At 33.3% G+C, this 72,089-nt stretch overlaps 2 protein-coding genes across 2 annotated transcripts in view; both read left to right on the forward strand.

Moving 5' to 3' along the window:
* The first annotated feature begins 25,447 nt into the window (after positions 1-25,447).
* LOC129220869 (ribosomal protein S6 kinase alpha-5-like) lies at positions 25,448-56,676 on the forward strand. The gene is made up of 15 exons (XM_054855301.1): positions 25,448-25,451; positions 30,033-30,101; positions 35,660-35,878; positions 40,886-41,001; positions 41,834-41,944; positions 42,324-42,407; positions 44,015-44,118; positions 44,682-44,832; positions 46,812-46,973; positions 48,662-48,781; positions 50,000-50,076; positions 51,091-51,235; positions 51,732-51,902; positions 52,364-52,579; positions 54,765-56,676. Exons 1-15 carry the CDS (start codon positions 25,448-25,450, stop codon positions 55,611-55,613), a joined length of 2,598 nt encoding a protein of 865 aa, XP_054711276.1. The 3' UTR covers positions 55,614-56,676.
* Positions 56,677-67,090: 10,414 nt separating this feature from the next.
* LOC129221327 (coiled-coil domain-containing protein 12-like) overlaps positions 67,091-72,089 on the forward strand; it is a gene marked incomplete in the record, with an annotated part of 21,793 nt that continues 16,794 nt past the window's right edge. Inside the window, 1 exon segment of the mRNA XM_054855794.1 lies at positions 67,091-67,340. Coding sequence (XP_054711769.1) covers positions 67,210-67,340 — 131 coding nt within the window.

Below are 72,089 nucleotides of genomic sequence, written 5' to 3' on the forward strand. Positions count from 1 at the left end.
CCTCTGTAGTAGCTTTTCAGTTTTCCTAACCAATACTTTGCAGCTGAGAATTATTTCTATATTTATACAAATACAAAAGTGACGACCAGCAACAGGCTTGTTTGATGCATGATATTTTGTTTCAGCTCTGACAGATTAGGTATGTGATAACTTTCTAAATGTATATTTTTAACTACTTCAACTTTATTCTACAAACCAATAGATAAATTCAATTCCAAAGTTTGTTTTGAATTTCCTAAAATGCAATTCTGTTTTTTTTTTTTTTTTAATTATCAGTGGTACATACCCTTTGTTGTGTTATCTTGAAGCGAAACAATAGACAGTTACATCTTGAATTGAGATAGACCGTGCATATCTCATGGTGCGGTTTGGGGAGGGGAGACACCACTAAGGGACCCCCCCCCCCCCCCCCCCGCCCTAGAAACCAAACTTTTTTTTTTTTTTTTGTGACAGGTATACAAATAAAGTTGCAAATATTTTTGGCAAGTTTGGTAAAAAATGTTTTAGTAAGAAGCTGCGGAAAAATAGAAATTCAATGAATATTATTTAAAAAAATCAACAAATGCTTAGTAATAAAAAAGAAGAATCTAAAATGTTCATTTCAAAAAAACAACGAAAAATTGAAACAATAAAAAATGTTTGATATCCTACCGCAACAGTGGCGCAACGAAGGGGGGGGAGGGTTGGGGTGAAAACACCCCCCAAAGGTATTGCTGTTAACATAAAAATGCAAATTCTAATACAGTAGTTTATGCATATGAAAGGGCTGTTTTGATCAAAAAAAAAAAACCCTTCAGAAGGTATTTCTGGCTGCGCTAGTGTACGGCAACATTAAGAATTTTCAAAATTTTGAAATATCGTAATGAAAAGTCATTCCAGTTTGAAAAATTTAAAGCTGAGAACAAAAACATAAGCTGACCAAACCATCAAAGTTCAGGAATGGTCACTTTTTTTCACTTAGAACATTTTCAAAAGCAAAATTTGAAATTTCTGCAGCCAAAATTATTAACTGTTTTGTTTCTACAAAAATTTCGGGAAATAATATGAACATTTTACTCACATTAGAAATAGCAGAATCTCTACCAGTAATTTTGTACTTAGTTATTATTATTTTTGGAAAGTGCCACGATTTTGCTAGCATCACCCCCCCCCCCCCCCCCCTTCTAGCAGCCGCCCAACCTGAAAGTGTCACGAGGTGCTCTGATGATGCTATAAGCAGACAATTGTTTGTGTAACCCACTATTTGAGGTGCTCTGATGATGCTATAAGCAGACAATTGTTTGTGTAACCCACTATTCACTATTTCCTGAAACTTATTTTTAACCTATACATTTCGATATTTTAGACAGGCAGATTAGACAATCATTTGGACAAAAATGAAGGTTTTAACTTTGATTAATGTGCAATTTTTTAAGGAGTGTGTGTGAGTATTTTAAGGAATTGCTATGAATGTTCCACTTGAAAATGAAACAAATCAAAATTGAATTTGTCAGGTGTTTCATCAACGACGCCATTACAACTCAAAAGACTTAATTTTATTCCCCTCTTATAATAAGAACGAAAAAAAAAGGGGGAGGGACGGCCTTTGACATTCACGCATTAAATTAATTTTTGTTTTCATTCCTGCTATAAATTAAAATACAAATTATTGCAATTTGCAAGTCAAAACAACTCAATTTAAAGTACAATGTATTGAAGAACAAGACAAAATGAAATATCTCACAGCCGAGAGCGGATCCAGTTTCTGGTTTTGGAGGGGTTCATTACACAAAGGCATGCCGGGTCCCAAGTGTCAGTTTAGGGATTAGTAGGAGATCTGGAGTGAGTTATTCAAATTATAATTTGCAAAAGCATGTGTCAAAAGTATTAATAAAAACAAAAGTGGAATTATTAATTAAATAAATACTACCATATATAGAATTTGGAAATTTTACGAGAGAAGTTTTAGATATTTTTAAAAACCTGGATTGAAATTCAAAAATTGATGAAATTTGAACAATGCTGAGCAATGCGAAACTTGTTTACTTGGTGCTTATAAGCATAACTTATCAAATAAAATGTGTTTCCAGAAATCAGGATTGAAAGAATCCGCATTGCGCTCTTGGAAATACTTAGACTAGTAGTAAAAAGCTTTTAATTATATCATAATAATAAATTCAAACATTAAAACAAATGAATTCGAAAATGTATGTAGAAATATTGAAGATGCAAAGTAAACATACTGATTTAAAATTAAATTTTTTGGGGGAGCAGGGGAGACCTAGTTGACAGTTAGGGGGCCTCAAGGATCTTTTTGCAGGATTGCTCAAAATTTATAGATCCAGGTCTGCTTACATTATTAAATTTGCTTAAAAACAACTCTTGTGAATAACTGTTGCAAGGTAACTGTTGTACGATAACATTATATTTAGTTAATACCCGTCGACCCTGCTCTCCTTCCTTAGAAAAATTAAAAATGACAGAGTTGTCAATATGATATCTGCGAAAATAATACATAGTTTCGGCTTTCTCAAGTCTCACCGCATATACATTCTACTGTGCTTATGTTCTTATCTGTAACATCGGTACAATCTTGCAGGGGTGAGAAGGGCGCAAGTTTGCGAACTTTCTTGTGTATTAATAAAACTTAAAAAACTTGTCTTAGTTATAACTGTCTTCATAAAAACAGGGCCGACGAGGCTGTATGACATGTCAGGTTGTCGGAACCTAGGGGCACTTCCCTTCAGGGTGCCTGGCTCAGAATCGGAGTAGCATGAATTTGACAAGTTTTATGGCAAGGCGCGCCTTGGCTCTCAGCGGCCCAGCACACAATTTGATATCTAAGGTGTGATGGAAGGAGGAGACAATATTACATTATAAAACGTTGGAAGGAGATAGATGCCCCTTCATTTTCAAAAACAAAGGGGGCCTTGCCCCTCATTTCTTTAGTTCAAAAACAATGATTGATAAAAAAAATTGATGAAATTAATCGATTCCCGTGTTAGAAAAACGAAGAATTAACTTGATAAGTGTAAGTCGGCTGGGTGGTGTGGTGGTCAGGTTATGTCTTGGTACCGTGTTATCACTCCCCCTCCCCACCCCGGTGGCCAGTTGGTACGTTTTCCAGATGCAGATAATCATCAGGGCCCTTGTGGTATGATTATGCGGCAGTAAAAGATCCCTTGAGTTGTTCAGCTTTGAACACTTTCGGCAAAATTGGAAAAAAATCCTATTGTGGTTTATAATCATTGAGGTGCCGCTATCTCGTGGAAACTGGGTATCAAAACCATCTGCATTGACATCCGCGTCTACTATTGCTTTGAAACTATTGCTTTTACTTAAAAAGTAAAAAATAGGATGCATTTGCCGCTCAGGGCAAGGGACCAGGCTTGATTCTCCTAAATCTGGCACTGCATTGAATGAAAACTTTTAGAAAATGGGAATAGGCGATAAGTTTAAATAATCGAATAACATTACTTTTTCGCATTCCCCCCCAAAAAAATTTGGGCACCCTAGGTTCACATATATGAATTGCACCTGACCTAGTTTAGTATCTTAATGTGGGGCTTTAACCCCCCCCCCCCCCCCTTCTTGCAGTTGCTTTAGTTATTCTTGATCTTGGGCTTTAACAATTCCTCAATCAAAAAACTAAATTTTAAGTTCTATTTACTTTTTTGTTTTGAAGTGTAAAGTTGAAATAGCTAAAAAAAATGCATCAAAAAAAAGCGCTTGTAATAAACTATTTAGAAAAGTTTCTACATAAAATTTTAGAGGGAAAAAACATATATAACTCATCAAACAAGAAAATAGAAGCAATTCTAAGCTGCAAAGCATTGGTTAGGTAAACTGAAAAGCTACTACAGAGGATTTGATTTTAAATATGACACCAAACCTCCCTGTTGTAACCACCCAGTCATGCAGAAGAACCAAATTCTTCGATTTTGTTTAGCTTGAAATTATGAATATGATTTTGTATTTGAATGCTCCGAAAATTTTCCTAGCAAGGAAATACGTGTAACGAAAAAAACCCAGCAAATATCCGAAACGATTATTCGAATCTATCAAATATGCAATTTAATGTAACATGTATTCGATGACAGCAAAATATGTCGTACTTACTGTGAGATATGTGGTACGATAAGATTTCGTTTATAACACATTTATTCAATAAAAATGCTGCAAGAAGTGCATGTTTCTGTAAAAAAAATAATCTTTAGTGAATGGCTGGCATCGAACACAATATTAATCAAGTATTTGAACTCATAACAACAAATAATTCGTTCCTGGCATAGCTTGTCATTTCGTGTTGACAAGCTCTGTTCAAAAAACTTTTTTTTCAACGGAAATCCATGGAAAACAACCTTGTTTGACTTTTATATCTCTTAAATACACTCATGAGAACAAGTAACCATGAAACAGAATGGTTTTTTCCCCCAAAATTAACGTAAACAAAAATCTTCTGCTTAATCACAACACGAATTCAGTCTTTCGGCGCGAACCGGAAGTCATGTGACACCGAGATCACGTGATCGAGCAGACGACGCTGAAACAAGTCCATTGAAGAAATCTTCACTTTAGGCTATACAAACTACAATCTGACAGCTGATCCCCACGTTCGAACATAGAAAAACGCTTTCTACTTTCCCATTCTATTATGTTGTGTGTTCTTCGTCAATCTAGGGGTTTAGTGTTATCTCTTTATCTCGTGTGACAAGCTTGCAATGACCCTTCAACTACAGCTGAGTAGCTATGGTCTCCTGCCGTTTCCGTAATCCTGTTTTAAAATCAATCTGCTTTGCATTCCCTTCTGTTATCCTCCATGTCTGTCTTTCAGTACGTACCCGCCTTGCAGTTTTCGAGGCGTCACACATGAGCTATAACAGAGGTTCCTAAACTTTTCTGATTCCTTTGAAAAATGGGAATTTTCTCATGGCACCTCTGTCTCTGTTATATACACATACAAGATGAATAAAAATAAGTTACGATTTCAAAATACTCGAAATTTAAAACTACCTTATGAATTGATATTTTACTTGAACAGTCGTGATCGTGAGGCAATGGAATTTCGTTTGACGCAAGGAAAAAAATACTAGTTTTAAAATGTGCCGATTATTGGCGATATTTGAGCTCACATTACAGTTTTGGAATTGTGTAAGCTAAAGTAAGTAAGGCGTGACATGGACACCATAGACACAGCTGACATAGCTGAGAATTGTATAAAATATCTTCTGATCACCAAAATTAGTTTTATTTAAGAAAAAAAGTAAAAGAATTGTTCTATTAATATAGTTTTTATTTATCAAAAACGACGCCATTTTGGAACTATTTTTCTTCTTAAAAAAAAACTGTTGCCTCTTTTTTTTCTGGTGAAATAAAAAAAACTGTTGCCTATTTTTTTTCTGGTGAAATAAAAAGTCTTTCTCGCCATTAGTTTAAAAGTTAGAGCGTTTTGTTATCATAATTTTAATTATGATCACTCTGTATATTGTTACTTTCACGGCACTCCTTGCCTCTTCCTGCGGCACCCAGTTAGAGAACCCCTGGGCTATAGTAACACAAGTATCCCATTGCTTGCCAGATATGCTAATAATAAACAGGGCCCTGGGTCTAGATTCATTCCCCTCCCCCCTTTCTTTCTACACATCCTGCATTCATGACCTAACATACTATCACGGTAATATTCATCTCTGCACAGAGGGCTGCACAAATCTCAAAAGCAAAAGCCCCCCAAAATGAGAAAAATGCTCGTCAAAATAACATCCCCTAAAAATTTCAATGGCGCAATTTGCGCCATGACCCCCCCCCCCCCCCCCCTCTCCTCCAGGTTGGCACCTCTAGCTTCAATATACTCTTGGTTTGTTATTCCTGCTATTAATCTACCGACCAGCAGTTATTTCTTCACGTATTCGAATTTGAAATTATGAAGTGATATAGTGACAGTTTTTAGAGTAGTAGACATATCTCAGTGACAATGTTCCCATTTAATTTTTTTTAATCCTTTCTATTAATTTAAAAGGGGAAAAAAAAGGCTTTCTTTCATTTATTTGGTAGATCTCTTTCCTTCAAACTTTCTGGTGATGCAAATTGGAAGTCAAAATAGGAATTTCGTTACAAGTTATAAAAAAGAAACACTGAATAAAAATAGCTTTATTTCTTCTTTTCGTTTTTGGCTTTTTTGCGATTCCCTTTTCGGTTTTAAAAGTGATCTAAAGTTGAGCAATTTTCTGGTTAATGCGACCTGACTAGATATTTTCAGTGCGTTTACTTAAAAGAAATGTTTCAAGTAGTCATTGCTGTAAAGGAGCTATTGTATTTCTCGGGAAAAGAAAGAAGCTCTTGAAGTTTGGAAACGCTTCACATTTTTTCTCTCCTGAGAAATCTGACTTTCCCTGGAAAAAAAAAAAAAAAAACTAGCAACATTGATTGCCAAAGATGTCCTTCACCCTTCTTGGAGACAAAAGATATTTCTCCTTCGGATTATGTCATTCGTTTTCCTCTATTATCATTCAATATGCATGAGCTGGCATCTTAGCTGGAAAAGAATATGCTTTTAACCTTAATGCTTTGCATTGGCGACAAATCCAAGGAGATATTAATGTTTTGAATTTCCTTTATTTAATTGGCAGACGCGGAGATTTAGATTTTTTTTTTGAAACATAGTTTATTAAAAAAAAATTTAATATTACCCTTGAAAGCATTTTTTTAAAATCGTGTGTGAAATTAAAAAATAATAATAATAAATAAAAATTCTTCCACAACGCTCAATTAAAAATAAAAGTTGCTTTTTTTAAAAACTTTGATAATGATTTTTTTAAAAAAGTTGTTTTCCTTTGGTCTCCAAAACTTGTACTGAATTACTTTATTTTGTTCCAACGTAATGGTAACTTGGCGATAAAAAAAGAGGTGTTGAGAATCCTGGTTCAGTTAGATGTTGATTAGCGAGATTCCCGTTGTCGATATTTGCTGTATGAATCTCTGTAAAACAGTCTTTACTGCAACGATTCGGAATAAGGTTGGGCAGTGGCGGATTTACAAGCTTGGGAATCCGTCGCAATGCATATTTTAGGGGCCCCGTAAAGATAAATAGAATGGCGAAAAATATTTTATATGCGCCATTCCCGCCCCCCCCCCCATGCTGTGAGGGCTTTTGTTTATGGAGTCCCCCCCCCTCCTTTTTCATGTTTCCATTACATATATTAATCAGTTTTTCTCTTCAAATGTCTGCTATTCTAATAGCCAACTTGATTTCTCTAGTAGAAATTAACTATCAAATAAATGCTTATCTTTTAGCTATGACTGTTGTTTAATAGTTTAAACCAAAGTGAGTTATTTTAATGTTATTACTCGTAACTATCTGCTTTCTAATGTTTTACACACTAAGTATTTATTTGAAAAAGCATTTTACAAAAAGAAAAAGAAAAAAAGAAACTTTTTAGATTATTGTTCCAATTCTGTCTTGAATAATGAAAGTATAATACTCAAATCAAACATAAAATTACTAGGAAAAAAAGCTAGCTTTAGTCGATCCCCGCAAACAAAAACATTTTTTTTTTTTTTTTTGCCAGGACGATTTGTACTTATTTTTCCATGTTTTTTCCCCACCTTTTGGCAACAACGTGCCAATCCTAGTTTTTGAGCACATATGGGAGGGGGTATGCGCCATCGCTCTTGAGATTAAAGTGAGTCCCTCTTCACGAAAAAAATCTCTGAGACACGAAACTCGATAAGTTTAATTTCTTGAAAAAGTTGATAACAAGGATCGTAATTATTCGCTCATTTTCTTTGTATGGAAAAGTTTTGGACTGACATTGATTTCTGAGTGCCATAAGGGAATATTCATTTATTGGGATTCCAAATAGTATTTGTTTCATAACTTCTGTACTGCATGGAAATATAGCTATGTTTCTTGTCTCCCCCCCCCCCTCTCACCAGTTCTCTTAAGCTAAGTTATTTTTTTGTTAACTTGATATGATGTAAAATGCTTCACAAATACAATAATATTTCAAAATTGTATGACAAATGTACCAATCATGTTCAGCCCTTAGTCAGAATCCAGAGTTTGGAATGTGCCCAAACGGGCTCCTTTCCAACTAGGCTAGAATTGTTCTCCTTTGACGTTCTTTTTTTTTTTTTCTTTTCGTAACTTCACTTCAAATATACTTTATTTTGGAGCAGCATTTCCCAACCAGGGTTCGTTACAGGCCCCTAAAGTAATAGCATTATTGAATAGGTTAAGGGCAGGGGCGTGCACAGGATGGGAGAAGGGACTCCTGTTGGCCCGGGCCTGAAGGGGCCCAATATTTTTAAAATGAGGGGTGAAATATAGGGGTAAACATTAAACTATATGGAATGGGGGTCCGTAAAAGTTATTTGTGACGAGCCCCAAAATTTCTGTTCACGTCCCTGGTTAAGAGTTCCGCGAAATATAGAGATCCGCGATATATAGAGAACCGAGATAAGAGTTCCGCGAATATTAAGAATCTTGTACTAGTTCTCTCGAAAGTTGAAACTATTGGTAATTTTAATTGGAAGTAACCATTTATGGTCTTAAATGAAAAGTGGTCAGAAATGCTTTGTGCTGAAATATGCATAAAATGGGGAGAGGTGTAGAAAAGTAATGAATAATTCGCAAATTGTCAAGAAAAGCTCTTTCCGAGACTGTGTTTTATTTGCGTTTTTTCATTGTACTCAATATAGTTCCTTACTTCTAATTATTATCATGTTAAAGTTCGACACATTCTATTGGTTTTTCATTAACGCTGTTTTTTCTTTTCTTTTTTCTTCGAGTTTTGTGTTTATAATACTGTCTTCAAATTATTTTTTAAAAAAGAAAATTTTTGGTATTTATTTAACGTTATCATTAAATTTTGAGTCTTAGAAAATAGTTAGGAAGAAATATTTGTACGCAAACTTTAGCCAATTTTATTTTTAACAGCAGCGTTTTTTATTTAGAAAAAGTTGATTTGACATTTGAAATTATTTTGCAGTAAAATATTTTTTTTAATTAAATTTGCATTATTTATACCAAAAGTTCCCAAAATGGGTGCCGCAGAGACGGGCGTGGATGCCGGAAATGCCCATGGTACCAATATATATTCATTAAAAAAAGATGGACTGGGGCTTCGTGTGAAAATTCTAATTCTAACGGGTGCGGCGAGTCTCAAAAGTTTGGGCAACCACTGATTCATACAATAACAAACCAAACATTTCAATGAACCTCCCCAACAACGGACCTGGCCAAACATCAAGCCTTTTCTCTTTGGAAGTGTTTTCATTTTTCGTCGTTAATGCTTTGTCACGGTTCATTAATGATCGTGGAATTATTATTTTTTCAAAACAAAATCGTTGATTTTTATTCGTTCTTTTGAGAATAATAATTTTTTTTGTAGTCTAAAATAATGATGCTGCGTAATATTTTTTAAAAATTATGGTGATAAATTGGAAGTAAAAAATCCAAACTTTTTAAATTTTTTGCGCAATTTTAAGCACAATTAATTTTATGTGAGAAGTTTCAAAATCTTATTTCATAATTTATATTTACCTGATCTACTATTACGAAACTCTTTTCATACTAAATAAATATATTTCTTTGTTATGCAATTACTTTCTTTCACTGCTTGTTTGAACAAAAGAAAAAAAAAAACAAAAAACATAGCGGTTATCTCTACTAACTATTTTATAAATTTCTTTCTTCAGTTAATTCTGGGTTCTTTATATCCTCGAATACCAGTCTTGAAAATCCTTTTCGAATTCCCTTTGCTCCGGTTTTGTTTTTTAAACCGTCGTGTCCGTTTCCACGCGTCTAGACGTTAAATTATTTACCAATTTTTGTTAGACTTTGGAACTGAGAGCAGACAATTTTTTCTTCACGCGATGAGGTTTTGCAATGCTCCCTGAGCTGCAATGAAGCTTTTTTTCTCCTTTTTGAATACAAATAAGATAAAACTTAAACCTGGCTAGCATAAAATAATGCTTGGCTGATTTTAAATTGTAGTTATGCAAGTTTAAAAACTTAAATAACTACGCACATAGATCTTTATGGTGAGATGCTACAGATACTTCTTGTAGCTGATTCTCGTGCGTTCAGGGACGGGGACTGGACCTGCCGGACCATCGGGGCCCGCGGACCGATGCGCCCTCTCGCCTATCCGAATGCTCTCTGTGCACTTTCGTTTTTTTCCTCGCCCTCAAACCTGTGCATCTGCGTTCACCCCCCCCCCTCTATTCTGTGTGCCCTATTACGGCGACGCAGATTATATATATATATATATATATATATATATATATATATATATATATATATATATATAATATTATAATCTGAGATATACCAACTTTAGATTAATCGTAAAATCTAACTCGTCGCTGAAAATGCTTAATAATGATATGCCAATACAAGTAAGTGCTGATCTGTGGATTATATCCCAGAAAATACATTACTAATCTTCATGAGCTGAAAATTTCAGTTTTTTTTTTCAAAATTTTAGATATTTTTTTCTCGACAAACTAAGAAATAGTACAAAATTATGTTATTGATTGCGGAGAATTTTTATAACCCTTCCACCGCATCACACTGAAGACCTTCTCGTCGCCGTTAGAACGCAGATTCGTTTTCAATGCTCTTTCCGGTCTTTCACGGGCGCATCTTTTCTTCTCAGCTGGCGAAAAAAGGATTCGGCTCCTTTTCCTCCCCGCCTTATTAGTTTGAAGATTCGAACTTGGGGATAACTGACGGGTGCGTTGCCTGTTGGCGGATTTGAGCCCCGGAGAGCCTTAACATCCGCCAGGTGTTTCCCCTCCCCCCTTTTGTGAAATTTATCTCATCCGCAATTGTTAGAAAAATTCGGCAATTTCATTTCTAATGTTTGTACTTTGGAACAACAACGATTTTCAGATTTTTACCAAAATCAGTTTGATAGAAAACTGACCATATGAAATATTGTAAACTTTAAGGTGTAACTACAATGTGATGCAGCCCCCTAGTGTTAAGCATAGTAATTAGCCAGCCTCGGATCTACGTACCCGCAGATCCCCCAGTACAAGGGACCCACTCCCCTAAAAGGGCCCGCTCTCTTAGTGAAATAGAAATCAAGTTAGCAGTTAGGGGGGGCTGCTGATTTTTTTTGCAGGGGAGCCCAAATTTATAGATCCGGGCGGTAATCACATTGACCTAAGTCCTATTATCTTAGTTTTTTAAGCAATCAGTATTTTTATTTAGAACTAAAGCAACCAATGTAACTTGTAATTCAAGTATAATTTAAAGAAAGTATAATAGAATTATGTGTAGGGGAATGTGGGGCAAAGTGAAAGTGCAAATGAAATAGTATATGTGCATTGATAGTATGCACAAAAGATCGGGCGAATCAGGGAAACCCACAGGTCGCTCGATTTTTTGTTCTTTGTGAATATAATTTTTTTTCTGAGACTACTTTTATGAATTTAAAAAAAAAAATTAAAATGAATGAAAAACGCAATAATTTGCCGAATTTTTCAAAATTTGCTGTTTTTATGCAGTTATATGCATTAATCTCAAATAAAAAAAAAATAAAAAAAAAATCGCATAAGAGACAGGGAGAAGCAAAGGGATGTAAGTGGACATTTTCAAGTTTTGAGTAAAACGCGTTTTAAGTTTCGGTCCCTGGTAGGCTTTTATTAAAAAGTTTTTCTAAATCATACTGTAGAGCCGCACCTACTAGGACTACTAGTACAATCTCTTGCACCACAACAGAGGAGGGGGTTACCTACCATTTGTCCTTGCTATCTCCAATTTTTTAATTTTTTCACTTGCATTCTTTTGCTTCTCACTGCCTCGGTGCATTTGCATATAATCTGGGCTCTACTTATTAAGTTGGTTCGTTCCATTCTACATCCGGCGCGAAGTTAATCGTTTTCTAATAAGATGCGTGTTCTATAAAATAAAAAAAAAAAAAAAAGTTCGCCGGTTTTCTATTGTACTTTTCACGCCGATTGTGACAATTGGCGCCCGAAGAAAGTCCAATTTAGCAACTTATTACTCCGCAATTAACCTTGAGCGGGAGGGTGTCGCCCAGATCGTTTTGCTAACTGAATTAAGAACTTTCCTCCATTGACCTGCACACATGGCTTGGGTCCAGCGGTGTAGAACGATCGGGTGAATGCCCCCCGGTCATTGGTCCTCTTTCGGCCGCATCTGCTGCTGCCTCTTCCCTCCGCCAGGTGCGAAACGATGTTTTCGCGATTCTACCGTTTTCGCGCTTTACGTTTTCCTTTCTGGGTCTTACGTCCTCACCCCCTGAATTTTCTTTGTAAAAGAATTGTTTCTTGTCGCAGTGGTTTTGAAACTTAACACCACTCCTCAACTTTCTCAATGATACGATTTCATTAATTTTATCCGAAGTTACCATTTACTCACAATGGGTTAGAAAAATCAGATAATAATTACTATGTATATCATATAAGCTAGTTTTATGCTTCAAAACATAATTTTTATTATTCTATTTCAAAATGAATATGACTCTCACAAAATTTTTTCACTTTTGCATTTTTTATTTTTTAAGACCCAAGCAATGAATGTTCAAGAGATTTTTTTTTCATAACAAGTTAGACATAAATATTCAGTCGCCATGTTTTGTTTCAGAATTTCTCTTTACTTCCCCTTATTTTATTTCAATTATTTATTTTTTAATATATTTATTTTCACTGTGACGAAACTTCAGGATATTAATGTTCTTATACATAATATGTACAAGTATCAGTGTTCGCTGGTTTTTAATGCTGCAGGAAAACACAGGTATAATTATGTAGCAGTTATACCTGTCTATATATTCTCCAGAATTGCGGTAACCGTGACTCACAGTAACGAGATTCTCAGACAAAATTATCTGAATTTCAGACTTTTCTTAAGTGTTTTGAGAAATTTTCATTTTTAATCTTTAAAAGAAAATGTCTTAGTTTCGCCCGTTTTTTCTTCTTTTTGTGAACGTAAAACTGTAACAAGCAAGGTGGAATAATATTTAGGCACTACTGTATTGTAAATTTCAAATCTTGAGTTCTGCCAGTTCCTGGAGTAGGATCTTTAGTAGGCTACTGCTAGGCAGATATTAGGTTGGTGGCCAATCCGAATCTTTCTGTAATAACATTATTTTAATGCCTTCAGAATTATTTTTCAAATCATTTTTATCTTAAAACAGTATATTTTCTATTTTTTATAATGCTAATTGAACTTACATGCTTTTTAATTTTAAACAGAGCTTTATAACGCGTTTTCTAAATATTTGTTCATATTGCATTCGTATGCCAGAAAGGTTTTAAGGTAGAAATGAAACTTTCACCTTCATCTGGTGATTAGTGAACAACCAAAAAAAAAAAAAAGAGAGAGAGAGAATTAAGGAATTTTTTTCTCAGCTTAATCTGTTAGCATTCTCCCTGACTTTGTTACTCTTTTTCTTTTGGGCCATTTCATAAAAAACGGTCATTTTGTCCCACACGTGACGCCTCATATATGTCCTTAAAAATAATACTTAAAAATATCAACGAACAAATTTTTTCTGCTTAACAAATTACAAACTTATGTGTGGTATCTTAAGCAAAAAATTTCGTCATTGCCTTTTAAAATAATTACTTTTTAATGAAATGTATGAACTGTCACGTGCGGAACAAACGGTTGACTTTTTAGTGGAAAGGCCTTTTTGCTGAATAAGGTAATTATTTTATATTTTTCCAATTCTGGCTCACTTTTATTTTTTTAAAACAAAAACAATCATAATCGTTTCTTTAAAACAAAAAAAAATGCTAAGCTATTTAAGAGGCTTATCCAACAACTGGGATGTCTACTTCCGAATGTCGAAATCTTGTGGATTGTCCTTTTCAATGTTGTCAAAACATCTGCTACCTTTCGTGGTGGACAAGTAGGCTCATTCATTCCCAAAATGTATACATATAAACCTGCATTATGACCGAATTGCATTTATGTAACTCTTTCAACAGGTGAAATAAGTCTTCACTTCGATATGATGAATTCACAAATACGACCATTAAATTGTAGCGATTCGTTATATCAAATGTAAACGACAGTTTTGAGGCCGTAAAAGATCTTGTTTCTTATCCCGGTCTCCCACCCCTCTACCCTAAATACATCTTCATGAAATATTGTTTTTTAAATTTCTATTTAAATAATTTCGTTATCGATTAATACAGTAAAACCTGTGAAGTTGACCACCCTTGTAAATTGACCCTTTTTCCAGGCAAGGAGTTAGCCCTATGTCATATAAATCAACCTCTGTTAAGTTGACCACCTGTTTAAGTTGACCACTAAAGTAGTGCACAGCAAGTGGTCAACTTACACAGGTTTCACTGTATATTCCATTTATAATTTATTCCATTCATTTTCCTATCAATTTTTAAATTTCATCTTTTAGGAGTATAATATATGTTGTGAATAACTGAAGATTGCCTGAAATTGCGTCATTTGTTGGGGAAGAAAGTCAATAATAGACTTGTGTTTTTTCTGTTAAAACAAAATCGAAACTTGGGCAAGAAAATGGAATTCCAGTTTAACTTTTTGTTATTGTGTAATACTAAATATGAATGGGATTTCCTCAAGATTTCAACAAATGTAAATGTTACTTTCTTATTTCAATTCGCAATACAATGGGTTTTTGAGAATTACCGAATCACGTATTAGCAGCACTTATTATTTTGCTTTTATCTTGGTTTTCCATCTGTTTTTCATGGAAATAAACTTAGGTAACTTTGTAATTCCAGGATTGTGCTTTGTGCTTCCGGTATTTTTTAGCGGCGCGAGGGAAACTGGAAACTTGGTCCACACATGAACTGTCCTTGCAAGTTCATAGATACATATCGCACCCCGGCAACGAAGGTGACGCAACTCAAAATTTTGAAAAATAGAATCAAAATTAAATGCTTCTTTTCACCACAGAACTCGCACTCAGTTTGCTTACATAACTGGTGTACGTTGGCGGAAAACGATGTAATTAATAGTAACTTATCATTTTTAAAATTTCATAATTAAAAAAATCGAATTCTGAATATGAATCATTAATTTATTTAACAAAAACTAGCCAGTATTTTTTTTTCGCGCGCGCGTATAAAATATTTATGCTTAAACTTTTATACTTAAAACTATTGCGAAAACCTTGATTTTTTTTCCAATGCTTCTTTTTGTGAGTTCTGTCACTTTCGTTGCTGGGTGAAATATGTAGGAATTTGCAAATAAGACTCGAAGACATGAACGTGGGGGCTTGGGGCAGGTCAACCTAATGCCGACCCTCTTGTTCCATCTCTAGTTATCTTCTTTACTAATAATAAAGCTCAAATTCTCTCTGTCTGGAGGATGTCTGTAGGATGTCTGGATCTCTGTGACGCGCATAGCGCCTAGACTGTTCGGCCGATTTTCATGAAATTTGGCAAAGTTAGTTTGTAGCATGGGGGTGTGCACCTCGAAGCGATTTTTCGAAAATTCGATTTTGTTCTTTATCCATTTCAATTTTAAGAACATTTTCCGGAGCAAAATTATCATAAGATGGACGAGTAAACTACGAAATTATCATGACATGAAATCGGAGAGCGAATGAACATAGCCAATTGGCGAGAAATTCGTCATCCATTATTTGTAAATATACAGGCGAACCGAATGACCTTTTGATTTTCAACTACGGGCAAAGCCGTGCGGGTACCACTAGTGTTTCATAAAACCCTTTACCTTCGAAGTACTCCTAGGTCAATGAAAATACGCTCTAAAAACTAGGATTCCATCATCACTTTTGGTAAAACTTAAAACTCTTGATTCCAACGATTTTTGGTAATTATTTGCGGATATTTCCCTCATACTAGTCTTGGACGGAGAACCCTTTTGTATTGAAATGCCACATTAAATTTGGCTGTGGACTAAATAGCCCACACGAGCAGAGTCTAAAAGATTATTCTGTACTTATTGTACTACTGAAAATATTTTAATAATACCACGAATTAACCATAACCACATTTATGTTAACTGAACTTCAAGTGTTATTGAAGATATTTTTGCAAACTGCAGTAGACTGCTAAAGCTGTTTAAAAAACGGAAGGTCACATGCGGCCCTAAAGCCGCATATTCTTCATCCTTATTCTAATCTTTGCCAACATGCCTTTAGAAAAATGTCTCTTGAATGATGATATAAACCATGCCTAGTTCATCAAATTGAAGAATCCTTTTTACTTCTCCTGGCCCGACGAGAGATCATGTCAGCCTAGTCGAAAACTAGGGGCCCGGGCCGGGGTGAGGGGGGGGGGTGACACTGACACACACACACACACAAAAAAGAAAAAGGTAGAAGGAAAAAGGGGGGGGGGACTCCGAATAAGGGAAAACGTAAAGATTAAGTAAAATTTACTCTTTTGGTATTTACTGTTGTGGCACTTAAAGTAGAAGTTTTCGAATAAGCAGTTTTGATTTTTTTTTCTTCTTTTACCCCTTTTTTCTCATCCCCCCTTTCCTCCCCCCTTTTTCTCCTTTCTTTCCTTTCTTTCTTTCTTTTTTTTGAGGGCAGGAGGGGCCCTGCAACATAACTGAACAGGGGCCCGCCTTGGCTCTCTGCGGCCCTGACTCTTCCTTCCATTGTTTTGTGCAAAATCAAAAATGCATTCTGCCTTCCTTGCTGGACAGTGAAACTTGCAAGGAAGACGAATTTACAGCGAAAGTTAAGACTTTTTGGCAACGCTTTCGTTTTTTTGATTTCTCCTGCGTAATCTCAACCCATTCGTCTTGCGAATGTGACTGAACTCGACGACATTAGGTGAAGAAATCTTTCTTCAGCGAATGGGAGAAATGACTTTTGCGCAAAATCTTTATTGGCTCTTCTCATTTTGATCATGTTACTGAACCTGGGGAAACAACCTTTGGAAAAGACCTCATAAATTCTGAAAAGTGTTTCCATATTTTCTTCTGTTTTGCAGGAATTATTTTGTTTGTGATGCGACATTCTTTTGCTGTGTTTTGCTTAAAGTTCTCTGCACCAAACTCTGTTTCATTTTTGTTCCTTGAAATTATTTCAGAGATACCATTTTCTCGAATATTTTTGCCGTAAATTCAAGTTCTCGCAACTTTATTTTTGCGCCCTTGCAAGTTGATGCATTAATGCGCCGCATTCGTCTGCAAATTATGCGTAAGTTATCCTCACAAAAAGCGTAAGCAAGAGGGAAAATCTTGTGGAAGGGAGTTACTCAATGTTTATTAATCTGTTTTGTTTGAACTTCGAATGGATAGCTGAAAAAAAGCTGTGTAAGATGAAATTTATTCGAAATTCTTACATACTCTGTAATAATTTGAAGCGGGTTCATAGTGTAGATTTAATGCTTGATGGATCAATCTAAGGGGGAAAACTGATTCTATTATAAAGTGTTTTTTTTAGAAGTATAGAACTTTAAGTTGGCAACACTGTTTGATATGTGTGCCATTTTGATAGCTGTCACGTGTTTTGTGTTCAGTTTGGTTTGCCATTTCATCATGAATAGACAACAAGACGGTGCAACATGCCACAGAGCGCGTGTCACAATTGATTTATTGAAAGAAACGTTCGGTGAATGAATAATTTCCGGTAATGGACCCGTGAATTGGCCTGCAAAGATCATGCGATTTAACACCGCTGGACTACCTTTTGTGGAGCTGTGAAGTCTCTGATTTACACTGATAAGCCACAGACGATTGACGCCTTGGAAGAGAACATTGGCCACCTTATCACTGACATACGGCCTCCATTGCTGCAAAAAGTGAGAAAATTGGACTTTCTCCGAGGTGGCCATATGCCAGAAATCATATTTAAATAAAAATGGCAAAGAATAATCTTTCGAATAAAGCAACATTCATGGCAATTAACAACATTTAACTGTGTTTTATTTGAACCTAAAGTTCTCTACTTCTAAAAAAACACCCTTTAATAGGTGAAATACAGTGGTTCCCAAACTGACTGGGGTGCCGTAGGAGGTGAGGCGTGCCGCGAGATGTCCATAGTATCAATATGTGTACACTGTATACTCTTGTGCGAATTAATGGAGTCAAACCAATTTCTTTTACAAAATCATCTTTATTTACATCATTTACTTATAAAATCAAAATTACCACTTAATATGCCCTCCCTTTTTGTCCAGCACCATTTTCACTCTATACTGGGCATAGTCTAAACTAGAGTTTTGCACTTTTTTTTTTCTTTTTTTTTTGAATTCTTGGTCTCTAAACCATGTTTCTAGCAAAGCACAAATCAATTTTTGGTTTCGTTGTGCAATCAGATTTTTACTCAATATCACAATGGCCTGCCTCTTCCGTGGAGACATATCCATGACTAACTAAAAGATAAAAATTGACCGAATTGAGAAAAAGCAGCCAAAATATGTAGAAATTTATAACACTTAAACAAAACACAATATTTATGACAAAAAAACGTGAGGTGATAGCGCCGAATCAACTGGTAGGCTAAACAGTTGTTATTAACAAAGATTGAACAACCTAAAAAATTCGAAAATTAAAAATTCTCAACTTGATTCCATTAATTCGCACGAGGGTGTATGTAACCGATGGAGCAGCATGCCGTGAGAAAATTGTTATTCTTTAAAAGGGTGCCGCGAATCGGAACAGTTTGGGAATCCCTGGGGTAAGAGGTTGAAAAACATGAAACAGAACACTTTTCCTTTACTAAAAACTACATTAATCATAGTAAGAACAAAAAAATTGCTCTGCATGGTAATAATTTTTTAGTTTTTAGTTCTCAACTGAATTAAAAATGTGTCAAAAATAAAGAAAAGTTTTTTCTTAAATCTCATCAGCTTTTTAAAAGTAACTCTGTAAGTTGATGACTAATCATATGTCTGTCAGAATTTGTGTTGGAGAATCCCTCCTCCGCCCAATATTCAGACGTATTTTATTCCCCTCTATATATCTGAAATAGTGTTTCAGATAATTTGAGACAAGCAGTTTTTAAATTTTCGACGAGCATGTTGTGTCGTCTTTCAGATAAATACAGCCAGGGGGACAACGCTTTTGATGTCATCGACGATATTTAAAATTTGGCGACGTCACTGTGACGTTTTAGTCCTCTCAACTACGTCACTCAGAAATATCGATTACGTATCACGCAACAGTTGATTCGAAAGTTCGCGCGGAGGCGAAGAGTTGATTTGTTTTTATATACGTACCTTAAATTGTTCCGGATAAGTGGAAATTTTCGAGAATCGGTGTATAAAGTTTTGAAATGTTAGTTCAAAATTTTAAAGTGATTCATTTGATGTACCTCTTTCTTAGACGTTAATTTCATCATTGCAGGAATCAAGCACATTTTAACAGGGTTCGCGTTTACGCGCTATAGCGGGTTTTTTACGCAAATTCGCGGGAAAGGGACGCAACTTCCGTGAAAAATCGGGTCCCAGGGACCCAGAAAACCCAAAAGATAAGAACCAGAAAAAAAATGGGAGAAAATGCTAAAGATCTATTTAGTAAATGCTTTTAAGCTTCAAAATGACCAGGAGAATCAACAGAAAGGGACTAAAATGACCCTATCTGTTTATCAGCTATTCAAATACACCCCAATTGTGGACCAGTCAATGGAATTTTAGTGATAAGACTGGAGCTTACAGTAACCTCCTGGGCAGAGCTCAGGGAGCAAGTTCACAAATAGCCCATTGTACTGTATTCTAAGAATAAGCTTTCCCTCAACTTTTATCTTGAGGAAATTCCTAAAAACAGAAATGAAGACTAAAAATGAGAGGTTTTCAATGCAATCTTCAGGATTAATACAAGACAATTGTACAGTAAAAATATTGCAATTTGGCATTCATGTAACCAGAATTACTTTTGAAAATAATCATTTTGCATCCCCAATAAAAAGAGGGGAGAAAAAAATGGCGAACATTTTCCAGATCGCGCTAAACACAAAGAGTTCGGAACTTTACATTTTTCTTGTTAAATTGCTTATAAATACTTGAATTTTATACAAAAGCACTTCAACCTTGTTCTTTTTCTAATAATTCATCTCTTTCTGGTGGGTGTTTTTTATTTGGACTTGCAAAAGTCGGGTATTAATCGATCGCGCCATTTTTGCGCGCCATTTTCAAAATGGCGCGATTTTAAAAATAGAACAAAAATCAAAACAGATATTTTGAACAAGTCAAAATAAAGTCAAATATACTGATTTAAGATTGCAAATGAGCAATTTTCACACTCATATGAGAAAATGTTTCGTTTTTGCGATCGCGATTTTTGCGTTGGGTTCATTCGCTTGCGATTTATTTTTATTATTACCGTATTTTCCTGCGTATAATCCGCGGATTATCTGCTAAAAAAGGCAAAGTTTATGAGGTGCGGATTATGCGCAGCCGCAGATTATCTGTGATTTTTTTTTTTTTTTTTCGCTTAACACCAACGCATTGAACCTCAATATTTTTACAGTAGGATTCACCGATCGAGATCGTACGCCGACCGAATGTTGTTTATTTTACGAAGCACGCATGTTCTTCCTCGCTGCCTGCCTGTATGTTGGTTATTTTACGTTGCTTGAATGCTCCTCTCGGCGATTCAGGTCATGTAAAATAAGCAACATTACAGTGAAATAGGTAACCATTTGCACAAGATGAGACCGTTTGCTCCTTTGTCTCGACTCCTTGTTTTTCAAGTAATTAGCGTACTATAATCAAGATTTCAAAAAGAAATCATTATATTTTAGATTATCTGTCAGATTAATTTTGATTATGCCTTCAAAGTAATTACTTTTTCACGTTTTTAGTTTAGTTGCTCAAATGGTATGTTAAATTCAAACTTTATCTTTTTACATCGTATTATCCGCGGATTATACGCCGCCGCGGATTATACGAAGCTTTTTTTTCTTCAGACCGATTTTAGACCTGCGGATTATAGGCCGCCCGCGGATAATACGCAGGAAAATACGGTATGTAATTGCCAATGATAATTGGGAAGGGGGGGGGGGGGGTCTGTTTGCTTTTTTCACTAAGAAAAATTTCCAGGAAAACAAAAGTTAAGGGAGTGCTTTTTGCTTGATCAATCAGAGGCACTTGTTTTATATTTTATGGTAAAATCCATTTTTAAAGTAAATTTTGAGTTAATCTCATTGTAACTGACCAAATAGTTTCTCACATAACTGAGTCTTGCAAGTCTATTATTTGAAAATAATTTTACAATGATAAAATCACAAAAAATTAGGGCAAAAATCACCAATTTATTTTATTTCATGCCTCCCCCCCCCCAGTATAAATATTTTTATATTATTCATTTACACACTAAGATTTTCTGTTTAAAATTTAAGGGACTCATTTTTTCCAGCAAAGGACCCAAATCTATTTCATTAATGGGTCCCTGGGACCCATGTTACGGATAGTTGAGCGCGAACACTGTTTTAACCAATCCTTCGTTCGTATTTTAATTAAAAGTTTCATTAGGAGTGACTGTAAAAACTCAAGTTCTGCCACTTCCTTGAAACAAATTAGTTCTAATTGTATTATTAAGTTAGTGAGGTATAGCAGTTATACGACAAGTTGGTAGTCATTCTTTTCGGTCTTTAAAAACAACGACGCATTCACTGCATAGTTTAATTTATAAATATTACAATATATGGTTTGTAACCAAGTTTTAAATTAAATTGTTTTTATTAATTTTTTTTTTCTTGAGGAAAAGTTTTCCAGAAGGGACTAGAATGAGAAGCAACTAGGTTTTAGCAAGAAAAAAATCAGGAGAGAAGTTTGATACATGTTTTAGATGTTAGTAAACGTGGTATATTCCTTATCCATATACCAACCTATATTTATACGAATGTGTACGGTAATTTCCTCAGCTCACGCCTGAACCTGGTCTTGCCACTGCGGTTACTCCAATTAAGCGCCATAGCCAGGACCTGATTGCTGAATAGGCCAACTAGGCCGTGGCTTAGGGCCTCCGTTTTTTAGGTGCCCCCAAATGCCCTAATTTTTTTTAGCTAATTGTTAAAATTGTAAGGATTAACTACAGAGGGGACTCTAAAAACCGTTCGGCCTAAGGCCCCCTGTTGCCTTAATCGGGACCTGAGCATAGCAAAGGGGGAAGATGATTTAAATGCATGCCCCCCTCCCCCCCAAAAAAAAACTCCTAAATTTTCCTTTTTGACTAGAAAAGGCCTGAAACTAACTATATTCCCCCTCGAAATTTACCCATATTTTACTTCGCTTTTTTTTTTCCTGGCTATGCCTCTGAGCCCAACCCTAAGCCTTAAACGTAAAGTGGAATTTACAGTGAAAAGTTGTTGCCTGTGATCGATCATTGGCAACTCCCCTGTGTTACCTTGAATCATCGAAAAGTGATTTGACTCTACTATCACGTTAACCTTGCCCCAAATATAGTTTATTCTTACTTGGAGAAATTCATTTTGAAGATATCAAGCCAGCTGATTATTTATACGAATAGATAAAATCCAATTTTATAGCTCGATAAGGTAAATAGATCTCTTCCTAGTTTTATCTGGTGTCCTTAATTTTTTGCATCAATCAAGTAGATCTTGGATTTTGTAGAACGCTTATTTAAACGAAAGATCTTTCGTTTTTGATACAAGATAACAAGTTAAATATCTCGCGCCGGAAAAGAACTGTTTGATTATTCCTTTTTTCTGGCTGTTTGTCTCATCCATCGAAACGTTCTTCCGGGAAGTTCCATCACATTCGAAGTTTTCCCCATGACCAGAATAGCTCCTTATTGAGGTGGTGGTTGGAGAGATAAATAACATTGTCGTGTAATGAATTTTGAATCGATTTCCTTACAACTTCTTGGACTTGGTGGATGCGTTTCGCATTATGTTTCCTCGACTAGAAATTTTATGTAATGGTGCATTTAGATTCTTCTTTTTTATATTTTAATTGTTCATTTTGCCGATACACAAGGGCGGATCCAAATATTTTTCAAAGAAGGGGCGTTTCATTTTTATTACATACCTCTTTCTACGTATCTGACTTTCATGTGCATGAGAAACTCCCACAGCATTTTTATTAACTATATATAAACATAGACAATGAGGGGAGGGGAGAAGGTCTTGAATCTGTTCTTTGTGTGACCGAAGGTAATCTAAAAAAGCGTTTTTAAAACTTCTACTTCGGAAAAATTTCGGAAGCAATGTTTCGAAACCCCTCTCTTCCTAACCTCATCGAAAGTCGTCTAAAAATGTGCTTTTGACCATTTCAAAAAAAAAAAAAAAAAGGTTGATAAGTCTCTCTTTAACCCCATTCCTTCTCCATGGTCTGCTATCGCGTTTTCAAGGCCTCAGTTTTGAAAAATATTCGGGGAAAGCTTGCAAACTCTCATCCTCCAAACATCACTGAAGATCGTCTAAAATTCTCTTTTAGAAATTTCAATTTTGAAAAATTTGAGTTCCGAGCACTATCCCTTTTTCTTATGTCATCAAATATGGCCTATAATTGCGTTTTTAGAACTTCAATGACAAAGTCTTGCTGGTGCACTTAAGGAAGGTTTCAAAATCCACTGCAATGCTAGTTTGTTGCCTGAAATAAAACTCTGTTATTAATGTCAATTTTTTCCGAAAATTTGATTAAAAACTAAATTTATCCAGCAGTAAAATAGTTTGACAAAATACCTCATAAAATTGTTTTCCAAAAATTGATAGTCAACATCTACTGCTGTTTATATTTATATTGCTTAAAATATTTTTCCAGACATCTTCTTTCTTGCTAGGTTTTTCCCTGCTCTCTGGTGTCGACAGCTTTAAAATCATTTCTGTATCGTTAATCATTTACGTCTGGGTCATACGTAAAAATATGTCTTGGTGTGGTTCAAGGTTAAATTTTTTAACAGCGATTGATTTTTCTGTGTTCAGTTCTTGAAATATGTCCAGTGCTTAATGAATTGTAATTGTTTGGCCAACAAGATTTAATGAATTGTAAAAATACTTAAGAATTTGAAAAAGGGTAAGGGGATGCAGAACGTTATGCTCCGACGGTATCGAATCTTGTAGCAATGATCAATAAAAACAACAAATGGTCAAAACTTTTACAATTTATGGAGTTAAAATTGTTCGCTATGGAGGCAAATTTCCTATCATTTGCGAATTTACCTTCTATTTCTTTTGCGCTTTGATCCAAGTTTTAAATTGGAGAACAAGTTTCTAAATTGATGAGAAGGATTAAATTAAATAAATGTGTTTGTTCTACTGCGAGTATGACATCCAGTATCCCCCCCCCCACACACACACATGTTCCAAAACATTTGTTTTAGCATTTTTTTTTTAGTATTCTTGATTACACCAGAAATAATTAAATGTATCATTATTTTCTATTAAAATGATTACATATATGAGAAAAATATTTTAGATTTATTTTCTTGTTTTCTCAGTTACGCTTTTTTTTTTAAATATTGTTATTCAATGGCTTCCACTGGTAACAATTTCTCATGTTGCTATCTTCCGTTTCAATTTTCATGCAAAATGTATCTTTTCTATCCAGCCAAAAATCTCAAATGAATTTGTTTTGATTGATGTCCATTCCGTGCAGTAATTCTCAAATGCTTTCATGCTTCCAACTATACAATGTTACAGGGCGAAGAAAGAAAGAACAATGCTTGCGATGCCTATCCTAAATCCTCTGATAGCGTTGACCTACTACCAGGAAAAAACGAGGTTTTGCTTATGTTGTGTTTTTTTACCCCTTTCGCTCGATTCTCTACCGCGCTGGCAACCACCGATGCGCTGGTGCAAGGCGTTTTTGCTGCGAAAAAAAAATATTTATACATCAATCCGTATCGAGGTCACACGGCTCGCGTGCCAAAATACGCTGTACCAAAGTCTGATGATTTACCGAGAATGAAGGGAAATGTTATGGGTGCCCAGTTCACACTTGTGCAACTTTTTCCGCAATTCTACGTAAGTTGTTGACACATCAGTTGCCTACCACTGCGGTGCAGTCGAATCTCGAATATTAACGTTTTACGTTTGTATTATTCTCCGTTTCTGGCATTTTGAACGAGTTCGGGAAAGTTTCTTCATTGGGATGAAAGAGAAAACAGCAGCCGAGTATAATTTTTATTATTGTTTTCCTCGTTATATGCAACATTTTCAATTTCGTACTTGAATTATGAAGAAACAAATTATACTCTCCCTCCCACCCCCGCCGATGGAATCAACAGTTTTTACTATAAAATTCGATTTAGGAACACAAACGAAATTCGAACTTGTTCGCATGAACACAATTCGAACTTGTGTGTCGAAACCTAACTTTTTATATAAAAAAAACCTCCATAGTCCAAAAATCGTGCTTAGTATTTCATATGGTGTAAAACTTTAAGAATTAAGTATTGAAAAATTTAATATCGAAGAACCCTCCCCTCCTCCCTCTTTTTAACTGCATGTATAAAATTTTTTAAAAAAATAAAAATGACTGCATGTATGTTTTTACTAGTTAACATTACGATTTTTTTTCTGGTTACTGTGTCGTATTTAAATAAGTTTGTAATAATAGTATGGGTAATATGTCATAAGATTTAAGAAAAATTATAAAACAAACTTTAAATTTGACATAAGAGTGTTTTCTCATTTAATGCATTAAAAACAGCACGTTTACCAATTATCAAACATTTAAATTTGTTTACTATTAAAGACTCATGAAGCTTTCGGTCGAACCGAATATTCGACGATATTGTATATTTTAGTTGATTTAATATCTGTTACTCAACTTTAAAATGATTTCAGAAAAATACCATCTGAGTAAAAAAAAATTTGCCCATATTTTTATGTGTTGATGTTCTCCTTCCTATATCTTTGTAGAAGTGCAGCAGCTGTTTTGCTTTAAAATAAATCAATAAGTAATAAATAATAATAATAAATCGTATTTATTGAGTGTTGTATGTTTATTCTAAATTTAAAGTGGCGATTTGTCGTAAAATTGAAAAAAAAAAAAAAATTAACCGTGGACGAATTGATAAATTTGATTGAAGAGTAAGCTGATTTATTTTTACTTTTCGTTATACTGTTAGTTATCGTTTCGTGTAGGTTTGTGTCTCAAGTCTCAGGTGAAGTGGAATGCCCTTAATCGGATGGCCCGGATTATACTCAAATACATTATTGGTCATATGCAGTTTCATATACAGTGGCTCCCAAAAGTGTTCGTACACCCACGACTTTCTATGAAATAGGCCCTTACCCATTGGTTAGAATTAATATTTCGGAATAGGTATTTTATTATAAGATCTATGATCTATTTTTAACAAAACTGTATGAAAATTTTTAATAAAGCATTAAAACTTAATTTTTAAAAAATCAAAAACCAAAAAGTGCCGGAAATTTTATCTCACCAAAGTCTTCGTACACTTTGAAAACATGTCAAAAAATTAGTAAATAATTTAACTTTTTAGTACGTTATTATTTAGTAAAATATCATAAAGTAACAAAAACAGCTTTTAAACGTCTGGGAATAGATTCCATTGTTTTTCCTTTCTTTTTTTTGTGCATTTTCTGAGTAAGTGTTCAGCCACACTACGAGTCTTACTGTTTATAGTTCGTTTTTCGTTTCAATGGTGTATTTTCGTAATCTAGCCACCAGATAACTCCAAATATGTTCCATTAAGTTTAAATCTAGTGATTGAGGAGATATTTCGAAGCTTAAGGGCAAATTTTGAGGCACCAAACGCGAACGTGTGCTGCTTATCGTTATCTTGATAAAAAACAAAGTTGTTTCCGATTACCAAGTTTTGGACTAATAGTTTAAAATTGTTTTTAAAATATTTAAATGAACAGCATAATTCATTATTTCACCATAAAAATCCAAATTTCCAAGTCCTGATGCTGAGATGCACCCTTACACAAAAACACCTTCACCGTCCTGATTAACTGATCCAACTAAGTTCTTAAGATTAAATTCTTCATTTTTTTCTTCCATTTACAATTATACAACAATTTAACCCAAAATGTTGAATTTATAGTTACGATCTATAATTAAGACGTTGTTCCAAAACGTTTTGAGCTTATTTATCATTGATTTTACGACGGAAAGCGTAAGCTTACTGTTTTTGGCACGAACAGGAAAATTTGTGCGGGAAGCGGTCCCATTTAATCCAGCTAATCAGAAACCTTGGCGAACAATTTTAGGTAAAAATTAAACGTAAATGTTTCATTCAATTCTGCAGAGACTTTTTCAGTTCTGAAATGTGTATTTTTCATGTTTTTTTTAACTGTAAACCTCAGATCACGCTTTGTTAACTTTACCAGTTGACCTTTTCTTACCTTGTTTTCGATCCAATTCTTTAAAGCATTTTATCAAGCACTTCACTATAGAATGGTATAAATTAACCAATTAAGAGACATTTCAAACCAATTTATGGCTACTGTGAGGGACAAAAAATTAAATTTCGAATCGTGTTTGTTGTTTTCTACGCATACCTGCCATATGAAAATAATAAGCAGAATATTAGGGAATAAATACACAAGAAATTAAAGGCAAATGACTTTATAGTATCATTACAATGCAAAAATAATAATAATAAAAAAACACATATGATAACGTTAATTATGAATTTATTCGAAAATATTTCAGTGTACGATGGCTTACGTGGCGTATTTTTTCTCTGTCTCTTCGTTTTTTGACAAATTTCAAAAATAAAATCTGGCAATATTTTGAAAAAAAAAAAAAAAAAACTACTGGGTTTTATTCAGAACGGCATAAGAATGGCGTGAAAAAAAAATTGGACTTCATATTCGAATTCAGTTTTGCGTTATTTTAGTTTTACTACAAAATTTCGAGGTGTACGAACACTTCTCGGAGCCACTGTATTTTTGCTTCTTTTGACATAGTGCATGAAAATGCATAAAAACATTTAAAAATATATATTACTTTGTTTTTCTTTTAGACTCTAAGAAGGATTTAAAAAAAAAGCGTTAATGTATTATCATATTCTTTTAAGTCGCCCGATTGTTTGTTTTTACAAAGAACAAAAAAATCGTGCGATCTATGAAACGCCATTTTGGTGAAAATAAGTACTATTCGAAACTCCAATAAACTATAGGGGCGCTGCAGCCACTGTCGAATGGCGGATGAAAAAGGTAAAACAAACAAATGCCGTAATTTGCTTTGACGCTTAGTGCATGACAGTAATTTTTCATCGTGTTTGTGGAAAGCTTTCTTTTCTATCCTTCTGAAATTACATTACATCACAAACTGTCTAAAACCTGTTATTTACCCCAAAGAAAACGCGTGGAATGGAATGTTTTACATATTTTTCTTTAGTATTGTTAATCACCGCACGGTAGCGTATTCGAGCTCTAGAGTTGCGAATCCTACCTTCAGGTAGCCAGTGAGAAAAGAATTCCGGGAATAAAATAATCAAAAAGCGCACTAACACATACTACTTTCTATATAAATATTTCAATATAATTAATACGTAGTTAAATGTAAAATGGAAAGGCTAATCCATTTCGCAACGTAAATATAATATTAAAAAATTATATGTTAAGTATAATATTAACATTCAGTAAGTTACCGCCCTAAAGCCAGGGCTAAGGCAGACAATATTAACATATTTCAATTTTTAGTGAATATTTTTTAGAGCCTTCTTGCGTGCATATTTTAATGATTTTTTATTGCTTTTAATCCTGGCTCTAGTTATTACCAGGACCAGCTCTTCCTTCTTTGATTCGTAATTCAATTACAAATCACTTGATTGACTAAGTGAAGAAGAGCAAATAATTTTCATTCTTTCTTCGATAAGTGAGGCTCAGAACGGAAGACCACTCGCTGCGTGTGCGAGTAGTCACGTGTGCTGTTCAGTATTGTTTACATTCGACAAGAACGGTTGCGCTGACTTGTTTTATGACAAACAATGATGTTTGATTGAAAAGTTTTGGAAACTTTTCATTGCTTTTGTGGTTGTTTGACTTAGCATCTTTGCTAGTAAAACCATCATGAAATTTATATTGCCGAAAAATTTAATTTTTTTGTCATGCTTTTAAAATAAGTAAAAATGACCATCCTTCCCCTCACCTTTTAATCTTTAGTTCGATCTTTTAAGTATTTTTTTAAACATCTGGAATGGAGCATTGAAAAAATGTGTAGTGAATTCTCCTGAATGTTGCCTTCCCCCTCTCACCCCCTCCATTTGAAGTCTTTTTTTTTTCTTTATTTAATGCATAAGCACATTGGATGACTAAAATATCTTTCTTTGTTTTTCATATTACTGGCTTTTGGATAGTGTTTACCTCTTGAAAGTTCATTAAACATTATGTGTATTATTATACTTTTCCTTCCTTAAAAAAATCTTTCTGTTTAATTTTTCTGCATTCATTTATCTCAGTACTATTTTGTATATTATCCACAATATCATAAAGTTAGCTTTTTAATACCTTCAGAGGTGCCTAAAAAGGGTGGGGGGGGGGGGCATAGGGCAGGGTGTGCCATGGATATTTTTTGGGGTTCTTTTCCTTTTCTTACAGATTTTCTGTCTGCTGAACAAGTGTACGATTTCTTGAGAGGACAGTTGTAATTATCTAGTTTCAACGTAATTTTAAGCCCAAACTATCCCCATGGCATCTCACTGTTTGTTAATCCTAATGTAAGGTGTTTGTCACTCCTTTATTCAATCATCAGTTTCAAAAAATCTTAATAACCAATTGCATTAATCTCTTCAATTCATTCTAAACTTAGCGAACAAAATTCAGAGCAAGAGTTAAGTTCTAGGTTTTGCATATGGTTGTGTGAACTTTCATTGATGACTCCTTCACATTGTCTGCTGACTGGTTATCAAGACTTGGCAGTCAGTGGACTGTTAAGGCTGGCACCATGGCGTAGCTGGGGCAGGGGGCATACGCCCCTCACAAGGCTCAAAATTATATGTATGAAGGCACATGCAAGGGCCTGAAATTGCTTTTTGGCGTGTAATTTGGTAAAATTTTACATGACCCCCCCCCCCCCCCCCTAGGAAAATTGTTTTGCTACGCCTGGCAGACTTGTATCTTAAAGTCTAACAAATTTGGAGTAAATATATTTATTTTTAACTGGTATTTAAAATATTTCTAAGAATTCCATTTGTTTTTAATGAATTTCACTTTTTATTATAGTGAACCTAAATGGCTGTGGAAAAGTTGACATATCTGATTTTGATCTGCTAAAAGTATTGGGTACAGGAGGTATGTATGCATTAGGATTAGTTTATTTTGATTGTACATAATTAAAAATCATCTTTTTGGTTACACAGTCAAACCTCGTTATCGCGACACCCGGATTTCAGGACACTCTGTATTAGGGTGGGCCGAAATAAGCCGAAATTTTTTTTTTCCAAATCAATTTTTGGATAGCGCGCAAAAGTTGCGTAGTGAGCTAGTTAGCACTCACAAAAAATTTCTTGGATATTAAAAAATATCTAGCCGGCGCTATTTGACACTGAAAATCCGAAAAAAAAAGAAAAAAATGAATTTTTGTCGAAATTTTTTTAAAAAAACTTAATTCCAAATATTTTGCAGGAATGCACCGAAAATGTTTTATAATGAGCTAGTTCTAGCCCATAAAATGTTTCATTCATTTTAATGAGCATTTAACCGCTCATTTCCGACATCAAAATTTGAAGAAAAATGAAAAAATATTGAATTTCTTTAAAAACCAATGTGAAAATTATTTTTTAAAATTAAATCATAGACTAATTAATTAAATAGCACTATTAATCATAGTAATTATTATAACGCAATAGTATCTTACATTTTCTAGAATTACATATAGAGATAATAAAATTTTGAAAAAGAAATCTTCAAATTTGATTTATAATACCTCATGCATAATGAATATTATTTTTTGGAATAATATTGTCCCTTGTTATCAAATGATGGAAGTTCTTTCCTAGCTTGAAGTTTGGCACGAATGTATCCATCTCGTGCAGTTTCACCATGAACTTTTATTGCAGCTTCGGTTATTAGTTTCACACAATGTTTCACAGCTTGCGTGTGACAGGGAAATTTATCGAAAGTGAACTCTGTAGGCAGTTCTTTGCACATTTCTTTCAATTGTTGGTCTTTTAGATGCATTGTAAGAGGTGGCTCTGTTACAACACAGTTTGCCCAATCAACTAAATCAACATAATCAACGGCTTCAAAATTGAGTTTAGGACACTTAAAAAATCGTACACCATCCGAACTCTTCGTCTTCTTATTTCTAGAGTTCAGAATGCACCTAACAGCTAATTCCTGAATGTATTTTCTTGAGTCAAACAACATTGTCAACAGTAGCTGTTCAGGATGAGCGAAATATGCATTATTTGAGAGAACTTTGAAAATTATCTCCTTAACGTTGTCCGGAAACTGCCTTGCAAGAGAAATCATTTTCCAAAAATGTTGGGCACCATACTGACAGCTCGGTTTCATTTTTATTTCAAACCACATTGGAGCATAAACTAACATTACATACTTTACAAGCATTGTAAGATTTTCTGATGGAGTTGGAGTGCCTATAAACATACAAGTGTAAAAAACGGTTTGCAGTTGTCAGCCATCGCGCATGACTGAGCTTGCCTGGGCTACTGTCAGCCATACTAGTAGGACAACTACTATCTTTTACGGCAAGACATATTCTATACAAATATTGTTGTTCAGTACCTAAATTTTTTATATCTTCCATGTCCAAAACCAGAAGATTGCAGTCAATGTTATCGAATTTGACCACCAGATTTTTCTCACAATCTTTAAGAAGTTGTCCGATAGCTCCAGAATATGAATGTGGCCCCTTTGTGCAACCGTCCAATTCCAGAATAAGACGCCTCAGTGGCAACTCATTAGTATGCAGCAGACATATGTTCCACTGTAAAAGTCTTTTGAGATATGTTTCAAGTAAACGAATTACTCCACCTTTCCATCCCGTATTTACATTTGTTCCGTCGCATCCAATAACTGATAAGTTAAGCAAGCTCATAATATACTTTTTTGCAAAGCCTATAATACCTTGAAAAATTTCTTTTGCATTCATAAATGACCGATGTACTTGCTACCTGGTTCTTCTATCAGTGCTACATGTGCTTCAGATGCTAATTTTTGGTGGCCAGATGTCTTTTTGAGGGTGTCATCTTTGCGGCCGTCAAAATACAAACTCTTTATAGCTGTCCCTTTAACTGCTCTTAAATTCCTTTCCCTTAGCTTGCTCCTTTTTTTATAGACTTCCCTCCTTATTTTGTTTTTATCGACTATGTATTTTTGTTTTGTTTATGAGAAACTAAGTCGAAATCAGCGAGAACTGCTGTAGCAATTTTAGCCACTGATCTAATTGAAGCGCCAGTTAGATCCGCTGCTAAAGCTGTATGAAGCATAGAAAGTCTCATTTGACTTGTCGTTGTTGATGGCGCATCGTTTTCTTGACGTTTTCTTACGTTTTCTTGAAAGCGGATATTTCAATTTCAAATCGTCATCTGTAATTTTTGTGCTTTCTTCTGATTCAAGCTATGTTTCAGGATAAAATAGTTATAAAATAATCTTAGGAATAATAGATGAAGTTGAATGCCGTTTATTATCCAGGAGAAACAATTGGAACCGAAGATTAAAAAAATTACCATCTTATGTAACTATTTTTTATTTGAGTGTGTGCATTTGTTAATATTGGCGAACAAATGTCGCATAAAATTGATTGAATTTTCACTGTTTTTTCTAAGTAACGTATTGCGTAATATTTCAGTATAGATTTCAAAACTACTTTAAATTTTTTTTTTTTTCATTTTTCCCATGTTTCAGTCTTAAAGGAGCGTAGCTAAATATTCTACGAAATGTATAAAAGTCTTTGAGGATTTCAACTAACTCACTGACAGATATTTCTAATGTTTGCTGAAAACTAGCTTCAAACTTTTTTTTTTTTTTTGAAAAAAGTGCATTTTTGCCCTTTTTTTAGTTTTTTAAGGTCAAATAGCGCCGGCTAAATATTAAACAAATTTAGCGAAATTTTTTATAGGTAATAACGGGCCCATATAGCAACTTTTCCCCACTATCCAAAAACAGATTTCCAAAAAAAGTTTTTTCGGCCCACTCTACTCTGTATGTCACATCACTTTTTCAAAATCCCAAATTAATGCCATACAGTTTTAATGTTAAGTGGCTCTGGGTTTTACAACAGTTTTTTTTTGGGGGGGGGGGGGGGCAACTCCGGTTATGACGACACTTCGAGCTGCGCAGATTGGATCAAATATTTCTTTGCAATTGAAAATTGTTCTGTAAAATAATGAAAACATCTGAAAATGTTTGTTGTACAAACTTTAAACTCAGACAAGAGATTGATCAGGCATGACACCTCAAAAATGGTGGGGGACGAGTAGATAAGTTCTGAAAAGGTACAGGTTTCAGACTTTGACAAGAGGGACAATAGAAAGGAATTAAATGAGGGTGGATTGTAATACTGGATGAGGAATACAGCTGGAGAAAAGACCATAGCTACCTTAAGCTGTAGGTGGTCATTACAAGCTTGATCCATGAGGGAAAAAGAGATAAGAGCTTCTCATTATATTGAAAAGGGACACACAACTCTAAAGTGGATAAAAGAATTGGAAAGTTTTTTTTCACCTTCGAAAGGTGGGACTAGGCCGTTAAAGTCTAATCATAATTGCGGACAAAAGTGAAGAGTCTGGAATTAATTTCTTTCTTGCTGATAATTTCGTGGAAAGGAGGATCAAAAATGTTATTTGCAAAAGTTCAGCAAACACTTAGTGGAAAGTATTGTAGAATTCAAAAAAAAAAAAAAATAATAAGTGAAGGTTTTTTTTTAAATATTTTGTCATACTCACCAATAACTCAAATTTACATTAGTTGAATATATTTAAAAGCATAAACACTATTAATTTCTTCATTAAATCTAACTTTATTGTGAACTAATGTTTAATTGATATAGTGAGAAGCAAAGGTATGCAAGTGGCAGAATTAAAAATTTTCAAGATAACCAGTACAAATGGTAGGTGAACCCCTTCTCTGTCTTGGGGCAAGAGATAGTAGTAGCCTTGGTAGGTGCTGCTGTATAGCATGATTTAGAAAACAAAAATCAATGAAAGCCTACCTAGGACGTAATTTTTATACACGTTTTACTCAAAACTTGAAAATGTCCACTTATATTCATTTGCTTCTCACTGACTCAATTGTGAATTTTTAAACTATTCCGGTTATGACGTCGCTCCGGCTATGATGACACTTTGTTAACAGTCCCAGAGGTGTCGTGATAACATGGTTCGACTATACATATTAAAGGAACAACTTGTGAAAAAAATAGAGTATTATCTTAAACTCTTAAACATTATCAGTACCAGCCAATACTTTTTTATTTTTTTGGTAATAAATAATTTCAAGCATGTGATAATAGGTTGACTTTTCTGTCTGAAAAACGATCTTATTGAGAAGATTATGGCAGAAATTTTTGGTAAAATTGTGCGAATTTCATTAAAAAATAAAAATATTGAATTGAATATTAAATCTTGTTTACATGAAGATTAGTGTTGGAATGTTTAAAAATTAAAAATGCTTATTGTCTGCATCAAAAATACACCTTTCACTTTTTATTATTTTTTATGACTTTTAATTAAATGCTGTTTGAGGAGAAAATCGAATTACCAAACAATGATGGCAAAATGAGATTAATCCCTGGAGAGGTATTCTCTCAAAATTAATAGAATTATACCTGATTATTTTGAAATTCTGGGCCTTATCAGCTGCAAAATAACTCTCACCAGGTAAATGTCTTTAATTCAAAGGAACAAAAAGTTATGTGTTGAGTACAATTTGCAAAAAACAGATGAGATGAATGTTCTCAAAGGTCTTGATTTTCATATCATACATATACAGACATATTTTCATTAAACATGCGAGTATACAGAACCCTCCTTTTCGGCTTTGAGAATAAAATCTAGTGATGTTTTTCAGTTGTTTGTAAATTGTAATTCTTCATCATGAGGGGTAAGGGGGGGGGGAATCTGTGAAGTACTAAAAATATCTATACCCTATATATTCTTCATATACTCTTAAAGAAAATTTTAAATTACTAATACAGCCAGGAGCGTGCACAGGGGGAGGGAGAGGAGAGGGGACACCTGTTGGCCCGAACCTGAAAGGGGCCTATTATTTTTTAAATGAGGGGTAAAATGTAGGGGTAAACACACAATATGGAGTAGGCCCATAAAAGTCGCTTGTTACAGGCCCCAAAATTTCTGTACAGGCCCCTGAATGCAGCTATGTGATGAAAAGCAGAGCTCTGATCTTCACTTACATTTTTATGTAATGACTTTAAATGAATATGCATATTTTCGTAGTTGATTTCCATAAAAGTGGTCTTAAAAGTTATGATAACAATATTAGGGCAAGTAAGCAAGATATTTTAAGACATAATTAAAGTCCTTTTCCTCTTTTATGTAATGTAATTTTAAATTTGCTACAATAATGTATTCCTTCTACCCATCTCTCATATTATTATACCGCGCAATTTTTTGATGTTTTTGTAGGAAATGCCAAGAGCTTTACTATGGTATAATTGTCATCAGTATTGTAGTTGAGGGAAAACATGGAAAAATGGCATGCTTCTACTTTTTAATTTCAATTCAAATGTTCCCCCAATTTTTTTAATTTTAACAAAAGTTGTTCATAATATTAATGTAGGGGGGGGGGTGCTCCCTCCTGACCACCTTCAATGACAGGCCTGGCAATTGTTGTAATGAAAATATACATAATTTAACTTTTATTTTCAGCTTATGGAAAAGTCTTCTTAGTGCGCAAGCTAAGAGGAAATGACCGGGGAAAGTTGTATGCTATGAAAGTGCTGAAGAAAGCTTCCATAGTTCAAAAACAGAAGACACTAGAACACGCCAAAACAGAAAGACAAGTTTTGGAAGCCATTCGTCAGTCACCTTTTCTCGTCACTCTTCACTATGCTTTTCAGACTGATGCGAAATTGCATCTCATTCTTGGTATGTTTTTTCTTCCATTTAATTCAGTTTTTTATTGCGCTTATCTCTTTAACATTCTTGCAGGTACTTTGTTTTTTTTATAGTAGCATGCCCAATATGAATCCATTTTCTTGAGTACCTTGGTTGTCATTTTAACCCTTAGAAGCATCGTATTGCCATTTGGCAACACGCCCAATTTCGTCTTCTAAGTTACTTTAAGTACAAATTGAAACTCTGTAGTTGTCAAAAATCAAGAAAATGCTAACTGAATATCCAGCTAAATCGGTTTTGAACCAGTGGCGTGCCGCCCATGTACCAGAGGGACTAGGCTGGTCCCTTAAATATTTGTCCCTTAAAAAAAATTACCTTGCAGAATAATTTAAGAAAAAACGTGAGCAGAAAAACAAGTTTATTAGAAAGCGCTACTTCTTTTACTGGACTCCCTCCCTTTCTCCCTTGCGTGCGACGTCTTAAATGGACTTGTCCGAGGGACTAGCTCTTAAGAACTTGGTCCCCAGATCTCATATAGCTTTGTTAGATCCTTGGCGTTTGCTCGAAATCTTATTTGATTATTTCATGCATTTTTTAAACCAACGGATAAATTTTTGTTTCTGTACCTAGTGTACAGGTTTCTATGTGAGCTTCAGGAAACAACAAATTCACTAGTCAAAGTTATTTTTCTGCGTCCATTGTGTTTTTCTTTTGTAATGGAAGGGGACTCGGTCGAAAAACAAGTTCCCAACTGGACGTAGTTGAGGAGCATGCTCAACAGCACAGACTGCCCCGGAACTTGGAAGAGAATTGCTACCTGCTGGGCGTTCTTGCAAATCGTTCGTTCGGAGCTTTGACTTGACCAAGAGAAAGCTCAAATAATTTCACAGAGCAGGCCTACTCCTGACCTAGCAATATCTGCGAAACTAAAAAATTACAATCGGCATTTTAAGAAAGATTACTTTGAGACTGTTAAATGACTGACTGCTTGTAAGTCAAGAAAAAAATTATTTTGCTGACCCTGCGTTCTTTTTGAAAAGGAAAAAGGCGTCTGGAATGCCGATGGATTTTCAGATATGAGCAATTTCCACAAGGCAACGATTCGATTCGTCACGAGAAAGCCCAAGGACACTTACCAAGCCATTACTCAGTTGAAAACTTTTGGTAAAACTCGAATAGATTTTCATCTTAGTGAGCAATGTTGCTCATCAACTTTGAAGCATAACACTGAAGTTGATAATAATAGGAAAGATAATATATCTATAAATCTTTTTACTTTTGTGTATCGTAATTTACCGTAACCAACTAGTCCCCTAAAAAATATTGATCTGCATGCCACTGTTTTGAACTTATAAATGCACCAATTTGATGGAAATCAAAAATAAATTTCTTTTTTCAGACTTTGCAAATGTAGGATATTTTTTTAGTTCAGTGCACTTGAAAATACCCACTTCTTTTAATTTTATGACAAATAAATTTTACCACTTATTTAGTAAGGGTTTTTTTGATTGCTGTATCTGTGTTTCAGGACATTTGATGGTAAATTATTTTTTTTTTTTCTGTTGAGAAGCCCAATGTTGCCAAGTGGTTGTTTAACCATAAACCATTTTTAAATGGAATTGTGATATATTGTGTATTTTTCTCATGATTTGAACAGAAGTTTAAAGCCAAAGGACATATTTTAAAGTGTTTTTGAGATCATGCGTTTCAGTCTTAAAATCCAAATTCTATTTGTTTTCTATAGAAACGGATTTATAATTCTGTACCTCAGCGCCAGAAGGACGTAAGTCACAATATGATAACTTTACAGTAGAGAGGAAAAACTTTTTTCTGCGGCTTTCAAAGGATAGGACGCATGCTCTTTTAACCCTGGTAAAAAATTAAAAAGAATTTTTTTAAAAAGAATTACTTTCACATGGCTCGATACGGAAAAGGCTTCTACATACCATGCACTAATAAACGAAAAATTGCAATTTTTGTACTTGCTTCCTTCTGGCTCTGAGGTACAGAATTTAGAACACATACAGAGTGAGTCATTTTAAACATTGTACATGTAGTTCAAGTCAAATAAAGTCCATTAAAATTAGCGTTGACCCTTGTTAGTATTTTAAAAATCATAACATTTGTTAATTTCAGTGTAGTCAAATGTTTATCAAAATTCAAGTCTCTCTCTTCCCACCTTGTTTCTTGTTTTGTTTTTTAATTTGCAAAAGAACTAAATTTTAAATTACTTTTTATAGGCAAAAATTTGTTTCAAGTTTTTGTATTAATCAATGTACCTCCAATCCTTATGAATAGGAGAGAAAGTATTTCTTGTAAAATGGTAATAAATGTTTGTAATAATTTTTAATACACATTTCAATAAGAATTTTTAGTATCATTTTTTTAAACACAGTAAGGTTAACTCAAAGGAGAAATTTAAAAATATGTTTGATAATATAAGCTCTCCAGAAACTCAGAAATTAATTTGTTTTAAAAGCAGAATTTTTTCTTTTGAAACAAAGTTTTTACAATAACCACTTAAAGAGGAAAAAAGTGCTGAAACAATCAATTGAGGAAAGTAAATGAAGCTGAAAAATTAAAGTATCTTTATAGTTATTTATTTTGCCTTTTCAATCTTAAAAGGCAAGCAAAGAAAAAAGAAAAATTAATTTTTTCATTCGTGTAATCTGAATGTCTTTATTTTCTCATCTTAAGTTTGTATACATTAGGAAGGAAAGTATAACAACAACACAGGTAAAGGGAGAGCTTTTTCCACTCATTATCAGCTTTCTAATGTCCTACTTTTCAGTCCAGCTCAGCCTTCTGCATGACCTAGAATCAAAGCTCTGGTCTGTGTCATTGCTCAACATTCTCTGTGCACTTGACTTATTTCTTTCTCTCTTAACCTAATTTCTGTGCATCCTGCTACATTCTGCCCCTGTTTATGAAAAGTGACTTTTCCGATACTGTTAAAAAGCTTTAAAACATTTTTGCTTTCGATAAAATTAATTTTTCATTGCAATCTTCATAAACATAATGTCGTTGATGGTGAAAATTTTATAAAATTGAATGGGAAAATATTTTGTGTTATAAGATTCTATAACCAGTTCTGTATTTTTTGGAGGGGAGGGGGGATATAATATAAAAATTAATAACCCGGAAATGTTTGGTTATTGTAAAAATAAAACCAGTTTCGTGCAAATTTGTTTGAAACAGTTGTAAATTTGATTTTTTTTTTTTGGAAATTTCATTCTATTTCATTGAAATTTTAAAGGGGGTTGTTTTGAGGGGTATTTTCCTTTTTTTGGTGGGGGGGGGGATTATGGGTACTCCTAAAAGGTGGCATGAGTAAAATTTTTTAGCTTAACAAAAATTCATCAACTATGATACCTACCCAATAAAAGGGGTACATCCTCCCAAACACAACTGTCCATGACCAATCTATTATACTAATGTGTGCAGCTGAGTGAGGGAGATATTGAGGCATAAAGAACTAAATGTAAAAGTGATTGATTGGTTTTAGCAAGGGATGGGTTATAATAAAGATCTATCTTAAAGGCTATTATACAACATGGAATGCATTTTTAAAGCAGTAACATCTGATGTTCATCAGAACCCTCAACTAGGACAGCAGAAGTTTATTCTGGTAGTGCTGCCAAATCACTACAGGAGGGGAAAACTTTGTTTTTTTTTTTCTTTGTCATTGAGTTAATAATGAAATAAAAAAAGTGAATGCAATAATTAGTTTAAAAAGTAATTTATTAATTTTCATAGGCAGTCACTTTTAATTTTTTTTTCTATAAACTCTGCAGTTTTTCCAATTAAAAAAAATAGGAAATTATTTCCGGGGGGGGGGGGGCGGCATCTGCACTTCTTTAGCTTTTATTCACTCCCATGTTACCTTCTGTGCTGTCCTCTAAGACGTATCTTTAGCCATAAGTGTTTTCCTGAGCAAATACAAAAAAAAAAAAAAAAAACTATTGGGAGAGCAAACTGAAATGAAATTTTTTTTATGATGTGTTTGAAATTAAAAGCAGACTAGAGATGTTGATGAATGTGTAACATTTATTCATAACTAGCTGCGTTGCCCGGTTCAGCTTGAAAATAAAAATTGTGTCAAGTGACGTATATTCAACAATCAGGCCTAAATAAATAAATAAAGAAAGAAAAAAACATGCAAAATTTCCCTTCCAAACAATGATGACAGATATTAAAATACTAAGGAATTAAATTGAAAAAGATGGATTTAAAAAGTATAACCATGGAAACACAAAATAAAATAAGTGTAAGGAATTAAAATGCGAATGGAAATGGTTTACAATTTGAATGCAAATGAGATTTTTTGAACTTGATTTAAAAAGGCTTGTAATTTTTTTTCCTTTTGAGATAGAAGCTTAGTTTTTCGACCATAGGTCGAGATAGATCTGGAGTAAAAAATACAGCTTTTTCCAATGGTGTTAAAAAGAAAACTGTGGGACAATTCCTTCACTTTTTATTGATAGACTTAATGAAAAAAGTAATGCCTAAATTTCAGCTAAGCCTAAAAAAATTTGAGCCAAAAACGCAAATAAATTAAGTTAGGGCATTGAAATAAATTGCGAAGAACGTAGAAAATTCTACCCAACGATATGTAATATTAATATGTGCAAGAAATATTTTACCCCCATATTTGAGAATTTGAAAATTAGGCTTAAATTGGAATAAAAAAAACAACTACTCGTCGAATTTTTTTCCAACCGGTCAGCAAAACTTTCCGGGGCTGAAAGAAAGATACTGAAAATTTCAGCTAAATCCGCTGGGTAGTTCTCCACTTTTGTGCGTTTGGACAAACATTTTTTGGAACTTCATTTTATACTATGTAGAGATATATTTAATTTGGGTGAAGCAAAAGGACTTGGGTTTAAAGGTGGGCCAAATAATTGACTCTCAAGCTTAGGTTTTTCATTGATGTGTCTGTACAGCTCTCAATGTATTACTATTTATTTAGAAAATATTTTGAATTGTCAATACATGTATCATCACCATTATCTTCATTTTCATTAATTTTTTTTCTAGATTATGTTAGTGGAGGCGAACTATTCACACATTTATATCAAAAAGATCATTTCACAGAAGACCAAGTCAGAATATATGTTGGTGAAATCATTCTTGCCTTAGAACATTTGCATCGGGTAAGACACAGCTTATCCTTTTTGAAATTGACCTGTTTTGTGTAAATTTCTTGATTTTTATTTTGCACATTGTATTATTTTATTTTCAGTTATGTTTAAACTACTTATTTATTTATTTATTTTTTAATGCTTGGCAGGAAAAATTTTGAAAGAAAATAATGAATCCATAGTTCAAAATTGTAACTGTAAAATTATTAGAATAAATTTCTTGAATTTGTTTTTAAGAATAAGAAAATAAATTCATCACATGCCAGGAGTGTTACTTTTAGATCTGCTGATCTACTGTGATCATTTCATTTATGTATGCTGTTTTAAGTATTTGCTTTATTTTTTTATCTCCAAGTATAACTGTCTTTACTTTTGTTTTCAAAGCAAAGTGTGATTTGTTAAGTTTTTAGCATACAACAATCCATAAAGTGAGACTTTTGTTAAAATTTAGCACAAATCAATTTTCAAACTATTTTTTACTGTTTTTTTTAAATTATATGTTTGCCTTTTACGTTCCACAAATATTTCAAACAAGCAATTTCTTAAAACATGGCTCAAGTTTATAAATACCAGTAAGAATTTTCAATATTGTAATTGCTCATCTCAAAAAATATAATTTATAATAAAGCCTCAATTTTTTAATGCAAATTATCTATTACATTTGAAATTTCTTCTATTCACTCTTCTTTGTCAATGGACAAGTGTATTGCACTCTTTCAATTTAAATTGCTTATGTCCAATTTTTTACATCATGATTGCACTGTGAAATCCTGATGCAAGGTATGAGATGCATCCTGATGTGATGAGACTTATTTCTAAATCAATTTCTTTCATTGATGTATAGCTTGGAATTATTTACCGTGACATCAAGCTTGAAAATATTTTGTTGGACTCTGAAGGTCACATTGTTTTGACAGATTTCGGTTTAAGTAAAGAATTCCTACCTCATGAAACGGTATGTAGTTATCATTTTTAGCAGTTGAAATTAAAATGTCTTTAAGAGTACTAACTGTCAAGTTAAAATAATCATGCTCTGTCTGTTAATATTTTGACATCTACACTCTTGATCTAACAATTAAATTCAGAAATAAACTGCTGCTTTTTATATGTTAATTATAAAAAAAAGACATTGAATCCACAAGCTATTTTATGTGACTATTTTATTTAGTTCTTAGTCTTTAATTTGTTTTTACTGTAAACATTGCATCAAATATTGCATTATTGAAATCAAATTTTCATTTACTTTTAATTGACTTTTTACTATACCCAGAGCTTTTATTGCATGAAATAATGTTTAGAGTAATGTTCTATAATACTATTATTTTACGAAACAGGACCAAAGAACATATTCTTTTTGTGGAACGATCGAGTACATGGCACCTGAAGTCATTAAAGGGGGAAGCACTGGCCATGATTTTGTAAGTTTATGTTGAAAAATCATGTTTTTAATGTGTAAGATTTTGGTAGTTATAATGTCTCCTCTTAACCCTTTCATACTGTTGCATATTTTGTAGCAGTTTTCATATGTTTAACATTTTTATTACTGCTCAAAATACAATGAGTTAAAAATAAAAGTAAGGTGTATAATGCCAAGGTGCAAAGACTGCAAGCATTTTAAATGGGATAAAGTTGCCTTACCACTTGCAAGAACGTTTTTTCACGTAAATTGACTTTGCCTCTATAAATTAAGTGCATGGTCATGTGACTCTTCAACCTGCTATGTACAGTAAAATTTCGTACAAGGAAATATTAAGTGGACTGGATGTTTTTGTTCTTTTAATAAAGTTCCCCTTTCTCGTGGGTTAATGAGGGAATTTTGAATTTTATTAAATGCACATAATACTGTCATATTGATGTATGCATATTGTACATGTTGTTTATTAGCCAAGTTTTGTTTATTAAGAAATGCAGATGTTGCTATTTAAGCTTAAATACTGAAAAAGTCTTATGCATACTTAATTAACTTCGAAATTATTGATTTTTTTTTCTTTTAATTAAAATTTTACCAATAATTTAGTAATTACAAAATTTTGTAACTTGCAGACATTTCTTGAAGTAACCCCCTTATAAGGGTTTGTTTGGTAACATATACAGTGAAACCTGTGTAAGTTGACCACTCGCGGTGCACTATAGTGGTCAACTTACAGAGGTTGATTTATATGATAAGGGCTAATTCCGTGCCTGAAAAAAGCGGTCAACTTAGACAGGTGGTCAACTTACAAGGGTAGTCAACTTCACAGGTTTTACTGTAGCTTAAAATCAAATACAGTTTAAACTACAATGTAAATGCACTTTTCAAGGTCTGTATCCTGTATCAAAAATGTTTTAAGGTCTGTTCACTATCTGTCAGTGTTGGGCCCTCGTGAATGATGCGTAAAAAGCAGTCACAACTAGGCATGTCAAGCATTTTACAGTGCATACTTGTTTCTTTCTTTTTGCTTTAAAATTCATAGTGAAACTAATTTTGAAGTTGAAAGGGTACTTAGGATTTCCTTAAATTGAATATGTCTTATCTGGTTAGTATCAATTTTTGTAATTTTTTTCTGTGAATGTTCTATAATGTCTCTTTATTAACTGTAGCAAGTAAGGTCCCCGCTCAAAGGGACTGGACCCCAAATAATGTCCATAATACAGAGCTGTCCTCACCTTCTTTTTTTGAAGGCGTTTCCGTAATTTAAAGGTGGCCACCCTCCCCTTTTTTTTGGAGCAGTTTCTTAAAGGAGCTGCTACTATGTTTTGTATAGTTAGTAAAAAGAACAATTCTGCTTTCTCAAACCATCTGTTTCGTTTATCCCACCTGTTCAAAATTGGTGATTCCTGCAGTGTTATTAAGTTCTTCAAATGAAGAGTTTTTATGGGTCCACTTTTTTCTTAACAGATTTTATACATGGGGAAGAATTGGGTGCTGTAGGGAGTTGTAAACATGTTAGGTTTTGATTCCTGGTTTCTCTTGCCATTGATATTAAATTTTATTCTGTTGGCATGTTCTGTTTTAAAAATTAAATTGTTTTATTTTTCCTTTTAGTGTGTTGACTGGTGGAGTGTAGGTGTTTTAACATATGAGCTTCTAACTGGTGCTTCACCATTTACTGTGGAAGGTGAAAAAAATACTCAGAGTGAAATTTCCAAGTAAGATTTCAAAATATTTTTACAGCCATTGTTTAACGTTGCTGTTCTTTAAAATTATATAAATTGCTGATATTAAATTTTAATTCACTATAGGCATATTTAGTTTTACAGTTTTAATTTAATTTTATATTTTGTGTTAAAATATTAGAGACATAAAAATAAAGTACAAATAAAAATGGTTGAAAAGATGTGAAAAACTTGAATTTCAATCCCCCTCGCCCTTTTTTGACGTGCTTTTATTTGTGTTAGTGCATTTTACTTCTCAATGTTACGTTTGTTTTGAAATTCTCTGGTTATTTGCTTTACTGTAAAGAAATTAAGGTTTGGATCTAATATGCAGTTGATAAAAAAATCGCGTTTGCCGATTTTCGTTTTTTTTTTTTTTTTTAATTTTATTTTTTAATTAAACAAGTTGTCTCTTGTTCACAAAAGCATGTAAAACACTATTAATAATGAATAAGATTTTATAGATATTGTCTGCTTTATTTTGCTGGATGTCAAAAGTTTACAATATATGTATTTATTTAACATTTAATTTTATGACCTTTTCAATTTGCTTCCAGGAGAATATTAAGGGGCCTTCCTCCGATACCAGAGAATTTATCTCCTGAAGTGAAGGATTTTATTCGAAGGTTACTTGTAAAAGATCCCAAGAAAAGATTAGGAGGTGGTCTCTCAGACAGTGAGGAACTGAAACAGCACAAGTTTTTTAAAGTAATTGTACTTGAAATTCATGTCATTAGCACTGCTTTCAATCTTTGGGTCTTCCAAACGTTGGAAACAAAAGTGCTTTCTGTGTATGATGACTTTGTATTCTGAGTGGGGATATAATTGTTAAAAAGGTAATGATACTTTTAATTTAAAGAAAACTAGTTTTTTCAAAAAGTACTACTTCATAGAAATTAACAAATGGAATTTAGCCTAATTATTCAGTTCTTGATCATTTTGAATGTTTTAATATCGATAAAATTTAATAATCGTATTTTTTAATTGCATGTCAAATTGATTAATATTCAAGCTATCCCAAGTAACATAACTGGATTTCTGTTACAGGATTTTTATCAGACAGTCCGGCTTCTCAAGTTTAACACTAATCCAGGCAACATTGTCTAGGATGAGGAGTTTGTAGCAACTGCCTAATGCTAACTCCTTGGCATATGAGGGATCATGGCACATATGGCACCATTAAAATGTTGAGGATGGTTGGTTTTAGGGGCATATTTCTTGTGATTTCTGGGGGGGGGGAATCTAAATCTTGGGAGGTTCCGTAGTGTTTTTTTTTTGGTGGTCGGGGGGGGGGGGGGGGGTTACGCTTGCCTAACAAATGTCAAAACCTGAACCCAGAGTTCATAAGTAGTAGTGTCGGGATGGTATACCTTGACACCCCTTTATCCATCCCAGCTGCCTAAGGGCATTGAATCGATGATAGCAATATATGTATAGCAGACATAGCTGCACGTTTGATTTCTTCATTATCTAGTGCAGGGGTTCCTTAACTTTTTCAAGTTGTGGCATCTTTTGAGCAATTAAAATTTTCTCAAGGCACCCTAATTGTTTATTGCTATTATATTTCCATATTTAACCATTTGTCTATACGTACCTATGCACACAGTCAAACCTTTAGTTTAAACACCCTAAACCTAACTACTGCTAAAAGGAACTACATAAGCAATCTTTGTGCTCATGTATTTATGTGTAACAATATATATTGTTTTTCGGATACGACGGATTAGTTTTAATAGTCTCTTTGTGTTTGTTTTAATGAGGTTTGACTGTATATTTATTTGGACATAAATAGAACTGTATATATGTACGTATGTTTATATTATTTGCAATCTTGCAGAAAGGACCAGAAATTATGCAGAAATAGGGTTACTACTTATTATGTGTGAAATGAAATGAAATCTTTAAGGTTCTTAATGTAAAGGATGAGCATTTTGTGTTTTCTTGTCATTAAAGTAAAATATATGAAGCCGGGTGAAACTTTGATGAATAAACATTACGATATTTTGTTTACTAACAAATATTTAATATAGAGAGCACTTTGGGGGACGCTTTGCCTATCTCTTCGGCACTCACATGAGAACCTCTGATCTAGTGCATTTGTAGACTGGTGCATCCTGAGCCTCTGTGGGCATTTTTTGTCCTTAAGTGCTCAATGGCAGAAGAAAGGGGGGGGGGAGACTTGCACTAAGAATTATTAACATTGCAAATATACACTGCTGGCATGTGAGAGATGCCCTACAGATTTTGTTGCAGGGGGCCCAAATTTTATATATCCAGGCCTGTTAACCATAATTTCATGAATGTCTAGTTCGACGGAAGTTCATATTATTTACAGTATAAGAAATATATTTTCTCCCTTGCACCAAAAGTATTTTGAGTAAATTATTATTTGTTTTTCAACCAACTCTTTTCCCCCTCGATTGATTTTTTTCTAATATCTTATTTGCAAATTTTGAATTTAACTCGAGTGTTGCATTTATATATGTGATTCTGAACAATTTTATAGTTATTCAGTTACTAAATTTTAAAATTGTTGTTCCTGTTATAAAATTCAAGTTTTGTCGTGAATATCATGTTAAAAATGGAAATTATGAATCTAATATTATATTTTTACTTCTTTACCATTCTATTCTAATAGATCTGCTTTTGAAACAAAATTTTAATGTGTTTTTTTTTTTTTTTACTAGACTCTAAACTGGGATGACCTATCTCAGAAGAAAATTCAAGCCCCTATAATTCCTGCAATCACTAGTGAATTGGATACAAGTAATTTTGCCGATGAATTTACCTCTATGATACCAGCTTACTCACCAGCTGCGGTGCCACCGAACAATGAAAAACTATTTAAGGTAATTTTTTAAATAATTTCTTTAAAGGACAATGGAGTAATCTTCCCACTTTCAAAGATTTTAACTTCTAATATCTACATACAGATATTAGTGGAATTAGCTTAATTTTATTTTTGTGAGAATTTTCCTCCTTTCTTTCTTTTTATATTTTGCGGGGACTGCTCCCAACACGCAAAGGTAATGGGATAAAATGATTTTATAGTTGTTGCCTGTTATCTGTTTAAAGTTGTCATACTGATAATAGGAGGTTACTATTGCCCAATATCTTAGAATTATATCTGCTAGGGGATCAACTGGGTGGCGTGATGGTAAGGCGTTGGCCTTCTGCGCCATGGTCCCAGGTTCTGACCCGAGGTTAGCCAGTTGGTGGATTTTCGAAATGCAAAAAATCGCAGCACCCATGCCACATGATTATGCGACATTTAAAAGATCTCTTGTGTATTTGTTTGGCTTTGAATTCCCTAGGCAAAATTAAATCCCTTGTACAGGTTCGCATCAAAGAGAGCCCAGGTGCCTCCATCTGGTAGAAAATGGGAGTCAAAATTACCCGTGCCATTAACATCCGTGCCTTACTGGTGGCATGTGAAAGACTGGATGCTATATCGGGGCTAAGTAGCCGAATGCAGCCCCATTAAAAAGAAAGAAAAAATATCTGCTAGGGATTTTGTTTTTTGACATTGATGGTGTTTGTTGATTTTTCCTTTCATTATACATCTTTGTTAGAGCCCCAATATTCATTGCAATTATTTGTGAAAAGTGACAGATGTTTCCAAATGCAATCATATTGCAAAAGAAGAAAAAAGTCTAGATTATGCATGATTTTTGCTGCTGCATTGAATTTTTTAAACCTGCTCTACATAATGCATTAACTATTTTTAAGAGCCATCATACATCCACTATTATCCATAACTATTTACTTATATTTGTTAATTAACCAAATTTTTATAGCAAAAAGGGAAAATCGGAAGAGGTATTGGTTTTAGAAGCTTAATACATAGGATTATATGTGAATATAAACACATTTCATACATAAGCATTTGTGTATTGAAATGCAGTTATCATAAAGAAAAATTGTTTTGTCTGGCATTGTAAATGTGTTATAGCAAGACTATTTGATATTACTTAATGTATTATCTTTTCAAAGAACCATCATGCATTCTGCTTTTTATTAAAAAAATTGCATTTAGTACTTTTCATATGTCGAATTATAATTGACCTTTTTGGTGCAAAATTATCTATTGAGTAAAGTTTGATAAAAACTGATTGCAAAAAATAACTGATTGTTTGTTGAACTAATTTTCTATACAAGTTTTTATTGGATGCAAATTATTATTATATTTTTATCTTATAAGAAAAAAGAATGCAGTACAAATGTTTTCTTTTTTTGAAATTAAATTTTTTTTTTTTTTGTACTTCAAGTTCCTAACAGTAAATACTCGTTCTCATGTCATGTTATATTTATAAGTTTTTTTTAAACAGTATAATAGGTTTTTAAAACAATTCAGTTTGAAAATTACCAAGCAACAAATTAAAGCTTTGCTAAGGTAAAATAGATATATAGCTACCCAGACGTTATTTTGTGTTCCAATAACATACATATGAAAATATTACCCGGCTTCTTAAAAATTGTGTTTCATTTTTGTTCTGTTGCTCAAGAAATAATGCATGTTTGAAACCTTTCTTTTTAGAATTATTCCTTTGTTGCTCCATCTGTTCTATTCACTGAAAATGTTATTAGTGAAGATATTTTTGGATGCTATCATGAAAGCAAACCAGACACACCTCAGCTGCTGGCAGCAAAATTTAAGGTAGATTTTCTTTTTGTAATTCATGAACTAGAAATATACATTTTTTGTTTTAAGTTATTATTTATTTCTGTGTGTATGTGTTTATGTTACGGGGGGGGGGGGGGCGTTGAAAAATTACAAATGGAGAATGTTGTCTTTCGCCAGTGATTGGTGAAAAATATTCAGACTTTTGCTAATGCCTTTGCTATGTTAATGTTGACTTTCACTATAATGCACATGTACACACATATACCTGTTTTCCTCCAAATTTTACCAAATTTACAGAGAATGATAAATTTTCCGAAAAAAATCCTGTGATTTGAAATTAGCACGTGAAGGAATACATTTTTCTTTTAGTGCACATACATGAATTATGTCAATTTTTTAGCTTTCATTTTGTTGCTAAGTACACATGGCAATCCATAAAAAAGGTTTAGATGAATCTTGGGAACGTTTAGAAAAAGTATCAAAGTTTTCATGAGCTGTATTTCCATCAGTTGATCTTGAGAAAATTGAGTTGTAATTGATTATTCACAATCGCTGTGATTTTTTGTAAAGGTATACTGTTTCTTTATGATTCCCTTTACAAGAAGCATTGAACTACAAAATACTAGATTGTTGATATCTTTGTGAACTTTTGTGGTGTTCAACTGGAATTTTTATAAATGTTGTTATTGATACTTAGTGACGAGAGAGAGAGAGAGAGAGAGAGACAACATTATCGAAGTTAAAAATAGCTAATTTTTTCGCATGCATAGCAAAAAAATTGCTTCAAATGATCATGTCTCATCGAGCATTCAATATTTCTAATTCAAATTTCAGTATAATGTCTCACTTGCAAATTTTCAAGTGTTCTGCAAGCTAGTTAAAATTTGGTGAAACACTGCTTGTTATAATTCAAAAACATACAAAATAAATTAGCATTTTTAGAACTCATGGCTTCTACCATTGTGAATATGTATAGAATTTTTATGATAGTTCTGAAAAAAATTTACATGGCAAAGAAACTATTGAGGTAAATTAACTGCTTCGTTCTAGCTTTTGATACGATCAATGTTACATCTTTTCAATGATTTATGGCATTTAAAAATGCAATAATTTGAATAAAAATAGATAATGCTTTTCTGATTTTATTTTCTGGATATTGTTTTGAAATAAATTAAGATTTTTTTTCTTTTGTAAACATTACCTGTTCAATCTTTTGATCCTTAACGTTGACTTTATTCTTTCGTTTCCTAGAACTCTGCTTTTTTCCAAAACTATGATCTGATTATGAAAGAAGGATTTCTGGGCGATGGTAGTTTTTCAGTCTGTAGGTGAGTAGATGCGTGTTTCTGTACAAAATGAAATGGACAAATACATAATCAAACAGAAGGGAATTGTTTGAAATATTTTTTTTATTCAAACATATACAACAAAAGCAGCGAAATATTAAGTAAATATTCAAATGTTAAAAACAATTAGGCAACCATCAAAAATTTGAAATAGGCCATGAAACCTGAAACTCGCCTGCTTCAGAAAAATCATTCAATTTCAGGAAACAAGATATGCACTGAATACCTCAGACAAATGCACTGAATACCTCAGATATCAATAAGAAGCAAACATAATGGGGGGGGGGGGCGCTATCCATTTTTCCCATGCAAAAAATCAAACTGTACGGTACCCTTTTTTATAAAAAAAAAAACAAAATCAACGCAAACTCAACCTTAAAACCAATATGAATGAAAACAAATTCACATCCCACTGGTTAACATACAGTATGTCATCATCGAGAAAAGCAAATCAAAGGAAAATTTATTCATAAAGGAGCAAGTCTCTAATTATAGGACAGACTGAGACATCCAAGCATGCATCATGCTACACAAGCATTTTGTACCACTTATCACAAACAGGCATGGTTATAATTTCTCCAACAAAGCAAAACATTAAAACTCTACTGCGTAAAATAATTTTTCAGAAACCTCTAAGGAAAATAATCATTTAAAAGTTTCTTTTTTAGTAAGCAAATTTAAATATTAAACAGCATTTCAGCATTACAGAATCTTTCAATTTAATTAGCTAGGGAAAAAAATAGTTCCAATAAAAACTTTTTCGCTAAGACAGAAATAAAAAAAACTCTTAACTGTACATTAGAATTCACTATGTTTGATAACATCTATTTAACCCAATATTAATATAAATTAGAAAACAATTTCATGGAACTGGAAGGCAATGTCTAATTTTTATTTTTAAATGACTTTATTTCTGAATTACATGATGTAACTTTTTCATTTTGTATTGTAAGGGTCTCCTTACATAGATTTATATGTTGTGTCATCCTTTCTTAGAAAATGCATAAGCAAGAAAACTGGTGTAGAGTATGCAGTGAAAATCGTGAGCAGACGCCTCGATAGTACGAGAGAAATCCAGCTCTTAAAAGTTTGCCAAGGTCATCCAAACATTGTAAACTTGCATGAAGTTTATCATGATGAGGTAAATAAATGCAATAATTATAAACTGTGAACCATAAAAAAAATTCTTTAGTTAGCTCACTTATGTGCTTTTTGTTAATAAGTCTTGACTTGAAATAAAAATGCAATAAAAAAGCATGAAATAAAGACATCTGTAATGTTCCATTTGAGGCAGTGAGAAGTATAGGGATGTAAGTGCCAAAATTAAAATTTTGGAGATAACCAGTACCAATGGTAGGATAACCTCTCCTTTTTTTAGGGCAAGAGATGGTACTAGTACCTCTGGTGGGTGCTGCTATTCAGCATGATGTAGAAAAAATGTTTAATGAAAGCCTACCTAGGATCTGATCTTTAAACGCGTTTTACTCAAAACTTAAAATAGTCCACTTGCATCCCTTTGCTTTTCACTGCCTCATTTGTATTGCTTGGCAATTAGAAAATGCAAAATTGAGCTAAAAAATTAATATCTGTGAGACAAAATTATTTGCTGTGTTAGTAATATTTTTATTTGTTTGCAGCTTCACACGTACATAGTACTGGAATTGCTCAAAGGCGGTGAACTTCTGGAGCGAATACGAAAAAAAGATCGCTTTACAGAGAAAGAAGCAGTTCGGATTTTTCGTCATCTAGTGTCTGCTGTCAATTTCATGCATTCTCATGGTGTTGTGCATAGAGATCTCAAACCTGAAGTAAGTAATGAATAAAAAGTTTGAAAAAAACCCTAAAACCTATGTTTGTGTTGAAATAAATCGATGAAAGTTGGTTTTAGAAGGGCATAAAAATTGAATAATTAATGATCAAAATTTTTTTGCAAATTATGGTTCTACAACTCTCAATGATTTTTCTTAATCAGAAATGTTAAATTATGTACAAAAATTAGAATGATTTCATCTTTTATCCGCATGTAAGGCATAAAAATGATTTAATTTTTTGACAACTTTCTTTTTAAGGATTCTTTTTTAAATCGTTAATTATATTAATTCTTTTGAAGTGTCATTTAGTAGTCATTAAAATTTTTTTTTTATATCTATAGATTTGTTGTTTTGTATACTTGAACTTTTTAATTAATAATTTCTACACTATTTATTAGCAGAAAATAAGATTAAAAATTAATTCTCAAAATAAAAAAGAGTATTGTTTTCTCCTTCAGAATTTATTGTTTGTGGACTCGGCAGAAAATTCTGTTGTAAAGATCGTGGATTTTGGTTTTGCCAGACTGATGCCTACTGAAAATCAAAAGATGAATTCACCTTGTTTCACGCTACAATATGCTGCACCAGAAGTTTTAAAACAACAATTAGTTCTTTCTGGAGCCAATAGTGGTTACAGTGAAGCTTGTGATTTGTGGAGTTTGGGTGTCATAATGGTACTTTTCCTTTATTTCTTCTTTTATACATTTTACCTATGGTAAATGGTTGCTTTTGTATTTAAAATTTTGTTCTTGTCTTAGTTTAAAAAGGAGTCGCTTATCCTCCAAAATAGTTGCCAAAACAAGCAATTGGGAATAAAAATGTATTCAGTGGCAAATCCTCCTCTGTATAGCCTATAGTTTTGATTTACTTTTACATTTCTGCACCCTCGAAAGATATAGATACTTTGTTTACAGCAGTGTAAGTTAGAGACACAAAGAGGATACAATATTTTTATGCCAAAGCTTTTGTTTATTGTGTGACATTTTAATAAGATTTGTGCATTATTATTATTATTTTGTTGCTTTTTTTTAAAATATTCTCAAAAATGTAAATTTCCTAATATGAGCTCCCTTTGACTAGACATAGGCACAATATAGATATTGTGCTGGTAGAAAGGAAGAGTAGAGTAGTGACTTTTTTACTTCCTTTTACAAAAAAGGAAGTATTGTATTCGCCAAAAATTTTTCACTCCAAAAATCGACCTTAATTTCCATACTCACCCCCAAATGAATATTGAGTTGTTTTTTTTTTTTTTGAGCAATCACAATTGCTTATTGTTCTCACTTGACCGTCGTTGGCGCTGTGGTTCCTTTTTCAGCTTGGACCAGTCGCCTCTGCAGCACCACCGCCCACCGTCCTCAGCAGGCGTGGCTCCTCTGGTCTTGAGCAGCTGTCCCCGCTTCTCCTGGTCAGAGGTCTATATCCTACACACACACACACGCCTTTACACACATACACACACATCGTGCATACGCACAGGTCTTCGCACACATACATGCCTACACAACACGCACACGCACCTGCACACACACAACTGTACATACGTAACGCCCAGGAGGAAGGGCAGGTTTGGGGGAACAGGAGCCATTTCTAGAAATAATAACTCCAATGAGTAAGGTCATGTCGCAACTCGTAATTGCGAAAAACATAATTTGAATTAAAAACTTCAAAACAGAATTCAAATTAGTTTTTTTTTTGACTCGACCACTGGTGGATAAGTGCCTAAGAACGTATAGACACGCGAAATATCCATAATGATGATTCCCGAGTTAATTACGACGAATTTCGTCATGATGTCTGTATGTGCGTATGAATGTCACATAACTCAAGAGCGGTATGTCCTAGATAGTTGAAATTTGGTACGTAGACTCCTAGTGGGGTCTAGTTGTGCACCTCCCTTTTTGGTTGCATTTGGGTGTTTCTAAAGGGATCTTTTGCCCTCTTTTGGGGGGAATTGTTAATTTGGATGTAAACTCAAGCGGTGGTACAATTTGGCTGACACTTGGCGATATATCGCCAGTCTTTTGGTCGCCAAGTTTTGCGCCAACTTGGCGACAAATTTGGCGTGTTTTTTTTTTTATATGTTTCAATTTGGCCACTGTTTGTGAAAATTTGAGAGGAAACTAGTGAATCACATTAAAATTGTCAGTAATGGGGAAATGACATTAAAGTGGAGTAAAAGGAAGTCATGTGATTCTCACAGCAGCTGGTTATTTTTGGAGTTCTAAAAAGGCGGGTGTACCTGCTCAAAAGGATTCCATTTCAATTTCCTGAAGAATAGATTTTATCTCCATGTTCTGACTTCTTTTCAGAACTTTGCTCCTTGTTTTTTTTAAGCCGAAAATTCCTTCATTTATTGGCTTTGCAAAATTTGCAAAGGCTGAACTAGAATATGAATTGTTTTTAGAAATAAATGACACTATTTTAGAATCTCAAGCAATACAGCGCAGTCTTAGTGATTAAATAATTTACATTGAGAATGGTAGTTCAATCTGAAAAAGGGGGGAAAATTTGACCCTAGAGGAAATAGTTATTTTAAAAGGGAATTGTCAAGATGATGCTTAACCCTTTCCGATGCAAGTCATTAAAATTTTTAAAACATGGCAAAAAGAAAAACATCCTTGATATAATCTTTGAAAAAAAGTTGGACATCTTTGATGCAGTTGCTTGAGTTGTATATATTTCGGGAGAGTGGATCTGAAACAGCAGTTGAAGAGGATTGCAGGGTTCTTGAAAATGACAACAGGATATTTTGAAAGAGGTCATTAGTAATACATAAATGTAATGAAATGCATTGAAAAATACTAAATGTCTCTTAGCTTTTTAAGTGTGAAATGTCATATGTTTTTCATTCTTTAGTATACTATGCTGTCTGGCAAGACTCCTTTTCAGACATACAGTCGAGAAGCAAGTGTGGCTACAATAATGCAACGAATTAGAGAAGGTGAATTTTCTTTTACTGGACCTCAATGGGATATTGTTTCCAGTGAAGCGAAGGAAGTCATCAGAGGCCTCCTAACAGTTGACCCTTTGCAACGACTGACGATGCAGCAGCTGAGGCTACATCCTTGGGTCCATCCTTCGAATCACAACGTATATTCCAACACTCCCCTAATGACTCCTGATGTCTTGAGTTCCTTAACCACCCCCAGAGCCGCAGAAGCTGCTGTCAACTTCACGATGGATGTCTTTCACAAGGTCACGAGGGATGGCTTCTGCCTACAAGACGTTTCGGCCGCTCCACTCGCTCAACGCAGGAAACTGAAAAAGAGCTCAACTGATGCCGGCAGCAGCAGCTCTCTCAGTAGTGATATATCATCCAGCAGGACTTCATATTCTTGTTTTTCGTGTTCCGAAAAGGATGGCTCTGTGAAAAACTTAAAGGGTAAACATTCCGTTTTTGACTATTCCGAAGAAAGAGTCACGGATTACCTATCTACTCTCCCTGATATTTCTAAGACAGTTCCACTGCAAGGTTCAGTGACGTGGCCTAATGAAGAGAAGGCAAGCATCATACCCTTCGATGAAAACACATTTGTTCATCACAGGCCGACTACTCGTTCCTACAAACGGAAGCAAGATGTTTCTGCCGTTAGTCCAGAAAGTAGTGATGATTGCATTGTCATCGGTGAAGTTTCTGCTACGAAACACAACTCTAGAAAAGTTAAAAAAAGCCAAGTTCATTTCTGGTTGTTGACAAAGCGTTGATGTAAATAGTGGTTCCTGTTTTCCGTTGAATCACCGAATGAGAGCTTGTTTTCTTTGCTAATCTCTCCTTTTGTGGTTGATGAGAGTACTTTTCATTAATTTATTATTTAAATGCACTAGTATTAAAACTATCTGTTGGAATTGTCATCGAAAAGAAAGTGACTAAAATATGTCACGTTGAATGAAGGAGAAGACGTAATAAGTCTTCATCGTCTCGTCAAAAAACTTTTTATAAGCGGTTATTTATCCTGACATTCTCCAGAATTTTATTGGGATCTTCTATTTTTTCAAATATACTATTGATGATAAAACTTTAAATTTTTTAATCATCTTTCAACTGCATATGTCTTTCAAAAGTTTTATTTTATAGTGCAAAAAGTGATGAAATGAAAATGTTTTCCATGGAAGCAAGTGCCTGCAAAAATATTTTTCCAACAAAGTTATCATTGAAATGCAATAAGTTTCAAAACATATTAGTGAACAAAAAAGTATGCATACGTACATAACTTCATTGAAAACTGGCAAAATATCAATTGGTTGTGCTTGCCTTGAATGTATAAAATTCCTATTTGGCAGTAGAAGTTATATGTTGACTTAATGTGTACAGTTTTTTGTCATTGTATATAATATAGTGAAGTACTTTCATTGTTTAAATTTTTCTGTTGAGTAAAAAAAAAAATGAAATTATAGATTACAGAATGTGTGTGAAATATGAAACAAAGGCTTCATTTTCATTAAAAAAAATTAGCATGTTTAATTTAAATCTCAGTGATTGAAGTGCTCTTACTACCTTCATGCCTACAACCTATGTATTCTTTACATATCATTATATTTTTACACTGGCAGAAAAAAAAAAGCATTCTATCTACCTCAGTCTTTTTTCTTTAACCAAAATTCTTTTTTTTTTTTTAAATAGTTTTGAAGTAATGGACTTGTTAAATTGAAAATATATTGAGTGAAATTTTGGTAACTTATATTGGTTACACAATAATTTGAGAGCTTTTTTGATTAAGTTGTTGATATAAATGTAAAATCATTTGAGGTGAAATTTGCAGTTTACCATATTTTGAGATTAAAAAAAAAAAAAACTAACAAGAAAAAACTGCTTGGAATAGAAAATCTGATAATAGTCCTAAGTATCACCACTTTTTTTGCATTGTCAATCTGTTCCCAATCCTTTGATAAAAGTAAGATTTTTTTTTCCTGAAAGGGGGGGGGGGGCATATTTTTCTTGTACTTAACAAACTTCTCTCATGAGTGTCAAATTACCTGAAATTTTTGAAATTAGGTCTTTCTACATTTTGGCAGTATTTTCTTTTTTTTTCTCAAAAAAGTGAAAGATTTTTAAACTTGTTATTTATTTTGACTTTTACGAAATTTAATAATGTATACAGAAATAATTTTTTTTAAATATTTTTTTTAAATGATTTTTTCAACTTGTTTTCCTATGTTTTTTTATTTAACAAAATTTTAATTAGTTTAATTTTTAATACCATTAAGACTATTTTTATTTGGTAAAGATTATATTGAGTTTTGCTAGCATATTTCATAAACATTTTACTTTTTATTGTATTTTTTAAATATACTTGATTTTTTAAAAATTGCTTTGTTTTTATGTTCCATTTGTAAAAAAAAGTTAGTAAAATGTTTTTTAAAGGAAAATTGCTGTTACTTCGTAACCCAGATCAAGCAGTTGCTTTTTGTTTATTTTTTATTGTTAAAAAAATAAAGTACCATTAAGGCAAAAGTAAGTGTTGGGCATTCTTTTTTTAAAAAAATTAGTGTTGAAAATGTACTTAATTTGGTTTCTAGTTTAAATTGAAACTGAATAAGTCGTATTGAAATGGATTATAGTGTGTAAAAATTGATATAAAGATAGGTTTTAAGTTACCAAAATTTCACTGCAAAAACTTTCACAAAATTTAAAAACTTTATTATAGTCTTAAACTATTCAGATTGTTTATTCTTTGCCGGATATTCACAAATAAAAATAAAATAACAATTCTTACCTATTAAGGAAGAAATTTGTTTTAGTATTTAAATACCTTTATAATGAATTTCTGTTAAGCTTCATTTCTTGTGAAATGTTCAGCTTTTATTCCTAATCAGGAAAGAAGTTCATGATCAAGTGTTCCAACTGAAATATTTTTGAATGTTTTAGATTTCAATGAGGGATTCACATGCGTGCCTGATGAATTTATTAAAAGTGGTAAAAAAAATAGAGGAGCTTAAAATATTATAGAAAATAAGTAAAATTTTCTTTATAGGTAACTTTACTGATTATTGAAGGTTACTACAGTGATAGATCAAAAACTTAATTATGTGATTTGTGTTTAAATTTCATGTCATTTTCCTACATTTTCTGTAAAATATTGAATTTTTGTAATTTATATTTAATAAATGAGTCTTGACCTCCCCTCCCCCCTTTCTGATGAGAATCCGGTAACTATTGCAATTGACTTTGAATTTTTTTCTCATTAACATATCATTAAAAATTTGTTTTTTGCTTATGCATAGTGAAATAAATTTCTAAGTACTTGCAGAAATTTTATTCTGTGATGACATTAACTTTGCCAAATGTTCCATTATTGATGCAATTAGAATGCTTATTAAAAAATGAAGATCTAAATGTGGGTTTAAAATGTGCCTTGTTGGTTTCAAAATATTTACGTGAAAGTTGCAATACAGAAAATTATCTTCACAGTTTAAAATGTTGCACAAAGATGGTACAGTATTAAGGTCCTGGGCCTTAAAATTCCAGTTTTTAACCCTTCTCCTTTCAACCAGCGCCCCACCAAATCCAAATGCTTTCCATTGAATGCATTTATGTATGAATTTTCTGACTAATGAAGCAGATTTTTAAAAAATACATGATAAAATATCGAAAACATACCTAGTCTTTTGGACATTTATTTCTTTCGAAACTGATGAATAGCTAATATTAACAACTTTTTCTTAACAGTTGTATTCTAAAATTGAGCTCAACTGTTAATCAGATTTAACGATTGTGTAAGTTTTTAAATCAGCCACTTTAATGGTTCAATTTACCTGATAAAAGAAAGAAAATTTAAATGTAGGTTGGCTGCATTTTTTTTATTCCAGTAATTCAGAATAGTGTATTATTTACATGCTTCACCTGTTCTGAAATTTTGAATGTCTCACAGTGTACATAAAAGCAGACTTCTATGCAGAATAATGATTACTATATTTGAAACCTGAAAGGAAAATTATTTAAAACAAGCTACTAAGCCTTATTGTTGTGCCTGAATCATTTAAAAACAAATTACGTTGTACTGATAAATCCTGCTTAAATTTTGGTTTACTTGTTACAAATTTTTTATGGATCAGGCTAAATAAATTCTTCAAAGTGTGGTTATGTGGCTTTTAATAACTAAAAAACAAGAAAATATAAAATGTATGGTTGCTTTGTGTAACAATATTTTTTTTGTTTCATTTTATTTATTTTTAATTCTTTTTAAAAACAAATATGTACTTTTTATTGTTTTGCTTAAATGACTTTTAGATTCCACAATGTGAAGTAGTAATAAAAATTGAAAGAATTATGAATGTTTTTAACTCTTAAGCTTTGCTGACAAAATAATAGTATATTTTGTTTCAATGTTTCTCTACGAGATTGATAATAGTTTTGTGGCCTTTGATTTTTTATTTATATTATGTATATTGTATCGTTTTAAGCATTGTTTGATTCATCCAAAGTTGATTTCATGCTAAAATTTCTTCCCATCTTTTGAAGCTCATTACACTGCTTAGTATTCCCAATTGGATATTAAGAATACTGTTTTTTTTGTTGTTAAAAATATTATTGTACATAAAAATTTAATGACATAACTATTGAAAATATGTTATACTCTGCTCTTAGAGTACCTCTCTACATGCAGAATATAAATTTTCTCTGTAAATATACTTTCAAAACTGTTAGATATTGTTTGACTGTGTTGCTGTTAAGTGCAAAATTAAAAAATATCCTTTGAAAAATACTTAAAAAATAGTAATTTATGTTTTTATTTCACATCTTAATAGGAATGACGTAAATATATCTCTGAAGACGTATTACCTGTATAAATATTATCATTGTTATGATGCACATTCTTTGTATCTCTAAATTTCATACTGGTATTAGTACATTTGTCCTCTAAGTCCTCTATCTGTTCAAAGATTGTTTCTGGCTTTTCAGGACAAATTGTTCCATTTCATTGTAAATATATAGTTCAAGTAATAACTAAATTGATTTTTGTTTAGTGCTCAAAATTTACTACTTGAAATGACAAATATTATGTTGAAGAATGTTATGACTTGATGAAGACGAATATTATGTTATTTAAATAACTCAGTGGCGGCGATTTGGGGGAGGGGGGCAACCGCCCCCCACTTTTTATCGTTCATTTATTTTATTTTCCATTTTAGGAACCAAAAACAAGAAATTATAAACAATGCAGAAGGGTCAAAATTTTCAGATCATAATTATTTGTTTTACTTTGTATGTCTGTTAACAAAACATTACTTAGCACAAGCAGTAACTTTCAGTTAATATATTCATTGTTTAGATATTAGTAAATCAATTGTTTTACTTAAATAAGCCATATATTTGCTTTATGAAATCATTACCAAGTGTTCGTGACATCTCGAAATACTTTAGGGCAAATAATGTAAGTCTAATTCATATATAAGTGTTTCTTCGGGGAGAATTATTGTGTACATAATTCATTAAAATCTTAAGAAAAACATGAGTTAAGCTGTGAGATTTGCATCAATTACCACTCACCTGCTCTTAAAACCAGCCTTAGCAAAAATTTGTACTCTTATTTTTTTCTTTCATATTTTTGCTGCCGCTAAAAATCTTATGACTTTTACTTGTTGGCTTTTTTTTTTGCCCCCCCCCCCCCTTTTCAGTCCCAATCGCCGTCTCTGAAATAACTTATGTAGCAATTGAGCTTGCAGTGAAGTTGCTGGTGTATGTGATAATGAATGATTACATAGGACAGACCTTGACCAAAGGATTGGTGATTAGATGATTCGTTATGTGTTGAGGGAGCTTTTTAGGTCTTTCACTGTGCCTAGTCTTCAAAATAGTCCAGGAAATATTTTAATACCTGTATTAATTGTAAGTAAAAATTTAATTTGTTTTTGTGAAATGTCGTTTTGGAGTATTGCAAGAGTTGGCAAGTAAGAAAGTTTCTTTTAGAAAGAAGTGCTAAATATTCTTTTGAGAGAAAAAAAAGTTCCTGATATTTTTGCTACTTCCTAGTTAAATAAATATATATGCATTTGAGAAATGTTAAAAAGAGTTTGAGAAAAGTGATTTGTGATGGTCAAAATTAAAGTTTTAATAAAGTTGATTGCCTGGTAAGAAAATATTTCTTAGTTACATCTCTTTGTATTGGTTTTGATGTGCTTGTATGAAAGGATAAAACTGTGTATGATTAAGATATAATTTATTTATATAGATTTTTAAAATTACCCCCTTAATTATAACTTGCTTTATAAAAAATATCAGTCTGAATTTTCTTTACAATTTGAGCAGAAAATATTCAAAGTTTTAATTGCTTACAAAAAGAAACTATAATTGTCTTGTAGAGATCTTTCTTTTGAACATAGGAAAATTAGCCATAAATTAATTTTGTTATCTAAATGTTGTAGGTGGGACATTAATCTTGCAATTTGGTCAAAATAATTTTAATGACTGTCTAAAATTATCTCCCTTTGAATAGAAATGTGAAATTAAAGCGTTGATTGACTTGTAACTCTTCACAAATGAGACTGATCGAACCTGATTTTTCAAGGCGATCATTCTGTACGAATAGTGTTTCCCAAAATTTTGCTTTGATGAACACATTTACCTGGTACCTGGAAATATCTGGTCTAAGCATGAAATATTGCTATACAGTTGATTCACATTACTACAGGGTTGCCACGTCACAAGGGAACCTGAAGAAAGAGGGGAAATACAGGAATTTTTTTTAAAAAGGGAAAAATCCAGGGAATTTTGAAAAACTCTTTAAAAACCTGGAAAGTCTAGGGAATTTTACAATTTTTTTTACTGAAGTTGTGAAAATCAATGCCCAAACTACCAAATAATATTTTTTTCTTTTTAAATCATAAACAAAATAAAAAATGGTACTTTTAGTAAATTTGTTTCAGTAAATATTAAAATGTCTATTATGAAGGCAAAAATTATTAATTGTTTTATTTGACATGAAATTTAGAGAGCATGAAATTAGTGATCAATATTAGTTGTTCTTACTTTCACATTTTTCTGTTATAAAGTCCCAGTAATGAATGGTAAAGAGTCTTTTTTTTCTTTAAAAAGAAATGTTAATTCAATCGCCATGCTATTTTTTCAGTTAAAATAAATTCTTCTTTAGTTCCTGTTATTTTAATTTATTTGTTTTCCTCCTGTGATGAACTATTGGGATATTAGTGTTCTTTTTTAATATCAGGGTTTACTTGTTTATAATGTTACAGATTCATACAGGGAAAACGCAGGGAAATTTTCACCCAGAATGGAGTGGCAACCCTGTACAATGCGGTTTAACTTACGCCAAACGCGAATTTTTCACAAGTAACATATCTCAGAGCTATTGTGAACTCTTTGCCTGAAACAAGACTTTTCAACTAAAGCGTGGGTCGTAAGTATTGGCTTTATTTTTGCCTACCAAATATTGTCTTTGTGATTGGACTTATATCCCTTTAAGAATCACTGTAGGCTGAAGTTCTCACACCATACCAGTCTAAACCTCGCTTAATTTGTGTGTAGGAATAACCACTGCATATTTTCCTTTTTTCCACTCTAAATGCAAACGTCAATTAAGTGTAATGGCACCTAAGCCTGCTGCTTCATCTAAAGCTAGTGTAGATGGAAGAAGAAAGTTTTTTACAGTTAAAATATATTTCTTTATGTGGGGAAGAAGGACCTATATATTGGTTTGGTAAAAGTAATCTATTATGTGTCTAAAACAACGTTGCGGTTATCAAAAACTCACATACATACCCTTTTTTACAATGCAAAATTTTGGCTTACGTGAAGGATCTTAGAATGTATCCCTCGCCTAAGTCGTCGGAATTTTATTGTAGCTGTTTTTTTTTTGGAACTATTGATTTTTATGCGTTTGATAGTTCAAGTCGGTCAACAATTTTTAACAATACCATATTTGTTACATTTGCGAGGTTTAAACATATTTCATTAAATTATTTAGCAATATACAATACATTTATTAAATATTTAATTTCTTTGTTTTTTAAGTCTTTTATTACTTGATAATTTAATAAAAACATCAATTATTTGTATGTTCCGTTCTTTTTGTCACATCCATGAAACCAGGCAATTTCTGAATTCTGATTTCCAATTCACAAGTATATTAATTAACCTTTTTCTTTCTTAGTAAAGAGTTAATTTAAATGTTGCAAAATAATATTTATTTCATAAATTGTTTTCACATTTTGCATTTATTGTAAACATCTGCTATAGCCACCATCTAAATGATACCCTTAGTGTTGCTGATTGCGGAAGCAGGGAAAATCAACTCATAAACTTCTAAGATCTAGTTTATGAAATTTACTTCATGTGTATTTATCATGTTTTCAAGTCATGTAGAGTAATATATCTATATATATATATATATGAGATATTAATATATATTTATAAATCATTCCAGATGTATATGATATGGATTTTCTATAACTGAATATATATCTATAAATGTGCTTGTATATATTCGGGCAATAATTTTTAGCACACTTACCACACATTGCGGCTTGCTAATGTGTGCTCATGCTTGCCTTGTTATGAGAGACATTGTTTGTGAACAAGTTTTCACAGGTAAATTATGAAAATAAATCTTTATGATTTTGTTATCTGTGTTTGATTATTTTGTTATCTAATACTTTTATTAAAAAAAACTGCATTAAAAGTACACAAGGTTAAACCAGACATTCAAGAAACTTAATAAATCTGTGAAGTGGATTTTTAATAGTGTACAAAAATAAATGAATAAAAAGCTGACAACTCCTATCATGTTGAAATTAAAAAGTTTTACAGATAATCAGGTTTGACCATAATAAGTTTAAAATATAAAGTATCTGCTTACATGAAACTGAAAACTATCTGGAGTGTTATGAAAAACAATGCAGTGGGTAAACAAGATTTTTAGTAGGACAATGCTTTTTGCTTTCAATCATGTCTCCATGAAAGCAAAAGGAGAATTCTTTTATTAGTGTATCGACCAATTTTAAAGATTAAATATTTACATCTTGCAATAGGGCATTATGAAATTACTCTTTCTTTAAAAAATAACTACACAAACTTGGTGCCCTGGGCCCATGATTTAATCTAGCCCTGCAAATCTTCTGCTTGCGTAAGTTTATTGTTCACAGTAAGAAGAAGGAAGTAAGGAAGACATTTATCTCACCTATGCAGTTTTTTTTTTCATGCTAGATTACGCCAATTTAAAATTCATATGGGTGAAGAAAGAACATAATTGAAAAGCATCAAATTAGAATATAAATTTTTTCCATAGTACTGCAAATAAGATTGTGTTTTGTAACTACAAACGTTATTTTAGAAACATAACAGGTACCCCAACTTGTATACTATTCTACACTAACTGAGCTACAACAATTTCCACCTCGTTGTAATTAACTCGGGAAACGTAAAAATAGATATTTCGAGCGCTTATACATTCTTGGGTATATATATGCAGGGGCGGATCTAGAGGGGGGCCATGGCCCCTCCCAAAGCCTTGTGATTGTAGGAATTTTTTTAAGGAAAAAAAAAAGAAAAAAAATACGAGAAGATAACAAAATTTAACACACGTGTTTTACTGAAAAAGAAGCATAGGCCTTAATTGGGAGATAAATTATATCCCTACCCTCAAAACAAAATTTTTATTTCCAAAAATGTTCTCCATCTTTTACATTATTTCTTGATTCAAACTACAGACACTTGGACGATCTCTAAATGCTGCTGTTCTCAGAGTATACCTATTGTTCACGAGACGAAAGAAAGCCTAAATTTTCGTTTTTATGGCTTTAATTTCGAAACTAGGGGAAGAACCCCCTTTTCCCATGCCCTTTCACAAATGCCTTATGTAGCAAAAAATTGCATTTTAAGTCTTATTTGGAAAAAATGTCAACAGGAACTAGCTTATCCAGCCCTTATCACTTAACTTGCTTAAAAGCAACTTAAATGAAATTTTTTAGGACTTCAATTGCAAACGATTTTTGATAGGATCCCCCTCCCTCTTTAGTTTATATCGTGATGATAGCTTTAAAAGGAGGTTTTTGGAGGTGCTCACGAATCTTCCATTCCTTTCTAAAATATGTATAAATATAGTTAAAAATCGAATTTTTAGAGCCTCAAAGGCAAAATATTTCTAGGACGGAGGGATTCTAAGCACCTTCACATTTCCTTTAATGTAAGCAAACATTACCTAAAGGTGTATTTTTAGGCTGGACAGCTGAAGAGCTAGTGAAAAAAGCACCCGTCCTCTTCTAACTTCTCAATGTAGAATGACAGAATATTTTGGTTTCTAAGCTTTATTTTGAAAAAGTATTTTGGGGCCATCAGCGCCCGAAACCTGACCTTTCTCCGTACATCATCAAAACTAGACAAAATGCTCTTTTAGTTTTCTAATTTTCAAAAATTAACTCGGAAATTTAAGTTTTTGAAACATTTTCGAGGGAGATTCCTAAATTCACCCCCTCATCTAAGGTCTCGGTATCCCGAAAATTGAGTTTTTAAAACTTCATTTTAATAAAATTTCTGGGGAGTTCGGAGTTTGTTCAAAAATTTCAGATGGCCCCTCCCAAAACAATCGGCTGGATCCGCCACTGTATATATGCACATGTGGTCGTGTCGGAAGAACTCAACATTTATTTGGGGATAACCAAAATGGAAATTAAGGTCAGCAGCGTACCTAGGGGGTCTGGCGAACTTAAGAAATTGCGCCCCCCCCCCACAGCGTCGTCCCGATGGGAAGCATTTGTTTAAAACCATTATTTTTTTTTCTCTCTCTCTACTTTAGACCTTGGATTTTAGTGGTCAGCAACTGCCATTTTGGTAGACAAATAATTATTTTAGACTTTTACATTCTGACCCAAATCAGTTTGAATTGTTGGTTGTTATGGTACTAAAATACATAAGTCTCACTGAGTTATACATATCTAATGCGATGCTTTTACAAGGTACCAGCAATAAACGAATTAAATTTGAATCCGTAAAGATTGATATTGCTAGAAATGTCTTAGTGAGTTTTTCGAAGACCCCCCCCCCCCCCGCCCATTTTTTGGGCCCTTTAAGGACGGCCGCCGAGCATTTTTGGACGCTGGGAGCTTTGTGCGCCGAGCATTTAGGGTGCCGGGAACTTTGGGAGCCGAGCATTTTGAGTGCCGGGAACTTTGGGTGCAGAGATCTTTGGGTGCCGAAAAAATTTGTTTGCTTCCGCCGTATTGGATTCCAGCATTTCTCAGGTGCTTTTGATTTTGATGCTGTGTGATTATTTTTTGTCCTACTTTAGCTATTATGATTAGATAAAGTATTAAAATAAATTACTGCAATGTTTATTTATTGAGATGGCCGATGTCTGTCTGTATTCCAGATCTTAGATTGCAATAACTAGGGCTGCCATCTCCATGGCTGCCATCCATGCAAGTGCAATTGCCCCCCGGCGCCCATAAAACTTCTTAAAGAGAAACTGATATAATAATCTTTGTATTTCAGTAACTATTTTTTTCCCACAGAATAATGGAATTCTTTGACTTCCTGTTAAGCATAACCTGTATTACTCGGGGACAAGTGCTTTTCTTTTGCTCAACATAGCAAACATATCAGTTGATTAGATCAGTATGTTACATCTGATGCTAGGGAAGGGAGGAGGGATTGCCTCTCTCTCCTCTCCTCTGCATAAGATGTAACTATGTATCTCATTAAATTCTCAGATGTATCTCAAATTAAATTCTCAAGCTGCCTCCAAATATTGCTGCAACTTTCAGTTAGCCAATTTTTAAACTTTCTTTTTCAAAATTTTTAACAAATATTTTCCGATTTGTTCCGATAAATGGTGTTCAGATCTATTGTAATAATAAGAGCTAAAAGAAGGGTACTTATGTAAGGGTGGAGGAGTTAGGGCAAGGATTATATAGTTTTAAAGGTATATCAGTCTCATCACTGGAGGATTGTGTTTAGGGATATACCCAGTAAAACTTTGCCGGGGGGGGGGCAATCGCACTTGCAGGGATGGCACCCCAGTTATTGCATTCTTAGATCTAGAATACAGACAGATATCGGTCATCTCGATAAATAAACATTGCAACAATTTATTTTAATACTTTATAAAGCCAACAAATTTTTTCGGCACCCAAAGATCTCTGCTCATTCCGAGATGGAGGACTGCGAACATTAGTGCCTTGTTGGAGAGTAGAGACTTTGTTTCTATTTCTCTAATCTAAACACTACTAACCCATGGCGCCTAATGAAATGAAACACATTCAACATCACAACGAATGTCAACTCTTTTCCGTTTTTATGGCATAGCGAGGTGGTTAAATTAATTGTTTTGGGCTTAAATTATTCCCTTGGAACATGAATATTGAAGCTGGCCGACTGGAAGAAGAAGCGCAGAAGAGACGTGATAGGTTAAAGAATTTAAAGAGGCATGTTTCAGAAAGTTCACATTCTGCAAACCATGATGCTGCTGAACTACCATTACCGAAGTAATTAAATCACTTATTATTTTGTTTCAGTAATCGTATGTATAGCATAGTGAGATTTGTACAAATTAGAATGTTTTAGTTTTAAGAAGTAAACCAATGCTTCTGCTCTGTAAATGGATAAGGAGCCAATCATTAATTACGTAAGGGTCGGAAACGGGGGGGGGGGGGGGGTGAAAAAATCTACATACTCTTACCGAGGGGGGGGGGAGTCAAACCCATTCTTACGTAATATTTTCCAAGTCGATATTTTACATTAGAAATCGCACGGTTCAGTGATTTGGCAAAGAATTATATTCCATTTGCTTCTAGAAGGTTAGAAACGTATCAGAAAGAACTGTTGGAACTAATGTCATGTACCCCACCCTTGGCGGCTTTTTCCTGTTGGCGCCAAGAAAACGATGTATGACGACATATGTCATACATCGTTCTTAGCGATGCTTTTTTAGCGCCAACAGGAAAAATTCAGATAAAAAAAAAATGATCAAAGCATTTCAGAAAGCAATACAGTCAAACCTTGATATCTTGAACCTCCTTATCTCGAAACCCTTGATGTCTCGAAACAAAAATTTTCCCCAGCATTTTCTATAAAAACCCCTATATGCATTTTCCATAGTTATCTCGAAATTTTTTTTTCAAAACTCTTGATATGTCGATATTTTTGCACAGAAGCAAGTTTCAATCATCTAGGCATTCCTACATCCATGGTTTCAATAGTCGTTTTTCTTTGGCAATTTTTGTAGTAAAACCAGTTCCAGGGACAATTGCTTGACGTATTTCATCACTTTTCTTGGAAATTTTGTGAAAAGGGGATTGGGGCAAGATAATAGGGGAGTGTTGGTATGAGGGGGTGCAGTATTTTCCCCAGAGTTTATAATCTTTGTGCCTTTCTCGCGAACATGTTGTCCACTTTGAGGAAAGGGGTCGATTTTTCGTCCGTCAGTTTTCAAGCGAAAACGGAAAATGCGTTCCTCATTTTCATCATTCAGCTTTTTTAACTCCTACAAAATGGCTGCTGAGAACTTTTTGAATGTGAGGATACTAATTAAAGATAAAATTAGAATTTTTAAATTTTTAGGTGAAAAAAACCAAGTTGAAATTGTTGTTCATTTCAAAATCTCATTCTGTGCACTTTCGACAATTAGAAAATTTCAAATCTGGTGAAATATCGAAGACTACTTTATTGATCGTAATTCAAAGTGGTCCCATAGTATATATATAAATGCATATAGCGTACGTGTGTGTAAATGTGAGAGTTACTAGAGTAATTTTTTAAAAACCTTGATAACTCGAAAACTCAATATCTCGAAAAATTTTCCCATCCCGAGAGATTCGAGATATCGAGGTTGTACTGTATATATAAAAACAACATAAAACCACAACAAAAAACGGCTCAAATATATGCTTCAAAAATACCAGAAACTAGAAAGTTCTTGTTCACAAAGAAAAATTACTAGAAAGTATTTAAAATGCTTAAAATAACAAATTACTATAACAGCTCACCAATGAAAAATGTACCAATAGAAACAAAAGCTATTTTCCAACATGCATTTCATCGAACAAAAACTTTTCTCATACTAAAAAAGAGCAAAGCGATTCAAATTGCAATGCTTAAAGCGGAAAACATCCCCAAAATCAATAACTATTTCAGCCAAAAAAAAAAAACGCTTAGTTACTCAAATTTTGATATATGGAAAGTAGAAATGTCTCAACAGAACATCCCAAACATAAACAATACAAAAATACCATACATTAATTTGCTTAACACTTTCATATTTTTATAAAATGCTAGAGTCAACTTATTTTCAGAAATTCAGTACCTAAAGGAGACACGTTTATAGAATTTGTCTAAATAATTCTTGGCGTCGATAAGAATTAACTTTTAGAATAAAATAACCGCACTATTTTTGTAAAATTAATTTATATACAGTAAAAATGATGTTAAAACTACCAGAAACCCTCAAGATTTTGTAAAAACAAAGAATTTCAGAAGTGAGAGCCTTTTTTTTTTTTTTTGAATTCTAAAAAAAAGAACTCGCCTTTTTATGGTGTAAATCCTCACACTCAGTCCGAAAAACAACATATGACTATGGCACCTTACCTTACAGATACACACAAAGTTGGAGTTTACTTTTAATTACTGTTCGAGTTTGAAAAAACTGGCCTTTTCTAATATTTATTCATCAAAAGACAACTACTGAATTTAAACTAACAACAAAATAAGCTTTCCTGTAAGGTATATTGCAAGAAAAAACAAGAATCTTTCCTGCGTGAAACCGATAACAAGTAAACAAGTTTGAACAGATCTAAGGTTACCTTCGGGTTGACAAACACAGGTTAGTTTCGGCAGGGATGCCATGCTTAAAAAATTGCTTCATTCACGAGAAAAATATTATAATTTTGTGCAAAAAATCGGATGTTGCCAAATGGGGGGGGGGGGGATATCACATCTGGACCGAGCTGTTTTTTATTTGTTTTACAAAGAATAAATAGTGTAAAATAAAGAATCGCACTGTGTATGGCATGTTTTATTTTTAATAAGTATCACATCACATCATATACTAAAAAAGGTTGAAAAAACATGCAGTCTAGATTCCAACTTTTTAGGAAACATTTCTTCCCACAAAAAGGTTTAACTTAATAATAGTGAATTTAATAATGATTCCAGTGATGTAACTATTCCAAATTCGTTATTTTATTATTTTAAAAAACGAAATGGAATCTTACGTAAAATAAGGGGGGGGGGGGGGGATGAAAAATCTTATACATCCTTACATGTTGGGAGGGGGGGGGGGGCAAAAATATCTGTCTCTGGGGAAAATAATCTGGCCAACTGACGACATCCAAGTCACAGCCGGAAATTAGCAGCCACCCCACCATGCCCTCCTTCCGAACGAGGGATGCCAAAATCATTCTTACGTAATTAATGAATGGTCCCTAAAAACATCATTAATGAATTTTCAGTACGTTACTGTCCTATATCCAGGGCTAAGGCAGAAATACTTGAAATACACCGCCAGCTCAGTCATTCCAATAAAGCTGGAATAATAAACCAATTGTCTAAAAAGCACGAAACTGCAGTCCTCGGTTGGAATGACTGAGCTGGCGGTGTATTTCATGTATCATTAATGAAGCTCAAAAATTGAATAATTGCTTACACGTCATGATTTAGGCTCTCAAAGAGAAAAATCTAGATTTTGACAACAGTAGATTTGAACATCCAATGAAAACTTTTATTGATTATTACTATTAACAACTAGTCGACCCGTGCGGAACTCCGCACTGTACTTCGAATCGTTTCATACGGCATTTTGCTCTTTAAAAATTTCAAAGAAAGAATATTATGAAGAAAAACCGAAAAAAGTAAGCGCACAAGAGAAGGCATGTAATTTAAAGACATCAGTAACAAAGCTTCGTTAAATACAACGTTGTGATAATTTGATCATCGCTCCCCTTTTGGTTGTACGTATTTTCAATGCAAATATAAATATCATTAAAAGTGTGGCTGAGTGACTCGTGAGAAAGCAATAATTTTGCATGTGAAAAAACAGGTTGTGGCAAATACAGTCCTGCCCACGTGAGCATCTGACGAAAAAAAAAGAAACATTAAAGAGATATTTAGTGGCACGGATTCGAACTGCCGCCATTCTGATTAACAGTACGACACTCCAACAAATCTAGCAACTGCGCCTTTCTTTTCAAATGCTATTCATTGAAGGAATGCGCAATAAAACACAGTAAAAAAGCTTTTTGCTGAAAAAAATATAATAAGATCATGCGTCTATGTTTTGTCATTAGCCAGCATGATACGATTTAAAATTATTCGCAAAACATGGAATTTGATTAAAGAATGAGGAAGATCTCACGTAACGATTGAAACAAACATTCTAGAGAAGTAATAAATTCGATTGAAAAAATAAGTGTTTTTATTTTTGAAATTTTAACAATTTCCCATAGCAGGCTTCTTAAACCTATACGGCTTAAATGCCCGCACATGTTTTTCTTTTAATCGAACACTTAAAATTCAAAACCGAAACCAGTTGAACTGAGTCTGTTTTTTAAGTGTAATTTTTCGAACGTAGACAAAATGCTTTTTTTTTTTCAGCCGAAAGCAGAGGAGTAGAAAATGATTTCTTACTAATGAAGTTGATATTAGTTTTAATGTTTTCTATCGTATTCGAATAAATAATTAAAGATTATGAAACTCGTAGTTTTAATTTGGCGTAGTATTTTTTCATTTGTACGAATTTCAAACACTGCTATTAGAAAAATCTACATTTCAGCGTACAATGAAAATGTTTTTCTGCACAAAAAGGATTCCCTTGAGGTATATCTAATACTTTTTTTATGCGTACATTATGCTCAGTGGTCTGGACGGATTCAAAGCTTTAAAAAAAAGGGAAGAACACCCTTCGATTAGCAGTCGACTTATCTGAATGATAACTGTAGCCTGCATAAAGGAGTCGAAACACCAAATAGCATTCCCACTGCATTTATTTTATTACGGGTGTTATCTGTTGTATGTTATGAGTACATGTAATGCGTAATATTAAAGTAATTTTGCTATTATGTCGGACAGCCCGAACTGGCCCGAAGTTCAGACAGTTTATAGCCGAACGCTCTACCGGAAAAAAACCCCCAGAGGTTAATTTTAATTTTTTTTTCTTGCCGAGAAGTGTTTTTATTTTTGAAAATTTTTACAATTTGTTATAGCAGGCGGTTTGAACCGTTATGGCTTAGATGGCAGCACGT

This window comes from Uloborus diversus, chromosome 4 (assembly GCF_026930045.1).
Source record: "Uloborus diversus isolate 005 chromosome 4, Udiv.v.3.1, whole genome shotgun sequence".
Classification (NCBI taxonomy): Eukaryota; Metazoa; Arthropoda; class Arachnida; order Araneae; family Uloboridae; genus Uloborus; species Uloborus diversus.

What these genes read in the sequence shown, in the direction of transcription:
- LOC129220869 (XM_054855301.1), top strand. An exon ending in GAAATTGCATCTCATTCTTG is followed by an intron (nt 35,879 to 40,885) that starts GTATGTTTTTTC and finishes TTTTTTTTCTAG; the next exon opens with ATTATGTTAGTGGAGGCGAA. An exon ending in ACAATGAAAAACTATTTAAG is followed by an intron (nt 46,974 to 48,661) that starts GTAATTTTTTAA and finishes CTTTCTTTTTAG; the next exon opens with AATTATTCCTTTGTTGCTCC.